This window comes from Heterodontus francisci, unplaced genomic scaffold, assembly GCF_036365525.1.
Source record: "Heterodontus francisci isolate sHetFra1 unplaced genomic scaffold, sHetFra1.hap1 HAP1_SCAFFOLD_157, whole genome shotgun sequence".
Lineage (NCBI taxonomy): Eukaryota > Metazoa > Chordata > Chondrichthyes > Heterodontiformes > Heterodontidae > Heterodontus > Heterodontus francisci.
Genome location: NW_027140118.1, coordinates 499,420 through 571,508, shown reverse-complemented (window position 1 = coordinate 571,508; position 72,089 = coordinate 499,420).

Genomic DNA, 72,089 nt, shown 5'->3' with positions numbered 1-72,089 from the left:
GACCACTTGTGTGCAGTCTATGAACATTACAACCTATGGTTCTCCGGCAATGATGCCAGAACCAATGGCCCTCTGGGTCTGGCTATGAGAGTCCGGCCTGAAGTGAACATCCTCACTGGCCATCCGGTGCGGCCATTGGTGACCTCCCTGATGCAGCGGTGCACTTCTAACTGCATGACCCAACAAGGTCTCTGGTGGTCCCCGAACAGGCTTCAGAGGGATCAGCCTCGGGACCGCTGTAATGATGAGAAACAAAGGCATGGGATGTCCACAGGAGCCCATGGGCTGCAGGCCATCCTTGAGCAGGGCACAGAGACATGCCACCACCCTCTCTATAGGCACAATCTCCTCTGACACTGGTGATCTGACATCTGTTGGTATATCATGTGGGGCCTGGTAGATGTACCGCAAACGTAATGGCCAGGTCCCCTTGGTGGCTTCTGATCACGACCAGGGGCCTCTACACGGATCGCAACTGCCTGTTGGTATTGCCTCTAGCATATACGGATCCTCATGTGCAGTGGATCACACAATGGCGGACGAGCCAAATCTGTTGCCATGTGATAAATAAGGTTGCACCCTTCATATATTCGAAGGCTGCTAATAGGGCAAGGATTGGCGTTGATAGGCACATCAGCTGCTTTCCTGGATCAACTATGTGGGGTGCCATGGCATTTCCCAACTTCGCCGACACTTGGAGTGGCACAGCATGACAACATCAAGATCCGACCAGCTGAATCGAATGCCAACAGCATCCACATAACCTTAATTCTCCTGCCCTTTCTGGCACCCTCCACTCAAACAGGGTGCAGTGTGTGCCATTGGCCCCTCACAAACACAGAGAGCACACTGTTAACGGAGGGCTGGCACATGATAATTCGCTTCATGTGAGCACAGCTTTCCCTCCAGTAATCCCAGGCCGCATCCCATTCAGAATGCAAAGGAAGATCCCTGTGCATCGTCCTATTCTCCTCCCTTTCAGAATGCAGAGTTAGACCCCTGCATAGAACATAGAAACATTGAATATAGGAGAGGAGTAGGCCATTCGGCCGTTCGAGCATGCTTCACCATTCATTATGATCATGGCTGATCATACAATTCAGTAACCAGTTCCTGCTTTCACCCCACATAATGGTCAACCAACCCAGTTTACAGATCGCCAGTCTGAGCTGGGACAGTGTGAATATGGGTCAACCAGCCCCAGGACACTGATAACCATGCTGAGCTGGTACAATGTAAATGTAGGTCAACCAGCCCAAGATAGTGATCACTATGCTGAACTGTCAATGTGTGAATATGGGTCAACCAGCCCAAGATACTGATCACCATGCCAATCTGGTACAGTGTGAAAATGGGTCAACCAGGCCAGGATACTGTTCACCATGCCAAGCTGTTACAGTGTGAATATGGGTCAACAATCCCAGGATATTAGAACATTACAGCGCAGTACAGGCCCTTCAGCCCTCGATGTTGCGCCGACCTGTGAAACCATCTGACCTACACTATTCCATTTTCATCCATATGTCTATCCAATGACCACTTAAATGCCCTTAAAGTTGGCGAGTCTACTACTGTTGCAGGCAGGGCGTTCCACGCCCCTACTACTCTCTGTGTAAAGAAACTACCTCTGAAATCTGTCCGATATCTATCACCCCTCAACTTAAAGCTATGTCCCCTCGTGTTTGCCATCACCATCCGAGGAAAAAGGCTCTCACTATCCACCCTGTCCAGCCCTCTGATTATCTTATATGTCTCTGATAAGTCACCTCTTCTCCTCCTTCTCTCTAACGAAAACAACCCCAAGTCCCTCAGCCTTTCCTCGTAAGACCTTCCCTCCATAACAGGCAACATCCTAGTAAAACTCCTCTGCACCTTTTCCAAAGCTTCCACATCCTTCCTATAATGCGGTGACCAGAACTGCACGCAATACTCCAGGTGCGGCCGCACCAGAGTTCTGTACAGCGACAGCATGACCTCGTGGCTCCTAAACTCGATCCCCCTACTAATAAAAGCGAACACACCATATGCCTTCTTAACAGCTCTATTAACCTGGGTGGCAACTTTCAGGGATTTATGTACATGGACACCAAGATCTCTCTGCTCATCTACACTACCAAGAATCTTCCCATTAGCCCAGTATTCTGCAATCCTGTTACTCCTTCCGAAGTGAATCACCTCACACTTTTCCGCATTAAACTCCATTTGCCATCTCTCAGCCCAGCTCTGCAGCCTATCTATGTCCCTCTGTAACCTACAACATGCTTCGGCACTATCCACAACTCCACCGACCTTCGTGTCATCCGCAAATTTATTAACCCGCCCTTCTACACCCTCAACCAGGTCATTTATAAAAATGTAAAACAGCAGTGGCCCCAAAACAGATCCTTGCGGTACACCACTAGCAACTGTACTCCAGGATGAACATTTACCATCAACCACCACCCTCTGTCTTCTTTCAGCTAGCCAATTTCTGATCCAAAGCACTAATTCACCTTCAATCCCAGACTTCTGTATTTTCTGCAATAGCCTACCGTGGGGAACTTTATCAAACGCCTTACTGAAATCCATATAGACCACATCCACGGCTTTACCCTCAAACACCTGTTTGGTCACCTTGTCAAAAAACTCAATAAGGTTTGTGAGGCACGACCTACCCTTCACAAAACCGTGCTGACTATCTCTAATGAACTTATTCTTTTCAAGATGATTATAAATCCTATCTCTTATAACCTTTTCCAACATTTTACCCACAACCGAAGTAAGGCTCACAGGTCTATAATTACCAGACCTGTCTCTACTCCCCTTCTTGAACAAGGGGACAACATTTGCCATCCTCCAGTCTTCCGGCACTATTCCTGTCGACAATGACGACATAAAGATCAAGGACAAAGGCTCTGCCATCTCCTCCCTGGCTTCCCAGAGAATCCTAGGATAAATCCTATCTGGCCCAGGGGACTTATCTGTTTTCACACTTTCCAAAATTGCTAACACCTCCTCCTTCTGAACCTCAATCCCATCTAGCCTAGTCGTCTGAATCTCAGTATTCTCCTCGACAACATTTTATTTCTACACTGTAAATACTGACGAAAAATATTCATTTAACACTTCCCCTATCTCCTCCGATTCCACACACAACTTTCCACTACTATCCTTGATTGGCCCTAACCTATCTCTAGTCATTATTTTATTCCTGATATACCTATAGAAAGCCTTAGTGTTTTCTTTGATCCTATCCGCCAATGACTTCTCGTGTCCTCTCCTTGCTCTTCTTATCTCTCCCTTTAGATCCTTCCTGGCTAGCTTGTAACTCTCAAGCGCCCAAACTGAGCCTTCACGTCTCATCCCAACATAAGCCTTCTTCTTCCTCTTGACAAGCTCTTCAACTTCTTTAGTAAACCACGGCACCCTCGCTCGACAACTTCCACCCTGCCTGACAGGTACATACTTATCAAGGACACGCAGTAGCTGCTCCTTGAATAAGCTCCACATTTCGATTGTGCCCATCCACTGCAGTTTCCTTCCCCATCCTACGCATCCTAAATCTTGCCTAATCGCATCATAATTTCCTTTCCCCCAGCTATAATTCTTGCCCTGCTGTATATGCCTGTCCCTGCCCATCGCTAAGGTAAACCTAACCGAATTGTGATCACCATCACCAAAGTGCTCACCAACTTCTAAATCTAACACCTGGCCGGGTTCATTACCCAGTACCAAATCCAATGTGGCATCGCCCCTGGTTGGCCTGTCTACATACTGTGTCAGAAAACCCTCCTGCACTCACTGGACAAAAACAGACCCATCTAAAGTACTCGAACTGTCGTATTTCCAGTCAATATTTGGTACACCATGCCAATTTGGTACAGTTTGAGTATGGGTCAACCAGCCCAGGATACTGATCACCATGCCAAGCTGGTACAATGTGAATATGGGTCAACCATCCCAGGATATTGATCAGCATGCCAAGCTGGTTCAGTGTGAATGTGGGTCAACCAACCCAGGATTCTGATCACCATGCCAAGCCGGAACAATGTGAATATGGTCAACCAGCCCAGGATACTGATCACCATGCAGGTCTGGTACAGTGTGCATATGGGTCAACCAGCCCAGGATACTGATCACCATGCCAAGCTGGTACAATGTGAATATGGGTCAACCATCCCAGGATACTGAGCACCATGCCAAGCTGGTAGTATGAATATGGATCAACCAACCCAGGATTCTGATCACCATGCCAAGCTGGTACAATGTTAATATGGGTCAACCAGCCCAGGATACTGATCACCATGCCCAAGCTGTTACAGTGTGAATATTGCTCAACCAGCCTAGGATACTGATCATCATGCCGAGCTGGTGCAGTGTGAATATGGGTCAACCAGTATAGGATATTGATCACCATGCTGAGCTGGTACAGTGTGAATATGGGTCAACCAGTTTGTTTATTTCTGTTTTTAATAAAGTTATTTTAAATATATATGTGTGTGTATAAAGGGGGCCTGAAGAATAAAGGCCCCCTCGACATAAAATATATAAAAGGGGCCTGGGGTATGAAGGCCACCTTGGAAAATAAACGGGGGTTAGATACAGAGTAAAGCTCCTAAAAAAAAAAAACGGGTGTTAGATACAGAGTAAAGCTCCCTCGACACTGTCCCCCATCAGACACTCCCAGGACGGGCACAGCACGGGGGTTAGATCCAGAGTAAAGCTCCCTCTACACTGTCCCCATCAAACACTCCCCAGGACAGGTACAGCACGGGGGTTAGATACAGAGTAAAGCTCCCTCTTAAAAAAAATAAAAAATATGGGTCAACCAGCCCAGGATACTGATCACCATGCCAAGCTGGGACAGTGCGAATATTTGTCAACCAGCCCAGGATACTGATCACTATGCCGAGCTGTTACAGTGTGACTATGGCTCAACCAGCCCAGGGTACTGATCACCATGCCGAGCTGTTACAGTGTGACTATGGCTCAACCAGCCCAGGGTACTGATCACCATGCCGAGCTGGTGCAGAGTGAATATTTGTCAACCAGCCCAGGATACTGATCACCATGCCGAGCTGGTACAGTGTGAATATGGGTCAACCAGCCCAGGATACTGATCACCATGCCGAGGCGGTACACTGTGAATATGGGTCAACCAGCCCAGGATACTGATCACCATGCCGTGCTGGCACAGTGAGAAGATTTGTCAACCAGCGCAGGATACTGATCAACATGCCGAGCTAGTACAGTGTGAATATGGGTCAACCGGCCTCGGATACTGATCACCATGCCAAGCTGGTACAGTGTGAATACGGGTCAACCAGCCCAGGATTCTGATCACTATGCCGAACTGTTACAGTGTGAATATGGCTCAACCAGCTCAGGGTACTGATCACCATGCCGAGCTGGTGCAGAGTGAATATTTGTCAACCAGCCCAGGATACTGATCACCATGCCGAGCTGGTACAGTGTGAATATGGGTCAACCAGCCCAGGATACTGATCACCATGTCAAGATGGTACAGTGTGAATATGGGTCAACCAACCCAGGATTCTGATCACCATGCCAAGCTGGTACAATGTGAATATGGGTCAACCAGCCCAGGATACTGATCACCATGCCGAGCTGTTACAGTGTGAATATGGCTCAACCAGCCTAGGATACTGATCACCATGCCGAGCTGGTACAGTGTGAATATGGGTCAACCAGTATAGGATACTGATCACCATGCTAAGCTGGTACAGTGTGAATATAGGTCAACCAGCCCAGGATGCTGATCACCATGCCAAGCTGGTACAGTGTGAATATTTGTCAGCCATCCCAGGATACTGATCACCATGCCGTGCTGGTACAGTGTGAATATGGCTCAACCAGCCCAGGATACTGATCACCATGCCAAGCTGGTACAGTGTGAATATGGGTCAACCAGCCCATGATTCTGATCACCAGGCCAAGCTGGTACAGTGTGAATATTTGTCAACCATCCCAGGATACTGATCACCATGCCGTGCTGGTACAGTGTGAAGATTTGTCAACCAGCCCAGGATACTGATCACCATGCCGAGCTAGTACAGTCAGAATATGGGTCAACCAGCCCAGGATAATGATCACCATGCCAAGCTGGTACAGTGTGAATATGGGTCAACCAGCCCAGGATTCTGACCACCATGTCAAGCTGGTACAATGTTAATGTTGTTAACCTGCCCAGAATACTGATCACCATGCCAAGCTGGAACAAATTGAATATGGTCAACCAGCCCAGGGTACTGATCACCATGTCAAGATGTAAGAGTGTGAATATGGGTCAACCAGCCCAGGATACTGATCACTATGCCGAGCTGGTACAGTGTGAATATGGTTCAACCAGCCCAGGATACCGATCACCATGCCGATCTGGTACAGTGTGAATATGGCTCAACCAGCCTAGGATACTGATCACCATGCCAAGCTGGTACAGTGTGAATATGGCTCAACCAGCCTAGGATACCGATCACCATGCCGATCTGGTACAGTGTGAATATGGCTCAACCAGCCCAGGATACTGATCACCATGCTGAGCTGATACAGTGTGAATATGGCTCAACCAGCTCAGGGTACTGATCACCATGCCGAGCTGGTGCAGAGTGAATATTTGTCAACCAGCCCAGGATACTGATCACCATGCCGAGCTGGTACAGTGTGAATATGGGTCAACCAGCCCAGGATACTGATCACCATGTCAAGATGGTACAGTGTGAATATGGGTCAACCAACCCAGGATTCTGATCACCATGCCAAGCTGGTACAATGTGAATATGGGTCAACCAGCCCAGGATACCGATCACCATGCCGAGCTGTTACAGTGTGAATATGGCTCAACCAGCCTAGGATACTGATCACCATGCCGAGCTGGTACAGTGTGAATATGGGTCAACCAGTATAGGATACTGATCACCATGCTAAGCTGGTACAGTGTGAATATAGGTCAACCAGCCCAGGATGTTGATCACCATGCCAAGCTGGTACAGTGTGAATATTTGTCAGCCATCCCAGGATACTGATCACCATGCCGTGCTGGTACAGTGTGAATATGGCTCAACCAGCCCAGGATACTGATCACCATGCCAAGCTGGTACAGTGTGAATATGGGTCAACCAGCCCATGATTCTGATCACCAGGCCAAGCTGGTACAGTGTGAATATTTGTCAACCATCCCAGGATACTGATCACCATGCCGTGCTGGTACAGTGTGAAGATTTGTCAACCAGCCCAGGATACCGATCACCATGCCGAGCTAGTACAGTCAGAATATGGGTCAACCAGCCCAGGATAATGATCACCATGCCAAGCTGGTACAGTGTGAATATGGGTCAACCAGCCCAGGATTCTGACCACCATGTCAAGCTGGTACAATGTTAATGTTGTTAACCTGCCCAGAATACTGATCACCATGCCAAGCTGGAACAAATTGAATATGGTCAACCAGCCCAGGGTACTGATCACCATGTCAAGATGTAAGAGTGTGAATATGGGTCAACCAGCCCAGGATACTGATCACTATGCCGAGCTGGTACAGTGTGAATATGGTTCAACCAGCCCAGGATACCGATCACCATGCCGATCTGGTACAGTGTGAATATGGCTCAACCAGCCTAGGATACTGATCACCATGCCAAGCTGGTACAGTGTGAATATGGCTCAACCAGCCTAGGATACCGATCACCATGCCGATCTGGTACAGTGTGAATATGGCTCAACCAGCCCAGGATACTGATCACCATGCTGAGCTGATACAGTGTGAATATGGCTCAACCAGCTCAGGGTACTGATCACCATGCCGAGCTGGTGCAGAGTGAATATTTGTCAACCAGCCCAGGATACTGATCACCATGCCGAGCTGGTACAGTGTGAATATGGGTCAACCAGCCCAGGATACTGATCACCATGTCAAGATGGTACAGTGTGAATATGGGTCAACCAACCCAGGATTCTGATCACCATGCCAAGCTGGTACAATGTGAATATGGGTCAACCAGCCCAGGATACTGATCACCATGCCGAGCTGTTACAGTGTGAATATGGCTCAACCAGCCTAGGATACTGATCACCATGCCGAGCTGGTACAGTGTGAATATGGGTCAACCAGTATAGGATACTGATCACCATGCTAAGCTGGTACAGTGTGAATATAGGTCAACCAGCCCAGGGTGCTGATCACTCATGCCAAGCTGGTACAGTGTGAATATTTGTCAGCCATCCCAGGATACTGATCACCATGCCGTGCTGGTACAGTGTGAATATGGCTCAACCAGCCCAGGATACTGATCACCATGCCAAGCTGGTACAGTGTGAATATGGGTCAACCAGCCCATGATTCTGATCACCAGGCCAAGCTGGTACAGTGTGAATATTTGTCAACCATCCCAGGATACTGATCACCATGCCGTGCTGGTACAGTGTGAAGATTTGTCAACCAGCCCAGGATACTGATCACCATGCCGAGCTAGTACAGTCAGAATATGGGTCAACCAGCCCAGGATAATGATCACCATGCCAAGCTGGTACAGTGTGAATATGGGTCAACCAGCCCAGGATTCTGACCACCATGTCAAGCTGGTACAATGTTAATGTTGTTAACCTGCCCAGAATACTGATCACCATGCCAAGCTGGAACAAATTGAATATGGTCAACCAGCCCAGGGTACTGATCACCATGTCAAGATGTAAGAGTGTGAATATGGGTCACCCAACCCAGGATTCTGATCACCATGCCGAGCTGTTACAGTGTGAATATGGGTCAACCAGCCTAGGATACTGATCACCATGCCAAGCTGGAAGAGTGTGAATATGGGTCAACCAGCCCAGGATACTGATCACTATGCCGAGCTGGTACAGTGTGAATATGGTTCAACCAGCCCAGGATACCGATCACCATGCCGATCTGGTACAGTGTGAATATGGTTCAACCAGCCTAGGATACTGATCACCATGCCAAGCTGGTACAGTGTGAATATGGCTCAACCAGCCTAGGATACCGATCACCATGCCGATCTGGTACAGTGTGAATATGGCTCAACCAGCCCAGGATACTGATCACCATGCTGAGCTGATACAGTGTGAAGATTTGTCAACCAGCCCAGGATACTGATCACCATGCCGTGCTGGTACAGTGTGAAGATTTGTCAAGCAGCCCAGGATACTGATCACCATGCCGAGCTGGTACAGTGTGAATATGGGTCAACCAGCCCAGGATACTGATCACCATGCCAAGCTGGTACAGTGTGAATATTTGTTAACCATCCCAGGATACTGATCACCATGCCGAGCTGGCACAGTGCGAATATGGGTCAACCAGCCCAGGATTATGATCACCATGTCAAGCTATTACAATGTTAATAGGGGTCAACCAGCCCAGGATACTGATCACCATGCCGAGCTGGTACAGTGTTAATTCTGTTAACCTGCCCAGAATAATGATCACAATGCCAAGCTGGAACAACTTGAATATGGTCAACGAGCCCAGGATACTGATCACCATGCCGGTCTGGTACTGTGTGAATATGGGTCAACCAGCCCAGCATACTGATCACCATGCCAAGCTGGGACAATGTGAATATGGGTAAACCATCCCAGCATATTGATCACCATGCCAAGCTGGTACAGTGTGAATATAGCTCAACCAACCTAGGATTCCGATCCCCATGCCGAGCTGTTAGAGTGTGAATATGGCTCAACCAGCCCAGGATACTGATCACCATGCCGAGCTGGTACAGTGTGAATATGGCTCAACCAGCCCAGGAGACTGATCACCATGCCGAGCTGGTGCAGTGTGAATATTTGTCAACCAGCCCAGGATACTGATCACCATGCCGTGCTGGTACAGTGGGAAGATTTGTCAACCAGCGCAGGATACTAATCACCATGCCGAGCTGGTACAGTGTGAATATGGCTCAACCAGCCCAGGATACTGATCACCATGCCAAGCTGGTACAGTGTGAAGATTTGTCAACCAGCCCAGGATACTGATCACCATGCCAAGCTGGTACAGTGTGAATATTTGTCAACCATCCCAGGATACTGATCACCATGCCAAGCTGGTACAGTGTGAAGATTTGTCAACCAGCCCAGGATACTGATCACCATGCCGAGCTGGTCCAGTGTTAATTTTTGTCAACCTGCCCATAATACTGATCACCATGCCGAGCTGGAACAATGTGAATATGGACAACCAGCCCAGGATACTGATCACCATGCCGGGCTGGTACAGTGTAAATATGGGTCAACCAGCCCAGGATACTGATCACCATGCCAAGCTGGTACAATGTGAATATGGGTCAACCATCCCAGGATATTGATCACCATGCCAAGCTGGTCGTGTGAATATTGCTCAAACAACCCAGGATTCTGATCACCATGCCAAGCTGGTACAATGTTAATATGGGTCAACCATCCCAGGATACTGATCACCATGCCGAGCTGGTACAGTGTGAATATGGGTCAACCAGTATAGGATACTGATCACCATGCCAAGCTGCTACAATGTGAATATGGGTCAACCATCCCAGGATATTGATCACCATGCCAAGCTGGTCGTGTGAATATTGCTCAACCAACCCAGGATTCTGATCACCATGCCAAGCTGGTACAATGTTAATAAGGGTCAACCAGCCCAGGATACTGATCACCATGCCAAGCTGGAACAATGTGAATATGTGTCGACCAGCCCAGGATACTGATCACCATGCCGAGCTGGTACAGTGTGAATATTTGTCAACCATCCCAGGATACTGATCACCATGCCGTGCTGGTACAGTGTGAAGATTTGTCAACCAGTCCAGGATACTGATCACCATGCCGAGCTGGTACAGTGTGAATATGGGTCAACCAGCCCAGGATTCTGATCACAATGCCGAGCTGGTACAGTGTTAATATTTGTTAACCTGCCCAGAATACTGATCACCATGCCGAGCTGTTGCAGTGTGAATATGGCTCAACAAGCCTAGGATATTGATCACCATGCCAAGCTGGTACAATGTTAATATGGGTCAACCAGACCAGGATACTGATCACCATGCCGAGCTGTTACAGTGTGAATATGGCTCAACAAGCCTAGGATACCGATCACCTTGCCGAGCTGGTACAGTGTGAATATAGGTCAACCAGCATAGGATACTGATCACCATGCATAGCTGGTACAGTGTGAATATTTGTCAACCAGCCCAGGATACTGATCACCATGCAGAACTGGTACAATGTTAATATGGGTCAACCAGCCCCAGATACTGATCACTATGCCGAGCTTCTACAGTGTGTATATGGGTCAACCAGTCCAGGATACTGATCGCCATGCTGAGCTGGTACAGTGTGAATATTTGTCAACCAACCCAGGATGCTGATCACCTTATCGGGCTGGTACAGTGTGAGTATGTGTCAACCAGCCCCAGATACTGATCGCCATGCCGTGCTGGTCCAATCTGAATGTGGTTCAATCAGCCCAGGATGCTGATCACCATGCCGCGCTTGTTCTGTGTGAATAAGCGTCAACAAGCCGAACATATCGCACTGGTACCTTTCATTATTTACAAAGTTACCTCAACTCCTTTCCTGCTTTGCCTTTTTGATCCAGAATGTCAGAAATCCTTGAATTTTGAGTTTCCAGTCTTTGTCATTCTGCAAACTTGTCTTGTAGTTGCTATAAAATTATATTCATTTATTTCTATTTGTGCCATCAAACCATCTATCTTGTTATAAATGTGTGTCCATTCAGATAAAGAGCCTTAAGCTGAGACTTTTACCATTATTACTCATTTTGGTTCTAATTTCTGCTGCAATCTTCTTCTTATATTTTCTGCCCCTTCCTGTCACACTTTGATTACTCTTCGCCTCTTCACTACCCTGCACCTCTGATCTCTCGTTTCCTTTTGATTTTTTTCACTTCCCTTCAATTAGTTTGAAGTCTATCTGCAACCCTAGTTATACGATTCAGCAGGACACTGGTGCCAGCTTGGTTCAAATGAAGCCCGTTACAAAGGAACAGCTCTCTCCTTTACCAGTACTGGTGCCAGTGCCCCACGAATCAGAACCCATTTCTCTCACACCAATATTTGAGCCACGCATTTACCTCTCTAATCTTATTTACCCGACGCCAATTTGCACGTGGCTCAGGTTGTAATGCGGAGATTATTACCTTTGAGGTTCTGCTTTTTAATTTAGCCCCGAGCTGCTCATGATCCCTCAGCAGAACCTCTTTCCGGGTCCTACCTATGTCATTGGTACCTGCGTGGACGAAAACAATTGGATCATTCCACTCCCGCTTCATGTTTCTCTCTAGCCCAGAAGAGATCTCCTTAACTTGGCATCAGGTAGGCAACACAGCCTTCTGGAACCCCTGTCTTTGCTGCAGAGAACAGTATCTATTCCCCTAACTATGCTATCCTCTTTTACGACTACATTTCTCCCCGCACTTGAATGACACACTCAACCACGGTGCAGTGGTCAGTTCGCTCATCCTCCAAGCAGTCTGTGCCCTCGTCCACACTGGGAGCAAGAACCTCGTACCTATTAGACAAGGGGATTGGCTGAGCCTCCTCCAAAACAAAATTCCAGATCCCCATACCTGCTTCACTCGCATTCACACCTGCTTTCCCTAACCATGTTCAAACTTTGATATAAGGGGTGCGACCATCTCTTGAAATACAGTGTCCAGATAACTCTCCCCACTCCCTGATCTGTTGCACCGTCCGCAACTCGGACTGCAGCCCATCAACACTGAGCCGAAGGTCCTCGAGCAGCCAACAATTGCTGCAGATGTGGTCACTTTGGGTCACACCGGCGTCCCCCAGCTCCCACATACTACAGCTGCAACACATCGCCTGCCCAGCCATCTTTATTCTACTTAATTAATTGATTTGGATGGTAAATACCTTACAAGTGAATTTCTTAACTGCACTCATGATCTGTAATAACGTCTCAAGATTTAAACCACCTGGCTAATCAAAAAACACACGGATGAGATACCCACCAATCACCTACCTGTTTTCCTGAGCTGTCATACCTCGGCTCTGACAGGTAGGGAGAGGTAGAAGGGGCTCTCTGCTACCGATTTTTATCTCATGCCGCCGCTGCCCTTCTCACGCAGGTCTACTCTTCATGTGCAGTGATAGTATGGGAAAGGATGACTTGATGTAAGCTGGTGAGGTCATAGTCCAGGGGAAAGTGGGAAGGTATGTCAGAGAGTTAGAGCTTCGGCTCCCAAGGTTCTCTTCAGAAAACAATTGTCAGCAAGTTTAATGATAATTTCAGGGTTGAGAGAATGAAGTGTTGCAGAGCAAAGGGACATAGATCAGAGAGCGTAAAGGGGGCGAGATTCATTTAATCACACCTGTTTCCATCTCAACACAAACCTTAATTATTTAATTCTCTCCATGCCCCCTTTTTCCCTGGTTCTGTATTTGCTATATGTAGTTCGTCTCTAATATTATATATTTCTGAAGAAATCGTATTAACGTGCAAAGTTAGTTCTGTGTCTGTGTGTCTCTCCTGACCTGTTTTTCCAGTAGTGTTTCCAGCAGAATCTGTTTTCAAATCTAGTAACGGTCGTCCTCTGCCGGTGGATGCGAGTGGTTCAGTAAGCCAACCAATCACAAAAAACCACAATCTGCTGGAGAGTAATTCACGGTGTCGTCGTTCTCCCGACTGAGTAACAATTGCACTCCGCTGATGACTAACTGAGATATTTAGAAAAGAAGTGCAAAAACACATTAATTTCTGATCAGATTCTCCTGCTCTCCCGCCATACTCCGGGACAGAGCAGCACAGTAAAACAACGTTGGATTGTATCTAGGAATCGGTGTTTATTTAGTAATTGAACCATAATATTGGAAGTAATATTGACAAAGGCGCCCATTGAATACATGTTTTATTATTTTTGCATTGTTTTCATTGTACGTCAACACTTACTTAATAAACAGGAGTAATTTGTCCACATCGAGTACACAGCGGTGGAGGAAGCAGTAACAATAAATGCAGGTAAAAGAAACAGACCATTTATTTGCCGCCTGACGTATTTTAAACCTTCTTTAATAGGATATGAAAACGTGAAGCGGTTACAGAACGAACTTCGTACAAACTCAATATTAATAAGCAATGGTTTTAATCTCTGTGACAGTGTCGGTAATTACATGCGGAGTAATATATCTCAGTATTTGTATAGACAGAGAAATGATCCGAAATCAATTCTGTTTGGTATTTTAATTAAACAGAATACACACACTTTCAGACAAAACGTGGAGAAAAGCCAAATCTAGTTATTTCAACACCAAGTAATCTGGTGATTGATTAACATAAAGTGGTGCTAATATCGTGAAGTAAAGCACAGTCAGCATGTTTACACTGTTGTAACATTTCATGCCATTCTCTCAGCTTTAACACAGAATATTTTCCACCAGTCTGTGATCCACCAACAGACATCATTTGCAGTATTTGAGGCTGACTGTTAGCTGAAAGGACAACAAAAACGACTTGAGAGGGTTAGAGCAATACAAAACATCAAACACCTCAAATACAGTATATGTTCCCCACTCAGAATATTCCTGTTTCAATAAGCCTCCTATTTCAATAGTAAGTACACAGAATGTTCTCTCTGATACTTTAGAATCACAGACTGCTGAAAACACCACTCATTATCATATTAATGTCAGGGCGGCACAGTGGCGCAGTGGTTAGCACCGCAGCCTCACAGGTCCAGCGACCCGGGTTCAATTCTGGGTACTGCTTGTGTGGAGTTTGCAATTTCTACCTGTGTCTGCGTGGGTTTCATCCGGGAGCTCCGGTTTCATCTCACATGCCAAAGCTGATAGTTAAATTGGCCATTATTAATTGCCCCTGGTATAGGTAGGTGGCAGGGAAATAAAAGAACAGGTGGGGATGCGGTAGGAATATGGAATTAGTGTAGGATTAGTATAGATGTGTGGTTCATGGTCGGCACAGACTCGGTGGGCCGAAGGGCCTGTAACTCTAAAAAAAATAAATTAAAAAACCATCCGGGACTGCACACTGTCAGCACAAATAAATGGAACAAATAATACAGCATTAGTCTTACCGGGTTTATGTAGATGTAAGATGTTGAATCACACAGTCACTGCCCATCGTTGGTGGAATGTCTGCTGTTGTGAACGTGTCACAGTGAACATCCTCATTGTCTTCAGGTAACCCGGGATCAGTGCGGGTCTGAGAGCTGTATACTGTGGAGAGTAAGATTATGGATTAATGATTGGACTGAAAGCTGGTTCACTGCGGGTCATCTATATAAGTGTCAATCAGGTGATGGGGACTGGAATTTGAATGTTTTCCAGCTCCATTCACTGTGTTGTTATATTCCCGCTGGGTGATAACAGATGAAGTGGATCTGCTGAGCCTGAATCAGGGTGCTCAGATTGAGCACCTGAAGGATTTCTCGTGGGAGTGTTAATAAGAGAGATATCACACACGGAATAACATCAGGATGTCTTTGCTAAAATACGCCAAGCATTGATTAGACTAATTACCTTTAATCACAGCATGAATTTGAATCAACCAGGGTCTGTGACATCGCCGATTGGAATGAAATTCAAAGTAGTGACAGAGAGCTGGTGATTGTGGGAGTTTAACTCACCGAGAGTGGAGAGATCACCGCCGGCACTTGTCAGTGTGAAGAGATCATCAGGAACACTGTCCAGCAACAAGTGACCATCTTGTGTTTCAATGGTTCCAGTCTCAACATCGTCATAATCACCCAGAACCAGACCTGCGAGGAAATAATGATTTTCACATAAATGAAATTAAATTGTATCACTGAATACTTCGAATGATATCGTTAGACGTCAATCTACCTGGGCCGGCCACGGTAGACTGATCTTCAGCTGTAGTGCGATTAGACGCTGGTAAATGTTAGGACCATATCGTGTCGCAGTAGCTGAGTCTTCTTAGGCCCCTGCTATATTTTTAAGCACCCAGCAATCGATTGAAAGACAGGAGCACTGTAGGAGATTGGGTGGGTGAACTGACAACTGGTGTGTTTGGCAGATGGCAGCAGCCAGAGCAAGGGTGGCGTCCAGGTTTTCTCATGCCTCCCTTGAAGTGCTCCTCCAGGTAGCAAGGTCAAATAGGGAAGTGCTTTCCCCATCGGGATGGGAGAAGGAGGCCGGCTCGGCAGGCAGCGAGGGCATGGCAGGAGACTGAGGAGCATGTGTGCAGCCGTGAGGTGGTCCAGGTAAGAAGCTTCGGTGCAGGAAGATGATCTAGTCTGTAGTATGGCAAGGTGAGTGCAGAGCCTAACATTAAGCTCACGACCTGAAATGTCACAAAATATGAAAATGAAATTGGAGAAGGGGTACCCCCACTCATTGGTTCAGATCCTCCCCCATCATAGTGCACAGCTCAGTGACTGCCTCCCTGGAGAGGCACAGTCTTCAGTGACACTGCTGCTCTGACATTTGCAGGAAGAAGAGCCTCTGATGGTAAACCCTCTCTGGTGGGTAGCATCTCCTGCACTCAAGATGCTTTTTGCGTGCTACTGTGTGCCCTGTTGATCCACACTGTCTTCCAGCCTCATGATTCTTGTCACTATCTGGGTGATGCAGCCCAACTCCCGGGGACTGTAGCTCTCTCCATCTCTGATGCTCCTCCGCAATGTGAGCCCTCGAAGCTGGAGTGGCTGAGACCTATTGTAAATTGCTGCACTTATTTCTCAATGTTTCCAATCTTTCTACTTTGTATACATATGTTACACGTCGGTGAAGATGCTCACCCTGAATACCTCTCTTGTGATCGGCAAGATAGGTCAGCCTCCAGATTGCCAATGCCGTAATTCTCACCCTCCCTCCAGTGACGTAATGCTTTTCACAGCCACAACTGACCTTCCACTGACCTTCCCCCTCTTTACAGGTGGCGAGTCTCTGAAAACTGTTGTTCTCGCCCGCCTTTCACTAAATTGTGAATGGTTTAGAAAATTGCCATGCATTTCCTGTTTTATAGGCTCAGTTACCTGACCAGCGCCTTAAAGTGGAGCCTCCACCCGCCAGCTCGTCCGATTCCGGGAATATCACCTAATAGTGTAATGACGTCGAGCTTCCTTTGCACCGCCATCCACGGCATTTTCCCTCCCCGACTGTCGTCACTGTGTGACAAACTTCTGCCCTCCGAGTTCAAGTCACATGTATCCCATTGAATCAACCATCCAACATGTACACAAAGTTCACATTTCACCGCCCAGACAACAGTGTCAGAAAACATCATGAACTGAAAGTTTATTTCCATTATACTACATGGTGCAATCGGGAATATTTTGTAGAAATCCAAATTATTTCTCCATTTTTTGAAGCTAAAATCACTCAGAAAATCTCTATGTCTTCAGCAGCATCATCTTCGGGTGAGGAAGTTCAGAAATATTTAGTTGCAGATTTTAGATAGCAGACAGCGTGATGGATTTAAAAACCTGATGGTAACAAGTAAAAATGTACTCACCCTGAATACTGGAGGAGTTCCCTTCAGGATTTTCCGATCCAGGATCCGTGTCACTCAAACTGTGACTGGTGTAATATTCAATCTGATTGAGGGACTCAATGGAATCAGTAACTGTTAAACACAAACATGGATGGTTATTGGAGAGATTGATTGGGACGTTCGAGTAAATAACATAATACCATCATCAACCGTTGACAATGTCCTGGGACTTTGTATCTGACACGATTGTGGAACATTCATCACAGGGATTGCAGTGGTTCAAGAGCAACTAGGGATGGACCATAAATGCCGGCTCATCCAGTGAGCAGTTAAAACAATACACAGTACAGCTGGTGGGTCAGATTTCAAACATCAGAGCCGAGACAATAGTGTAAAACATAGTCAATTCGCACAGTTTCTTAATGCAGAATTCGTCCACCCTGTCCCCGTCTCTTTCCTCTCCAGAGTCTCAAACGGCCGGTGCTGTCTCCAAAACCGAATCCCACCCCGGATAATGGGGCAGAAAAGAGTGCAAGAAGGCTTTGTTCTTCGATTTATACAGTCGTACAGCATAGAAACAGGCCCTTCGGCCCACCGCGTCCATGCTGACCATAATGCCTATCTATACTAATCCCACCTATCTGCATTAATTGCATATCCCTCTATGCCCTGCTCATTCAAGTACCTGTCCAGATGCCTCTTAAATTTTGCTTCTGTTCCTGTGTCCACCACCTCCTTTGGCAGCTCATTCCAGATAAACACTATTCTTTGTGTGAAAAATCTACCCCTTTGATCCACTTTAAACCTCCTCCCTCTCACCTTAAATCTATACCCTCTAGTTTTAGTCACCCTTATCATGGGAAACAAACACTGGCTAACTCCCCTATCTATGCCTCTCACAATTTTATATAACTCTATCATGTTCCCTCTGAGCATCATTCGCCCTAGGGAAAACAGATCCAGCCTATCCAATCTCCCTTTATAACTCAAGCTCTCCAAACCAGGCAACATCTTTGTGAATCTTTTCTGCACCCTCTTTAGCTTAATCACATATTTCCTGTCGTGCAGCGACCAGAACTGCACACCGTACTCCTAGTGCGGCCGAAACAATGATGCGTGCAACTGTTACATGACGTCCCAACTCTTGTACTCAATGCCTCGGCCAATGAAGGCAAGCATGCCATACGCCTTCTTCACCACCGTGTCTACCAGTGTTGCCACTTTCAGGGAACTATGTACTTGCATTCCAAGGTCAGCAGACTCCCCAGGGCCCTGCCATTCATTGTGTATGCCCTGTCCTGGTTTAACTTCCCAAAATGCACTACTTAGCACTTGTCTGCGTTAAATTCCATTTTCCAATCCATTGCCCACTTTTCCAATTGATCTATATCCTGTTGTAACCTTAGACAACCTCCTTCACTGTCCACTATACCACCAATTTTGGCGTCATCTGCAAACTTACTAATCATGTCCCCTACATTCTCATCCAAGTCATTAATATATATGACAAACAACAGAGGGCCCAGCACCGATCCCTGTGGCACACCACTGATCACCGGCCCCCAATCTGAAAAACAACCGTCCTCCACTACCCTTTGCCTCCTATCACCAAGCCAATTTTGAATCCAATTGGCTACCTCTCCATCGATCCCATGTGTTTGAACCTTCTGGACCAACCTACCATGCGGAACCTGGTTGAAGGCCTTGTTAAAGTCCATGTACACAACGTCCACCGCCCTACCCTTGTTAATCCTCTAGGTCACCTCCTCAAAAAACTCAATCAACTTCGTGAGACATGATTTCCCACGCACAAAGCCATGATGACTATCCCTAATTGGATCTTGCCTTTCCAGATGCATGCAAATCATGTCTGTCAGAATCCCTTGCAACAACTTTTCCACACTGATGTAAGGCTCACCCTGCTTCCCTTCTTAAATGGAGGCACAACATTAGCTGTCTTCCAGTCTTCCGATACATCCCCTGTGACTAACGATGATACAAAAGTCTCTGCCAGGGCCACAGCAATCTCCTCAATTGCTTCCCATAGCATCCTCGGATACACCTGGTCAGGCCCTGGAGATGTATCCACCTTCATGCGCTTCAAAACCTCCAACATCTCCTCCCTTGTAATGTTGATATGCTCCAAGATATCGCTGTTCCCTCCCTTGAACTCACTAGCTTCCATGACCTTCTGCACGGTAAATACAGACGAAAAGTATTCATTTAAGCCATCGCCCATTTCCCGTGGGTCCATACACAGATTACCACACTAATCCTTAAGGGGACCTACTCTCTCCCTAGTCAACCATTTACCCTTACTATACTTATAAAATATTTTAGGATACTCTTTTATCTTATCTGCGAGGGAAATTGTTTTTGTGTGTTTTGTTGTAACCTTAGTAATTGATCTCAATGGTTAAATCGCAGGCCAGAACTTATATAGGTTTGGCAGTGTTGCTGCCCCAGTATCATGAAGCAGAATTTGTAGATTTCATGTTAAACGTCAGAATACAAAGTGTTAGAATATGTTTTTTGTAGAAACCACGGATTTGAGGTTAGGAGTTCCTGATGGAAACGTGTTTCTGATCCAGAAATCCAGTCACCGAGAGAAATAAATTCTGAGTCAATGTGACTATCGCCTCCTGAGAGCAGTGATTATTTATGGTCTTGTTTAAATGGAATAAAATGACATGATAGTTATAAACAAACAGAAATCACGTTCTTTAAGCATTTGCGATTGGTGGGAATCTTACTAGAGACACAGATTTTTATTTTATTTTTATTAAGAGATACAGCACTGAAACAGGCCTTTCGGCCCACCGAGTCTTTGCCGATCATCTATCACACATTTATACTCATCCTACATTAATCCCATATTCCTACCACATCCCCACACTAGGGGCAATTTATAATGGCCAACTTACCTATCAACCTGCAAGTCTTTGGCTGTGGGAGGAAACCGGAGCACCCGGCGAAAACCTACACGGTCACAGGGAGAACTTGCAAACACCGCACAGGCAGTACCCAGAATTGAACCCGGGTCGCTGCAGTTGTGACGCTGCGGTGCTTACCACTGCGCCACTGTGCCGCCCCTAGATATAGATACACTCGCACTGTGATCGGACTCCTTCACCTGGGGATAGTGAGCGGATTTCTGACAGTGTTCAGTCAGTAAGCTGACAATTAAAATGGGGTATTTAAGTGGAAGTGACATTTGTCTTGTGAAAATTCGGCATGAAATATAAAACACAGACCTGAACGCCGGATCTGATAGGAATCCTTGCCAGGTGGAACATTCCCAATCTCTTCATAAATTGCTTGGTCCAAACCAGCCAGTGAACCCTTGACGCTAGTGACAGAACCTGTCAGATGGATGGTGGGGCGATTAAAATTAAGTTGCAACCCACGAGCGTTTAACAGTAAATTATCTGCGAACACTTCCAAATCGCAGAGATTGTGATTGTGAAGTGACAAAGCCAAGTATTATGAATGCAGAGTAGTTTTGTTGTGCGTATTTGTGTATATGTCTTTGTGTCTATTTTTCGGCATACTCATATGTTCACCTGCAGCAGACTTGGGACAAATGAGTTCACTGAGGAAAAGTTCAATCAAGTTTGTTGGAAATGATCTCCCCCTGACAAAGCCATGCTGACTATCTCGATTAATGCCTGCCTCTCCAAGTGGAGATTAATCCTGTTCCTCTGAATTTTCGCAATAGTTTCCCGACCACTGATGTTAGATTCACCTGCCTGTAATTACCTGGTTTACCCCTGCTACCCATCTTGCATCATGGTACCACATTCATGTCATTTGGGCGGCATAATGGCGCAGTGGCTAGCACCGCAGCCTCGCAGCTCCAGGGACCTGGGTTCAATTCTGGGTACTGCCTGTGCGGAGTTTGCAAGTTTTCCCCGTTACTGCGTGGGTTTTCGGCGAGTGCTCCAGTTTCCGCCCACCGCCAAAGACTTGCAGGTAATAAGTACATTGGCCATTGTAAATTGCCCCTAGTGTAGGTATGGACGTACTGTAGGGTTAGCATAAATGGGTGGTTGCTGGTTGGCACAGATTCGGTGGGCCGAAGGGCCTGTTTCAGTGCTGTATCTCAAAATAAGTAAATAAATTCGCTGTCCTTCAGTCCTCTGATGCATCTCCTGTGCCAGAGAGGATTTGAAAATGTGTGCTAAAGCCCCTGCTATCTCCTCCCTTCCCTCACATAGAAGCCTGGGTCACATATCATCTGCATCTGGGGATTTATCCATTTTAAGCCCGCGAATACTTCCTACCTTTCAATGCTAATTTGTTCAAGTACATCACAATCTCCCTTCCTGATCTCGACACCTATATTGTCTGTCTCCACGGTGAACACAGATGAAAAGTAATCATTTAAAACCTAAACTCCGTCCTCTGGCTCCGCAGACAGATGGCCACTTTGGTCCTTAATCAGCCCTACTCTTATCCTCTTGCCCTTAATATACTTTAAAAAAAAACGCCTTGGGATTGTCCTTTATCTTGCTGCCCAGTGTTTCTGTATGTCCCCTCTTCGCTCTCCTCATTACGTTTTGAAGTACCCCTACACTTTCCATACTCCTCAAGGGCCTCCAAAGTGTGCAGCGCTCTGAATCTGCCATAAGCTTCCTTTGTACTCCTTTTCCAATCCTCTCTCCCTTGACATCCAGGTTTCCCTGGATTTGTTGGATCTGCCCTTCAACATTAGGGAAACATGTTGGCCCTGAGCTCTCACTATTTCCTTTTTGAAGGTAAGAGACCATGGGATCCAGGGCACTTTGGCAAAGTGGATCCAAAATTGGCTTAGTGGCAGGAGGCAGAGTGTGATGGTCGAAGGTTGTTTTTGAGAGTGGATGGTAAGATGGGTGAATATTAGCAAATGGAATGTAATCCTGAGAAGTGTGAGGTGATGCATTTTGGGAGGACGTACAAGGCAAGGGAATATACAATGGATCGTAGGACCCAAGGAAGTTCAAAGGGTCAGAGGGACCTTGGTGGACCTTTCCATCGATCACTGAAAGCAGAAGCACAGGGCGATACGATGGTTAGGAAGGACATATGGGATACTTGTATGTATTAGCTGAGGCATAGCATATACGAGCAGGGAGGTTATGAAGGAGCTGTATAAAACACTAGTTAGGCCACAGCTGGAGTACCGTGTACAGTTATGGTCACCACACTATAGGAAGGATGTGATTGCACGGGAGAGGGTGCAGAGGAGATTCACCAGGATGTTGCCTCGGTGGAGCATTTCAGCTATGTAGAGAGACTGGATAGGCTAGGGTTGTTTTCTTTAGAGCAAAACAGCTGAGGGGGGACCTGATTGAGGTATACAATATTACAAAGGGCATTGATAGGATAGATCGGAAGAAAGTTTTTTTCCCTTAGCAGAGGGGTCAGTTACCGGGGTGCGTGGATGTAACATAAGGGGCAGGAAGTTTAGAGAGGATTTGAGGAAAGAATATTCACCCAGAGGATATCTGGAGTCTGGAACAGATTGCCTGAAGAGGTGGTGGAGTCAGGAACCCTCACAACATTTAAGGTATTTAGATCAGCACGCACAACATGCAAGGCTAAGGGCCGAATGCTGGAAAATGGGATTAGAATAGATATATGTTTGATGGCCAGCACAGATACGATGGGCTGAAAGGCCTGTTTCTGTGCTGTATAACTCTATTACTCTATGACTCTTTGACCTGATCGCGTGCTTGTGATCGTTTGTAAATGACTGCCAGTCTGGTGAGGTTACAAAGCTTGATCTTATCCGCTTTAGGACTGTCTTGTTTCAGAGCCTGTAATGGTCTGGTCCTTGGCTGAGATATCAGGCCGATGCTGTCCGAGCTATAGAATATTTGTTAATAAGAGAGAGCGAGCTATTTCTATAAGAACTCTATGTTATTATGAGGCATCTTACCAAATACATGAATAGGATGGGAATAGAGGGGTACGGTCCTCGGAAGTGCAGAAGGTTTTAATCGAGACAGTTATCAAGATCTGCGTCGTCTTGGAGGCCGATTGGCCTGTTCCTGTGCTGTACTATTCTTTGTTGTTCTAAAAGTGTATTTCATTAAGAGGCCCATTTCTTATAATAAATCAGGAGTGAATTGGATGGGTGAAATATGAGTGGAAGCGTTGTTTTCGAATGTAGAATCACCGCTGGTGAATGGAGAAGGTTCTGTACAAATATCACTTGTCAAAATAACGGACAGATCCGGGGAGACAGCTCGAGATTGCATGCCAAGAGCCAGAATATGAAGGGCAGGAATTGATACCCAATAGATGAAGGAAGATTATCAGTCAAATAAATAGCTGAGTGCACAGCCCAAAAATGCCAATTAAACTTCCCGATCTATTGTTACAATTCTTCCAGACTTCCATGTATTATGTGGTGAAATCTCACAGTGAATGTGGACACTTCAAATCACTCTATATTTTAAATGTCACATTTTACTAATTCCAGAGCAGACTGAATGTAGAAAATCAGCAATATATATATATATATATTTCTAACAAGGCCACTTGACAGTCCATAGAAAGCTGCAATGAACGAGAGTTTTGCATGCATATGACACAATATCTGGGAAGTTTGTGTTGGATCCACGGGAAGATATGAGCCTCACCTCTTCTGATTGACTTTTTCTGTATAACCACAATCAGTGAGATCAAAACACAGAATAGCAGGACTCCGAAGCAGACCGCAACTCGGATGGAAGTAGTTTTATATCCCTGTGCTCAATGAGAACAATACAGGAAGGTTTAACACAGAGACAGTCCGTCTTGCATGATAAAATATTTTCACGAAGTATTTAATAATTATAACCACTGCTTCCGAGCAATGAGTCGGGCTGAACATTCCCCAGTATGTGTGGTGCACATTGCACCAGAATAAGGTGTGAGCCAGTCGAAATTACAGAGACAGTGCCACCATGTTGCTGATGAGTACAGGACAGTTCAGGTACAGTCAGAAACTGGAATGAGCAGAATTTCAACCGGACCATTTGAAATATACAGTGAGAAAAAAATGTTCCAGTCAGTGAGAACGTGCTCATAGTATCTTCAGAAAATGACAACGATACCAATTCTACTAATACAAACCCTAATGCTAGCTGGAATACTAATAATGGTAAGTACCTGCAGATATGGACGGGAAAGCAGTTGGAAGCACATCGAGTCCTGTGGAATATACAAAATGTTCAGGAGGATAAAATTTCAGCACTTTCCATTTAAACGAGAAATACTGTTCGTAATTTCCCGAAGTAATGAGTCAATTTAAATTACAAGGAACCCTAAACCCAATCTTCAAATCCTGCCACCTTTACCGGAACAAATCACACTGGCATTTTCCTTGTGATCACAGTCAGTTTGAGCCCGCGATGAGGAAGGACAGTCGGCCAGAGAAGATTCGCTTCCAGTGCACTTCACCTCATCCAGCCAGATAACACCGTCACCCTGGTAAAACGTAGCCCCTCCTGGGGCCAATAGAGCGTGGCCACAACCCAGCTGTCTGCAGACAACATTGGCATCGGCCATTTCCCAGGAATCATCACACACCGTGCACCAGCTGCTATTGCACAATTTCTCCACTCTCCTGGAACAGTTGGTTTTACCTCGAAACAGGTGCAACCATTGTCCCGAATTTGTCAAAGAAAATCAATTATTATTACTGATGTAGTATAAGATTCCCTTAGCCTTGGTCTCTCCCGAGACGCCCACAAGGCAGTGGGGTTGTTGGTGCCACTACACAGGGATTGGTGGATGCTGGTGGGAGGAGGTGGGGGAAGTGGGTGCGGTGGGGAGGGGGTGCGAGGAGGAGGAGTGCGGTGGGGAGTGGTGGAGGGAAGGGGGAGCGAGGGGAGCTGGGAGGGGGCTGCAGGGACTATGGCACAAGGGGACAGGGGATGGGGGTGCGAGGGAAGGATGGTGCAAGGGGGGAGCTGGGAAGGGGTGCGAGGGGGGTGGTGTAAAGGGGATGCGAGGGGGTGAGCTGGGAGAGGGCGGGAGGGGGTGCAGGTAATAAAACATTGCATCAGCTCCCAACACTGTCCCTTTTACAATAGTGTACCACGACTGGGAACGGGATCGGGATCGGAATCCGGGAGCCGAGCCGGAGTTGAGGGGAAAGTTTGTGTGGAAACAGCGCTGAGTTGCCGAGTGAGCGGGAGCCGCTGACAGGACCATGTGGCCGCTCTTCCTCCTGATCGCCGCCGTAGACGGGCTCCCCAAACATGGCCAAGTGATCTTCCTGTCCATTTGGCCAAGCTTGGCCTCCACTGGCAGCGTCCTCATCAGAATTCCTTTCCTTTCCCGGATTGCCAGCCGTTCACCCTGTCTCTGCGGGAGTAAACTCTAACAGAAAATCCGGAGCGGAACCCCAAAGGCGGTCATGTGTCACCTTTGGCATGTTTCCGGCAGTTCCTGCAGCCATACTGGTGCCAAACGTCGGGCTCTGCACTCCTTTGGACCCCACCAGGCAGGCCGAGAGGGGGGTTTTGACGCTTGGGCAACTCACAACTTCTAAACATACGCCCAGGCATGCGACACGGAGAGGTCGCTCCCGAGTCGCCTCACGGTGACCAAATCAACACGGAAGGCAGCGGTTATAGGTGATAAGTACAGCTCAATTGGCGCAGAAATTGGGCGCCACAGGTTGCCTTTGTCGGTGGGAGAGGTCATCGCATCTCACTGGACAGCTACCGCCCGCCTCAAAACGGGCAGCCCCCGCTCACTAAATTTCTGTCCCACCACAGTCCACCTGCTTCAATGGGTGCTTGGAGTTCAGGGTCATTGCCGGACAAGTGGATTGTAACACTGCACCAAACAGCACGACCACAAAAGGAAAGAAGGTACCAACCCTTCATTTTGCAAGCTGGAACGTCGGAATTATGTGTCCTGGCCTGTCGGAAGAGCTTACACAAATGAGCGATTCTCGGAAGACCGCCATCATTAACAACGAGCTCAGTAGACTCAATGTAGACATTGCAGCACTTCAGGAGATATGCCTCCCTGCGAGCAGATCTCTACGAGAGCACAACTACACTTTCTTCTGGCAGGGTAGGGATCCTGAAGAACCAAGACAGCATGGAGTGGGCTTCGCCAACAGAAACCCTTTGCTCAGCATGATAGAGCCACCCTCAAATGGCTCGGAATGCATACGGTCCAACCGACTGTTCACCTATTCAGCACAAATGCTCCAACACTCTGCTCCCCACTTGAAGCTAACGACCAGTTCTCCGAGGAACTCCATAATATCATCAGCAGCATCCCCAACACCGAACACCTGTTCCTGCTGGGGAACTTTAATGCCAGGGTTGGGGTCGACCATGACTCATGGCCCTCCTGCCTTGGGCGATTTGGCATTGGTAGGATGAATGAGAATGGACAGAGACTACTTGAGTTGTGTACCTATCATAACCTCTGCATCACCAACTCGTTCTTTCACACTAAACCCTGTCAACAGATTTCTCGGAGACACCCAAGATCACGTCATTGGCACCAGTTCGACCTCATCGTCACAAGGCGAGTCTCTTTAAACAGCGTTCAAATCACACACAGCTTTAACAGTGCGGACGGCGAACCCGACCACTCCCTGGTATGCAGCAAGGTTAGCCTCAAACCAAAGAAGCTGCACCACTCCAAGCAGAAGGGCCACCCAGGCATCAACACGACCAGCATTTCTCATCCACAGCTGTTATGTAAGTTTCTAAATTCACTTGAAAAAGCCCTCCAAAACATCCCACAGGGAATGCAGGGACCAAGTGTGCCCACATCAGAGACGCCATCTGTGACTCAGCAATGACCACCTATGACAATCGTGTGAAGCGGAATGCAGACTGGCTTCAATCTCACTTTGAAGTGCTGAAACCTGTCATAGCCGCTAAGTGCATCGCACTGCTGAACTACAAGAAAGCCCCCAGCGAGTTAACATCCGTAGCACTTAAAGCCAGGCGCTGTGCAAATGACTACTGGCAACACCTATGCTGTCGTATTCAGCTGGCCTCTGACACAGGAAATATCAGAGGAATGTATGATGGCATTAAGAGAGCTTTTGGGCCAACCGTCAAGAAGATCGCCCCCCTCAAATCTAAATCAGGGGACACAATCACTGACCAACGCAAGCAAATGGACCGCTGGGTGCAGCACTACCTAGAACTGTACTCCAGGGAGAATGTTGTCAATGAGACCGCCTTCAATGCAACCCTGTCTCTGCCAGTCATGGATGAACTGGACGTACAGCCAACAAAATAGGAACTCAGTGACGTCATTGATTCTCTAGCCAGCAGAAAAGCCCCTCGGAAGGACGGCATTACTCATGAAATCATCAAGAGTGCCAAGCCTGCTATACTCTCAGCACTGCAAGAACAGCTTTGCCTGTGCTGGGAAGAGGCTGCAGTACCACAGGACATGCGCGATGCCAATATCATCACCCTGTATAAGAACACGGGTGACCGCGGTGGCTGCAACAACTACCGTGGAATCTCCCTGCTCAGCATAGTGGGGAAAGTCTTCACTCGTGTCGCCTTAAACAGGCTCCAGAAGCTGGCTGAGCCCATCTATCCTGAGGCACAGTGTGGCTTTCGAGCAAAGAGATCCACCATTGACATGCTGCTCTCCCTTCGCCAGCAGCAGGAGAAATGCCATGAACAACAGATGACCCTCGACGTTGCTTTCATTGATCTCACCAAAGCCTTTGACCTCGTCAGCAGACGTGGTTTCTTCAGATTACTAGTAAATATTGGATGTCCACCAAAGCTACTAAGTATCATCACATCATTCCATGACAATATGAAAGGCACAATTCAGCATAGCGGTGCCTCATCACACCCCTTTCCAATCTTGAGTGGCGTGAAACAGGGATGTGTTCTCGCACACACACTGTTTGGAAATTCTTCTCCCTGCTGCTCTCATATGCGTTCCAGTCATCAGAAGAAGGAATTTTCCTCCACACATGATCAGGTGGCAGGCGATTCTACCTTGCCCGTCTAAAAGCGAAGACCAAAGTACGAAAAGTCCTCATCAGGGAACTCCTCTTTGCTGACGATGCTGCATTAACATCTCACACTGAAGAGTGTCTGCAGAGACTCGTCGACAGGTTTCCGGCTACCTGCATGAATTTGGCCTAACCATTAGCCTCAAGAAAACGAACATCATGGGACAGGACGTCAGAAATGCTCCATCCATCAATATCGGCGACCACGCTCTGGAAGTGGCTCAAGAATTCACCTACCTAGGCTCAACTATCACCAGTAACCTGTCTCCCGATGCATAATTAAACAAACGCATGGGAAAGGCTTCCTCTGCAATGTCCAGACTGGCCAAGAGAGTGTGTGAAAATGGCGCACTGACACAGAACACAAAGGTCCAAGTGTATGAAGCCTGTGTCCTCAGTACCTTGCTCTATGGCAGCGAGGCCTGGACAACGTACGTCAGCCAAGATCGACGTCTCAATTCATTCCATCTTCGCAGCCTCCGGAGAATCCTTGGCATTAGGTGGCAGGACCGTATCTCCAACAGAGAAGTCCTCGAGGTGGCCAACATCCGCAGCATATACACCCTACTAAGCCAGCGGCGCCTGAGATGGCTTGGCCATGTGAGTCGCATGGAAGATGGCAAGGTCCCCAAGGACACATTGTGCAGCGAGTTGGTCACTGGTACCAGACCCACCGGCCGTCCATGTCTCCGCTTTAAAGACGTCGGCAAACGCGACATGAAGTCCTTTGAGATTGATCACAAGTCGTGGGAGTCAGTTGCCAGCGATCGCCAGAGCTGGCGGGCAACCATAAAGGCGGGGCTATAGCATGGCGAGTCGAAGAGACTTAGCAGTTGGCAGGAAAAAAGACAGAAGTGCAAGGAGAGAGCCAACTGTGTAACAGGCCCGACAACCAATTTTATCTGTAGCACCTGTGGAAGAGTCTGTCACTCTAGAATTGGCCTTTATAGCCACTCCAGGCGCTGCTTCACAAACCACTGATCACCTCCAGGCGCTTACCCATTGTCTCTCGAGACAAGGAGGCCAAAGAGAGAAAGAGAGAGTTATTTGATTGACAGAGTCTGGGATATGTTAGTACAACATCAGCCACCATTCTTTAATTCCATGTGGCTGGAGGTGAGTTTCTGTGTCTCATCCTCTGTATTTCTGTCCCCAGGTGAATGGTAGCTGATTACAGTGTGTGTGTGTGTGTGTGTGTGTGTGTGTGTGTGTGTGTGTGTGTGTGTGTGTGTGTGTGTGTGTGTGTGTGTGTGTGTGTGTGTGTGTGTGTGTGTGTGTGTGTGTGTGTGTGTGTGTGAGAGAGAGAGAGAGAGTGAGCGCGAGAGAGAGGGAATACAGCTGGAATCCCTCTCTCTTTGTCCCAGTCCTGATTTTTTTCTACAATTCCACCCCACTGCCCCTGTACTGGATCATTTCCCCATGGGCGAGCTGATGGAGGGAAGGTGTTAGAGTCCAATAATGTAGAGCAGACAGTGTGAGATGCTGAGTATCACATCTTTTCTGTCTCTCTCCGCCATTCTGCCTCATTCCGACTCAATCTCTCTCTCAATGGGCTGAATTTTACCAGCCCCTCATTACTGTTGCTTGTGGCGGGGAAACCTGTAAAATGCTGCTGGGAGCTGTCCGCCGTGACCCACGACAACGGGAATGACACACTGGATATTAGTGGCGATGGCGAGGCCTCGGTGCGCCCATACCCACGCGGCGAAGTGATGAGGCCTTCATTAAAATATTGAAATTAGAAGCACTGACGTGCAAATGAACTTACCTGCTGCTGCCAGCTGTCGCACGCCAATTTTAGGGCCAACTGGCTCAACTTGCATGCCTTCGGAATTCCGTTGTAGTTCCAAAGCAGGACACTGGAGGGGTGGGTGGAAGAAAAAAATGATCCGGGCGGGGGGGGGGGGGGGTGGGGTGGGGTGTGGGGGGTGGGGTGGTGGCAGCGAGGTAAGCTATATCTATTGGTTGTGGGGAAAGTCGTGAAGGGCTTCAGGATCAATGATACTGAAGGTCGGAGGGACAAGTTCAGAATTTCAATAAGTGTTTTTATTCAGAGTAGGTCAATTTATGTATTGAATTCTCAGTTGGGGGCGGGGGCAGGGGATAGGGGATTCAATGCTATTACTTTTTAATTGCAGTGACACCTTCAATAATTAAATATATATTCGTTTGGTAGCACAGAAATTGAGAATTACTGACAATAGAAAGGTTGTCTAAACTTTTTGTCTTGCATTCATCAGGGCAATATGCAAGAATAACCAATGGAGGGGAATACAACAACTTACACTGCATGAGAAGGGAATGCTGACTGGTTGGCAAGTGAACTAACTCTGATTGGTGGAGCAGTTGCCATGGAGAATGCATCAGTTAACTGAAATGCATTGTTTGAAATTTAAACAAGGCAGATAGACACTGATTGGTCAAGGCATTGCCCTAAGGAATGAACTAGTGAATGGCTGTCACTTACTTTGTTCAGCTAAACAGGTGCAATGTACGGACATGTTCTTTCTGTCGGCAAAAACAGGGCCCTGCGTATTAATATATGGCGCTTCTAGTATGCACAAATGTGCCACGCTGTGAGTCCTACTGACAATCTTAAATTTGTTGTCAGCGTAACTCTTAGCACATTGCGGCTTTTGTAGCAAATGTTGTCCAATCGTGGAATCACATCTAATGTTGGACAGTGTGTTCTGCGTTTTGCAAGCACAGGCTGGTGTATAATACCTGCACTTTGCCCACTGCGAGCAGTGGAAGGAACATGTTGTTTGCAATGGTACGCCAGTTTCTGGGACGTACTTACTATGTACCTAGCATCACGCTGGCATTGAAAAGTGTATATCACATTACTCATTTGTGTGATAGGTAGGACGTCTTTTTGGCTTGAGGGCAGCATCCTGTTAGTAGTGAAGCCGACACGTGTTGCTACTGCATAGTAGCAGGGTGAAACAGCTAGCTTGTTATTCAAATTCTTGGGATACATTCCCTTTCCAAGGTGATTTGAGATAGACAGGGCACTTTTCAGAGCCAAAAAATGACAGCCTTAGGCCCGTTCATCGGTTTAAAGTACATAAAGCAAGAAATGATCGGATTTGTGTGTATTGGAAGCTGCATATATTAATGCACAGGGTCCTGTTCTTTGCAGGTGGGAAAAGAATATGCACGCATTGCGCCTGTTTCAAATGAACAAAGTAAGTGACAGCCATTCGCTAGTTCATTCCTCAGGGCAATGCCATGACCAATCAGAGTCAAGCTTTAAATTTCAAACAAAGCTTGGCAGTTAACTGCCAGTCACCGTAAGCTGGTGCATTCACCATGGCTAAAGCTCGACGAATTAGAGTCCACTTGCCAGCCAATCAGCACTCTCTTCTCATGCAATAAAAGTTATTGTTTTCACCTATATTGGTTATTCTTGCATATTGTTCTGATGAGTTCAAGACAGAAAGCTTCGGCAACATGTCTCTATTTTCAACAATGTAAATACATCCTGAAGGGCTTGAAAACCTTTAAAAATGGTGCTGGTGCTGGCACGGTGGCGCCTGGATGTCATTGCCAGTGACACGGCGGCCGCCCCCTCTATGTCATGAATATTTGTTGCTCAGCTCCCTCCATTTAAGAAAGCCCTAACGCGGAATATCACGAGGGCTGTGTGGTGGCACTTCCGCAGAGCGCGTTGCACTAAAAAAATTAGGCATAGTTTACACTCCAGCTGCACCTGATATAAAAGTACGGACATATTCTGCCCACCAATTTTATTCACTAAAACATGGACATTCAGTGCACTCTCTGGTGGAAATGTTATGCCTGTTCTGAGTAAATAATGTTGTGTCGCTCCTTTAAGTTATTCATAGGTTTACCTGCCCCATTTGAGGAATAAGAAATACTGAGAACTCTCAGGTACCCTGTTCCTGACTCCGCATTCACAGCAGTTTGAGTACTTAGACTGCAGTCAGAGATACAGACTGTTCTGTCATACTCTCAGTCAGGGATGCTTGTTCAACATTGGCTTTGTGTACTCTCGTAAATCCCGTGGCTTTGCCCTACAATATTAAGCATTCTGCACAACGGCGTCTCACCTTGTGATGATGAGAATACTTGGCTTTTGGACCTCACTTCCACCCTCAGCACCTTCCTTCCTGTCCTGAGGAGGAGATCCAGAGGCCTGCCACACTCTTCCTTCTTGTCCGCAGTTACTTGCTTTCCTTTCACTTTCCCTATTTATATCCTTCTTGCATTTGTGGGGATGATGGGCAAAGGGTGTGGGCTTGTCAACAAGCCTCTGTTCGTCAGCAATTTCCACTGCCTGTCGGGCTGTTGGTACCTTCTGGTTGTCTACATGGATTCTTTCCAATGGACGGAATTTTAAAAAAATGTTTCCAGGAGAATTACTTCCCTAAGAACCTCATCCGTGGTTTCTACCTTTAATGCCTGCATCCAACGATCACAATTAATTTGATTAACCCGCTGAAATTCTACATAAATCTGCCCAGGCTGTCTCCAGAGGTTGCAAAATTTTTTGTCAGTAATCTTAAGGGCCAGCTCACACACAGCTGGAGTAGACTTTTTGCCACCTCATAATCTGTGGAAGTCTCCTCAGTAAGCAGGGTATAAACTTCATGAGCTCTGCTCATCAACCTGCTTTGCATAAGCAGTGTACAGCTAATACTTGCTAACTTTAAAAGAAAAAAAAGAAGACATGGAAAGATGTCGCTTGCCCCTTTATGTCTGGCGTCCCAATTACACATTGACAACTTTCACTGGGATCTTGCTGGAGCAGGTCTTTGGAGGTGACGTTGAGATCAGATTGGCAGGCCTCTCAGAAGGAATGTGGCAAAAATTTCAGTCAGTTTCCTGCAGTTGTTTCTCATGGCTCCTTAAAGAGTTTGAAAAGCTGGAAGCCATTTTTCTCAGAGGTGGAAGTAGCTGAGTTGGGGTTTGTCCGTGGAAGGTTGTTCTTTAAATTCCTTTTAGAACATTCTCCACAACCCCAAATCTCTGTCCAAAGCAAAACCAAAAATAATCTCTCCAAAAACCAAACTTCAAAGAGCAGGTCAAAATCCTCCTGATCCTCATTGCTCTTGCCTTGTCACTTCTCTGTTAATACTTTCCAGTAAATGTTGTTTATTTATCTTAGCAGGTGATCTCCAGTAAGGGCTGTTTACAAACCAAGTCCAAAAAAACTTCTGATGACATCTTCCTTGAAAAAAAAACAAACAAAAAAACATAAAGTCCTGCATCTGTGAAATCCTTTACAGTTTTAAAAAGACAAGTCCACAAAATGAAACTACAAGTGGAAGTACTTTCGTAACAATAGACATGTTTTGGTATTTCACTGTGTGGTCAACACTGTGAGGTCTCTCCTGGTAAATAATCTTTCTATGTTTATCAATATTTCAGCAGAATATTTATACACACTGAGCTCTAAGATCACGAAGTGAAGAGCACACCAGAGGAATAATGCTGACCAGGGTTTACTTTCTCCAAAAAGAATGAGGTAACGATTTATTTGATGTGAGGTAGAACTAGTTCAGCTGGGAGAGTGCTACACTAAGTGTCCCTGGCTTCAGTCGGGTTTCTGGCAGTTTTTAGTTTTGTTGCATCTCTTCCACTGGTCGAATTATAAAAGTGTGATTTACACTGAAGTTATTTCTCCGCTACTAAAGGTTGAGTTGAAATAAGAATGTTCAAGGATGGGGACTATTAATATCGACTGAAGTGAAATTTTATTTATCTACCTGCTTTTGTTTATTTGGGGTGTACATTTGATCGGAACCTTTTTGCCCTAAGCTGACGTATTCCTTACATCATGGGATATTCAGACACAATCTGTCTGTTTGTTACTGGTTGCGACCATTAAGAAGAACAGGCTGTGAGTTAAACATTTATCAACAAGCCTAAGAAAAGCTAATTTAAAGAAAAAAGGTTTTACTCCACCCCAGTAGCAAAGGTGGAATGGATATTATTCAAAATAATCCCCCGCGCCCGTTCCCACCAATCAACGTTTTGTCTGAATTTATTTGCAATGTCCCGGCATGAAATGTTAGGAAAATACCCGTGCCTTTGATATTATTAGCATAACGTTCGAACCAGTTGATCTAACCGACAAAAAATATCGCTCTGGATTAGGTTTCAGCCATACGCTGGGCGGGTTCTGAATGTTACTGCTCAAACTGGGTGACAGAATTAATTTGGAAAAAAAAGAACACACACAACCCTTGAACGATGCTCAATATAAAATTGTGTTAAATGAAAATGGAGGGCTCAAATCGACAGTAAATGAAAAATAAAACGGATATGACCATAGGTTTTTGAACATATTCATTGCAGCGACACTGGAAAAAGAACATCCTCAATTCATTACCCTGATGTAAAGCCAGGATGCTGAAACTGTGGAAACTCTATCATCCAGATGTGATTCAAAGACGCAGCTTCCTGTTCTGGACATAGATGCGCCACACTTATAGCACTCGGTCCACACCGAGCATTTACATCTGGACCAACAGGAGGGAGACGAGCACAAAACAACGCCCGGGATTTCCTCAGTAACAATTTCCAATTGTTACCGGCCGGTAATCTGAATAATAGCACAAGATCTTCACTTTCTAATCCAACTGCTCTCGAGGAGGGAGATTGGTACAGACCACCTCTCAGATTGTGAGAGGTACAAGCAGCAGCAGCCAGGCTGCCACAAAAAACATCTCAGGATCCCACTCTGTAATCGAACCCCTGATGGGGTTCTACTTTTGCTGAGATTGACTGATCGAGGTGCAGCTTAAACCCACTCACAGGTCATGGAAAGCAGCTTTTACGACTGAGTGGAAGGGCCTCCCGTGATGAGCTCATCTCATTGGCATTGGATCCGCTTGCAGGTGAATGTGGCGAAGCAGAAACAAACAGATCGCAGTCTTCTTTATTCTGTGGATCACTTTGCAGGTTCGTGTTCATATTAGTTGCGATAGATCAAAGGTACTGTTGGTATTTGGGAACATCAAGTAAGGTAAAGCATGAAAAACGTTACTAAAATATCTGTGTGAATGAAAGGTCAAAATGGCGGCAAAGGTAGCATCAGATTTTACATTCACTGATGACACTCAGCTCTACATCACCACCACTTATCTGGACTCCAATTTTGCTAAATTATAGAACTGTCCATCTGACATCCAGTGTTAGTAATGTCTTCCAATTAAATATTTGGAATCCAACCCTCCTGAGGTAGGGTCATTAAATATTTTAAAGGCTGATTTACATACACACTTCATTAACAAAGGAGTTAAACGTTAAAGCAGGTGATCAAGTAAGTCGAGTTCAGGTGGCGATCAGGTCAGCAATGATCTTATCAAATACAGAGCAGGCTCGAAGAGCCAAATGACCTGCTCCTCCTTCGAATTCATATGTTTGTATGTTCCTTTTGATCCGCACTCCAAAGTCCAATACCTAACAACCAATACCATCCCTCTCCCTGGTAACAGTCTGATATTAAGCTGGTATCTTCGAAACCTCAGTTTAACATTTGACCCCGAGATGATCTTATGATCTTATATTTGTACCTTCACTAAGATTACATATTTCTACATCCACAAAGTCGTCCGATCTCTCCCATATCTCGGCTCATCTGCAGCTGAAACCTTCGTTTTTGCGTTCGTTACCTCTAGACTTGACTATTCCAACAGACTCCTGGCGGCTCCACCACTTACCACTCTCGGTAAACTTGAGGCCATCCAAACCTCGACTGCCTGTGTTGTAACTCACACTAACTCCTGTTCAACTATCAGTCACCGACCTGCTACATTGAAGCAACATCTGATTTTAAAATTCTTATCCTTGTTTTCAAATCTCTCCATGGTCTCATCCTTCCCGAACTCTGTAATCTCCTGCAACTCTGCAACCCTCTAATTCTGCACTCCTCCAATTCTGGGGACTTGTGCATCCCTGATTTTCATCGCTCCACCGCAGGTGACCGCACTTACAATTGCCTGGGACCAAGCTCTGGAACATCCTCCCTGCACCTCTCCGCCTCTCCACCTCTCCACATCGCTTTCCTCCTTTGGAACACTCGTTAATACCTACCTCTTCGACCAGGTTTTTGGTCATCTGACTCAATCTGTCCTTTTGTGGAGCAGTGTAATAATTGATTATTGATGCGCCTGTGAAGTGCCTTGGCATATTTTATTATGTTAAAGGTGTTATGTAAACATAATTTATTGTTGTTGCTGAAGATTAACAAACACGATTTGCCAATATCATATCCGTGCTGCTTGTCATTTATTAACCCATGTCTTTCCAAACAACACATACCTTTCTCCTAGGTTATGACCTCTAGAAATTTCTCAGGCAGTGTCGTTGGACTGACTGGCCTTTCGTTACATGATTTGTCTCACCTGTTGAATATCGTTATATTTTAGGGAAAGTTCTAACAGCTAATTAGTTGAGAACTTATTGTTATAGGCAAGTGTGCTCCAGGCAGCCACATTCACTGCTACACTGGAGTCATGTGATATGTAACACTACACCGGCCGCATGGCAGTTTCTCCAGGATGAATAGAAGCAAATGAAATATACAGAGTGTTCAGAAGTTCTGAAGTATGATTATTTGACATTTTTGGGAACCAGAAGACATAAAAGGGTGGCAACAAATATTTAAATCAATTTAGTGCTGCATTAAATACAAAACAAAAATGCCCCACATTGGTGCCAGAGAAACATTTAAGATACGGTGAATTGCGCAAAAGCAAAAATGACCACAGGCACAGCTCTGAATGCTCAGCCGTAGCTCATATTGAAATGGATGTCTGGCGGGGTCATAGAGGCATTTAGGAAGTTTAAACAAAAGTACATATTGAGATTTAGCAGTTTTCTAAAAGGCAGCAATGAAGAGCAGTGGTTCAGCGATATCCTTCTGTGGGCAGAAGATAAAGGATTACATTTGTTTATTAGCTAGGAGCTGAGTAAAGAGGACACCAGAAACCCAGACAAAATAGTTGGAAGATTCAGCACCCATCTCCAGCCAAAATCAAATCAATATATCTGCAGATATGAATTTCAAGGCCTCATACAGGAGCTAGGTGAGCCTATTGAGAACGTAGTAACTTAGTTTAGTGATACAATACTGAAACAGGCCCTTCGGCCCACCGAGTCTGTGCTGACCATCAACCACCCATTTATACTAATCCTACACTAATTCCATATTCCTACCACAACCTCACCTGTCCCTATATTTCCCTACCACCTACCTATACTAGGGGCAATTGCTAATGGCCAATTTACCTATCAACCTGCAAGTCTTTGGCATGTTGGAGGAAACCGGAGGAAACCCACGCAGAAACAGGGAGAACTTGCAAGCTCCACACAGGCAGCACCCAGAATTGAACCGGGGCCGCTGGAGCTGTGAGGCTGCGGTGCTCACCACTGCTCCACTGTGCCGCCCTTCTTATGAACTTATAAACTAGGAGCAAGAGTAGGCCAATCAGCCCTTCAAGCCTGCTCTGCCATTCAATAATTTCATGGCTGAACAGATTAATCCACATTTCTTTCTACTCCCAAACACATTTCACCCCCTTGCTTATCAAGAACGCATCTACGTCTGCCTTAAAATTATTCAAAGACTCTGCTTCCACTATCTTTTGAGGAAGCGAATTCTAAGGACTCACGACCCTCTGAGAGAAAAAAATAAACTCCTCGTCTCTGACTTAAATGGGCGACACCTTATTTGTAAACAGTGACGCCTAGTCCTCGATTCTTCCACAAGGGAAACATCCATTCCACATCTACACTCCCTGTCAAGAACCCTCAGGACCTTATCTGTTTCAATCAAGTCGCCTCTTACTCTTCTAAATTCGAGCAGATACGAGCCTAGCCTGTCCAATCCTTCCCCGTGAAACAGCCTACCCATTCCAAGTATGAGTCTCGTAAACCGTCTCTATACTGCCTTCAACGGATGTACATTCTTCCTTAAATAAGGAGACCAGTACTGTACACAGTACTCCAGATGTGGTCGCACTAATGCCTTATATAGCTGAAGCATAACCTCTCAACTTTTGCATTCAATTACCTTGGCAGTAAGCGTTAAACAAGATTGTAAAATGCATCCAGAAAATGTAAGTTTAAGGACACTGATGAAAGACTGACAGATCAGCTAATTTGGGGTCTCCCAGTAAGTACAAAATGTTCGAATTGGAATGGACAAGCTCAAAATGTAGCAGGCTGTAGGCTCTGCTAGAGCACATTACTCCACGAGCAGACAGAAGAAGACATTGACTTCCGAAAAGACCTGCCTTCAGTTAATTCAAGAGAAAGGCAGCAGGATTGATGCAGTGAAACAGCAACCAAAATGCACATTGGACAGGCAGAAATGTGTGTAGGCGTTATGGATGGCCATATGATTACGCAGACAGAAGAAAATGTCCCTCATATTTATCAATCTGCAAAACATGCAGAAAGACCAATCACTAAGTAAAGATGTGCAGAAAAAAAGAAAGAACGTGGTGTCGGAGTCACAAGGGACAGAGCAACAGGGCGCATGAACAGGAAAATAAATAAAAATGTCCATACCGTGGAAAATGACGATGAGTTTGAGCACACGGTATATTTAGGAATCATCCAACTGCATGAAATGTCTGGATGCGACCGTTTCCAGAGAAACAAAATTCACACAACCATGCAGATCAGGAAGAGGGTGAGAAATAAGGGCACAACGATAAATCTGAAGGTGAAGATTAATACTGGAGCACACAGTAACTTTATCCTGCTCAGACTGTAGCAGAATATACTTCGAGAAAATTTGGATGACAATGGCTATCCAAGAAAAGATGCTCTGATAGCAAACAACGTCGTGCTAACAACATACAGGGGAATTGAGATTCGACTACGAGGAACAACGCAAATCAGAGGGACACACAAATGAAACGTTGTTAAGTGCATGTTCTACGTCCTTGAAACTGATGGTCCTGCTATGTCGGGTTGAGCAGTTGCAGCGAGCTGCAGATGATCTCAATAAAGCATGAGGAAGGAGGCGACACTGATGGTTGAAGACCGTACATCCATTGAAAGGCGCCCTCCAATCGAAAGCAAACAGGATCGGGGACAAATGTCCCCAAAGTGTTCTGATAAGACAGTTAGATGCTTTGAAGATGTTGACTATCACAACAATATCGACCCAACCAAAACGCCAGTCACAGGATACGGGGTACAGTCTCAGGATATGGGATATTCCATTTAGAACCGAGATGAGGAGACATTTCTTCACTCAGAGCGTGGTGAACCTGTGGCCTTATCTACTGCAGAAGGGAGAGGTGGCCAAGCCATTCAATATGGAGATAGATACAGTTCTAACTGCCAAAGGGATCAAGGGATATTGGGAGAAAGTGGGAACAAGGTAATGAATTAGATGATCTGCCATGTTCCTTTTTGAATGGCAGAGCAGGCCTAAAGGGCCAAATGGCCTACTCCAGCTTCTATTTTCGATGTTTCTATGTTTCTATGTAAGCGAGTGATTCAGCCCCCACATAGAGTACCAATAGAGCTAAAAGATAAACTTGCAAGGGAGTTCAGGAGATGGAAGGAAAAAAGGTGATCACCAGAGTCAGAGAGCCTGCAGACTGGGTAAATTCCAGCATGGTGAGAAAGAAGCCAAATGGATAGCCAGAATTGGCATGGATCCCAAAGATCATAATCAAGCAATAAAGAGTATTCGCGACCATATTCCAGCACAGGAAGAGATTCTACCTTCACTGGCAGGGAAACAATCTTTCAGAACGATTGATGCCAGAAATGCCTTCAGGAACGTGAAGCTTTATGAGGAATCTTCGCTGTTGATAATACTAAAAACTCCTGTTAGTTCCAGAGATTGATGTGTTTAAAAGTCGTGATATGTTCTTTTAAAGAAGATTATGATTACGTCAGCGAAGGAATGATTTGTACGAATGAATTGTAATGGATTATAATCAATTGATTGTCTTTATTTTACCCGCAATATCATGTGCTCTAAGAAAGGCTATGTATGCTAATTTGAATGCAAGATGGGATATTAAGCCACGCCTGATAGTGTTAAAGTACTAGCCCGACATTTGGGCAGGCGTCGGGGAGCGAGATGATAATGCTGAAATCAGAAAGTTTGCAGAACTTGGCTGATTGAAACCACAAGTATTAAATCATGATGCTGACGGCACAGGGCACGACATTTGGGAGGCTGTGCTAAGATTTATCTGGAACAGATAGGTTCCACAAGAGGATAAATGTCTAGTACGTGATAATGTAGGCGCAACGTGATCGAATCAAAGGAAACAACTGTACGGTGTGTATATGTCAATTAAGACGGCCCAGGAAAGGACAATGGGACAACAGTGACGTCAGAATTCGGCAATCATACGAGAATGGCAAAATGCAGACGAATATGGTTAAAGAAGTACAAGCAATAACGCATAAAAAAGGGCTGAAAATAAGGAACGATGCGCAGTTATCAAGAGAGAATAAAGAACAAACATGTTGAAGACGACATCAGTTGTGCTCAGCAGCTTCGGGAAGCAAGAACTGAATGATCGCTGAATGTCTACTGCCTGCTGATAAGCGTACTTTTACTTATTTAATAAACTCCGATTTGATTTGCCAGTACACGGCTCATCCAACTGTCCTATTGGACAGAGTCTGGTCCCAAAACCCAAAATAAACTTATACACCCTTTGGATTGCACAAATTCCTTCGTCTACGTTTTGGAATTGACGTGAGCCAGGATGTGTTCCAGCAGCAAGTTGATAAGGAATACTGAGTATGTAAAGGAACAGCTGGCCTGGCTGATGATATACAGATATATGGTGTAGATGATAAGATCATTACAGCCATCTACATGAAGCCATGGAGACAACCAGGTAAGCTGGGATCAAGCGAATCGCAGGCAGATGCATTGTGAAGGTGCGCAGATTCCAATTCTTCTGAATGGTGTACACATCTGATGGAGTTAAGACAAGTACTTAAAGAATCTTTACTAACTCCGGAATGGAAGCCCCAAGACACAACGGAGAATTGTGAAGTTTCCTTCGCTTGATCCAATGCATTAACTCCTAAATGTCACACATGTCAGAAGGCACCGCAAGCCAGCAGGATCTGATGAAAGAAGATGGAGAGGACCCGTGGTCAGAGTCACACGCCAGGAGTGTTAACAAAATCAAAAAAGGTAGTATGTTAGGAGACAGGTCTCCTATACTACGACAGAAAGAAACCTGCCAATCTGCAAGTAGTTGCTTCAATGAAAGGACTGGGAGTGGCCCTGGTACAAGAAGAAAATCCGATAGCATTTGCATCGAAAGCTCTGGCATCAGCTGAAGCAAGATATGCCAACACAGAAAAAGAGATTTTGGCAGTTGTGTATGGGTGTGAGAAGTTCCACACATATCTCTATGGAAGACACTTCATAGTGGAGAGTGATCATCGTCCAACGGAGCAGATCAACAATATCAATCCAGGTAAATCACCAGCAAAGATGCAGCGGTTAGGCTTGTGGCTTTGCAGTTAGGATTTCACTCTGGAATTAAAGCCAGGAAGACAAATGGTACAGTCAGGCACGGTATCTCGGTTGTTGCCACAGGAGAAACACAATATAAACGATTTGGATATAAAGGTTCATCACCTAGCGAACGTAATACCAGCAGCAAAAACGCAGTTACAGTTGCCCTCTCAGCAAGTGATCCAGGGAAGGCCTCATAAGATACATCAACCAGAGCCAACAAAACGGCAGTACTGGTCTATCAGAGATGACATCTCACTAGAAGACGGTATTCTGCTGGCCGGATCCGGAATGATCAAACCCAAAACAATGCAGGAAGAACTTCTTCAGAAGATACATGAAGGCCAAGTGGGAATGGGAAGTGTCAGCTGAGAGCCATATCTGGATAGGCACATACAAAGGTATGGAAAAAAATTGTCTACCTGCAATGTATGCCAGAATTACAGACACACACTAGAGAAAGAGGAGATGACAGCTTCACAAGTACCACGCAGGACATGGTATACTGTGGAAGCCAAATTATTCAGAAAAAATCAACAATGATACGTCATAGTCGCAGACTACAATACAATGTTCCCTTTTTGTCCAGAAGGTAAAAGAGTTGAGAGCTACGCCAAGCATTCCAGCAGTAGGAGGTTAGTTTCTTCAGCAAGGTATTCCTGAAAATTAATATGATGATGGCACCCAACCCACCTCCAGAGAATTCAATGACTTTGCTTAACAGCTTCACCTCACTTGCCACAGGGACACGGGTATCAATAAAGAGATGACCACGCGGTGAAAAGAGACCTTATAAAAAATCGGAGAGATGAAGGAAGACCCAAACTTTGACTTATTGTGACTTCGATCCACACCTCTCAAGGCTGACATGAAACTGCCTGCAGAGCTGTTGCATAGAAGAATGTATAAGAGAACTCTGACATGAAAGATACATCCTTCAAGTACCCAGGGGGAAGTGAAACAACAACTCACTGAAACACAGGCAGAAGATGTCAACGATATATCATGCATGCTAAATCCCTACCTGAGCTGTTGCAAGGATAAACTGTATACGTACAGTATCCAATCATAAAATCTTGGAAGATAGAGAAAGCTGTTATTGGAGCTCATAATCCAAGGTCCTGCACCAGTGAGGCAGAAATGAGAAGAAACAGAGTCCATATTCGACCTAGAACTAAGCTGGAAAAAACAGAAAAATGTTATCAGCAACACCGGAAACATCACGAACCAATGGGAACACACAACCAACGTCACCAGAAAGTGGCACAACATTAGCAACAGCAAGTACGGCTACTACAAAATCAGGACCATCTCACACAACATCACCTGCACAGCGTGTGAATTCACCACGGAAAGTGCCAAATACCAAATCTACAAGATGGACGTTCAAAATATTTCCAGCTAGGTGCTACCGTGAATAAAATGTTTAGCAAAGGAAAGAAGCCTTAAATAAGTTTCCAAAAGTGGTTTGGGTTATTTCTGATAGTCTACTGTTAATTTTTTTTAGTTCCGATAAAAAAGTTAGTGAGTGCAACAGGAATACTCATTTGGAGGTGTCATTATTTTGAAGAAAGACTGATGTTTTATGCTGTTTGTAAAGAGTTAAAAACCAACGAGATAGGAACTTATTTTTATGTGTTAGGGTGCTCCAGGCAGCCACATTCACTGCTACACTGGAGTATGTGACATGTAACACTACATCACCCTAAAGGCAGTTTTCCCAAGCAGCATGGAAGCTGAGTGATACAAACAAAGAGCTCCAGCAGTTCTAAAGACTAATGCCTGATGATTTCTAACTTATGAAACCCGAGGACATTGCACTACCTCTCCTTTTGTTAAACAGAGTGTAACATTTGTAAATCTCCAGTCCTCTGTCGCCAGTCCTATACACAGGGAGGATTGGAAGATTCTGGCCCGTTCCTCTGCTTTTTCCCACAATTCCTTCCATAGTCAGCCCTCATATATCCCTTTTGGGCCTGCTAAATGTTATACTTAATTGTGGCGCGAAACGTATTGGATTGAGAGGAGTTAACTGAACCTGTTTGTTCAGTGACCGTACTTAATGTCAGTCTATATGGACTCTAATTGTATCACTGGAGGGTTTCTCTCTTCTATTAATAAGGGACTCGTTTCAATGTGTGATCCCACACTTTCACCTCCAGTACTAAAAGCGATCAGCGGCTCCAGAGAGAGTGAGAGGATAGATCGGAATCTGAGAGCAATAGTTTGCAATGATACAACAATTTACAATTTACAAAAATAAATTGGACAATTACAACAATGGGCCAGAATATGAGAACAGTAGATGGGAATGTTACAACAATGGACCGGAGTTTATCCTGGGATTTTGATCATCTTTCTGCGAATTATGATGGGCTACCATTAAAATGGCGGATCTATTTTGCACTTCTGATTATTCAATACATTTACTACCCATGCTCGCTCTGTTGGTGTACCTGGTAAGATGCTATATCCAGCTATTAATTCCATAGTCATGTTTAACTGCACTACTGTTCTTTTCATTTACCCCTCGCTCCTTGCTGATGTTGCTGCCCCTAGTACGTCTCTCTTTCTAGCTATCAGATATGCAAACTATTTTTCATTGAAATACAGTTGTTGTAATTTACTTTCTCATCTTTGCTGCTGTTGCTGCCCCTGGTAAGTCTTTATTTCCAGACGTTAGATGTGCAAATGCTGTTTCACTGAAATAGTGCACTTGAAATTTTAGATTTCACCGATCTTTTTCACAAACTCTGTTCCCTATCCATGAACTGCATCTCCCTCCCTAGCCAATGACTGAACATGCAACAGACTGTCAACAACCCCTGTGTTCTATTCAACCCGGAGCTGAGTTCCGACCCCTTATGCTCTCCATCACCAACGCTGCCAACTACCAACATCTCGAATATTGCCCAGCTCCACCTCTGTCTCAGCCCATCTGCTACATTAACCCCTCATCTGTGCCTTTGCTAACTCCGCACTTGACTATCCCATTGCTATCCTGGCCATCATCCAAGTTACATAGCTTTCCAAACGTCAACTCATCCAAACTGCTTCTGCCTGTATCCTAAGGTTCACCAAGTCCCGATCACACATCATCCCTGTGCTCTCTGACCTACATTGGCTCCGGTCTGGCAGACCTTAATTTTAATATTATATTTCTTGTGTTTAAATCCCTCCATGGCCTCATCGCAACAATTAGTCCCTTTCCCTTGTTTATTTTTTCATATTCCTGCAAATCCTTTGCCTTCAAGACTTTTCTAATTCGCCTTTCAGAATGAATTTATTTTCTTCTGTATCCTTCCCTGGCACCGATGCTACGGAAACCTGGATCCATAAAATATCTCTTTTGTACTGTTGTACACGTCCAGCGTGTCCTGCACAGTTCCCCATGTTTTTCAGGACTCTAGTTCATGTCCACTGTACTCCCGTGTTAGTCACCCACAGTTGAACATGCGTTCAGTAGCACGAGAAACCCCCTCCAGTGTTATTTAAAAGTACCAGGTATCCAACATGCAGGCTTTTGACTTATGCCTGCTATTGCACAGTTAGTGGAGGTGCTGTGGATGGTTTTCTTGAGTTTGTTTTGTGAGCTGTTGCAGACATTCAGGGAGGCCAAAGGATTTAGTGACCCTACTTCAGTCAAAGATTGAGGACTGTAATTGCAGTACCTCTGGGTCTGCTACATTACCAATCAATTCATTAGAGGCTGCAGAGAAATTTAAGAGTTGCAAAAGGAGATGTTTTCCAGAGTTTCCAGGGCCGCTTTTTATACCTACACCGAACCAAGGAGCATTATGCGTGGTGCCTCCGATTCAACAAGAAACTGGTCATTCAGATTTATGCAACACAAAAGTAGGATATTCTGCCTGTTGTGGCCATTCTGGCTCTTTGAAAAACATTATCTAATTATTCACCTCACCTCCACTTTCCCCAGACTATGGCATTGATATGTTTTCTCTTTTCATTTTGATGTATTTGCTAAATTTCCTTTGGAAATATATATTTTTGGATCTACTAGCAGCATGTTTGCAGGCAGGAAATTCCAGATGCCAACAGCTCATTATGTAAGAGAATTTTCCTCATTTCCGCACTGGTTCTTTGGTAATTACCTGAAATCTATTGTTTCTTAATACTGAACTTTCTGACACGAGAAAACGTTTTGCCTTAATTACCCGATCAAAATCTTCTTGAACTTCTATATTAAATCTCCCCTTACCCTTCACTGCTCGAGAAACAACAATCCCAGCTTTTTCAATCTGTCCATGCAACTGTAGGTTCTGATCTCTGGTACTACCTCCACTTCTCCACTAAGTCCTTGAAATCCTTGCCAAAGTGTAATGCTCAGAAGTGGACCCAATGCTCGAGCTGGGAACTAACAAATGATGGATAAAAGAAATATTATGATTTTTGTTACTCTGTGCCTCTATTTGTAAAGCCGAGGAGGCTATGTTTTTGAAAGACTTCTCAACTTGTCCTGCAACTTTCAAAGTTCTGGGTACGGATAACTCAGGTCCCTTTAATCCTGCATCCGCATGAAAATTGAACTGTTCAGTTTAAATGCCGTTTCCTCACATGTCTTAAGAGCAGGTATCTCATCACATTTCAGTGTTAAATTGCATTTGCCAGGTGGCTGCGCATCTCACCAGTCAGTCTCTGTCTTGCTGAAATAGGTTACTGTCCTTCACACTGTTGATTAACATTTACCAGTTTCGTGCCATCTGAAAACTTCGATATTATTCACCTGTGTACAAATGCCCATGACATTAACATACATCAAAACAGCAGCGGTCCCAACCCCACTGTGTACTTCACTCCAGTCTGAAAAACAAGCTTTCTCCACTACTCTCTGCTATCTGTTGTTCAGCCAAAATCCGAGCCATGAAGCCATTGATCCTATAATCCCATGATTTCCAATTTTGGTAGCAAGAATTTTATGTGTTGCTTCATCAAACACTTTGAATAAGATCGCACAGTTCCAACTCCTTAACAGTACTTGAAATTCACTCTGCCACATTCGATCTGATGAAACCCTCCAGACTGGACTATTACAATGCACTCCTGGCTGCTCTCCCACATTCTACCCTCCATAAACATGAAATAATTCAAAGCGCTGCTGGTCATGTTTTAAGTTGCACCATGACCCTTTCACTTGGCACCTCTGTGCTCGCTGACCAACGCTGGCTCCCAGTTAACAAAAGTCTAGATTTTAAAATTATTTTCCTTGTTTTCAAACCCCATCATGGTCTCGCCTCTCGAGATATCTGTAATATCCTCCAGCTCCACAACCATCCTCGATATCTGTGCTCATGCAGAACTGGCTCCTCATGCATCGCTAATTGTAATCGATTCACCATTGTCGGACTTGCCATCAGTTGTCTCAGCCCTGAGCTCTGGAATTCCCTTTCCAAATCTCACCTCCCCTCTCCGGCGCTTTTCTCGTTTCCCACACCCATTAAAGTGTACCGTTTTGTCCATGATTTTGGCCAAATAGCTTAATATAGCAGAATGTACATCATAACAGCTCAGTGTCTTACTTGGTATTCTTATGCTTCTGCCACACACCTTGGCAAGTTTACTTACAATAATGGCGTGTTACCAATGCATATTGGTGTCCTTGTGCCGCCCACACAACTGCTCTGCTATTCCCTTTCGAATTCAATTAGACTTAGAATTAGAATTAGAACATTACAGCGCAGTACAGGCCCTTCGGTCCTCGATGTTGCGCCGACCTGTGAAACCATCTGACCTACACTATTCCATTTTCATCCATATGTCTATCCAATGACCACTTAAATGCCCTTAAAGTTGGCAAGTCTACGACTGCTGCAGCCAGGGCGTTCCACGCCCCTACTACTCTCTGAGTAAATAAACTACCTCTGACATCTGCCCGATATCTATCACCCCTCAACTTAAAGCTATGTCCCCTCGTGTTTGCCATCACCATCCGAGGAAAAAGACTCTCACTATCCACCCTATCTAACCCTCTGATTATCTTATATGTCTCCATTAAGTCACATCTCCTCCTCCTTCTCTCCAACGAAAACAACTTCAAGTCCCTCAGCCTTTCCTCGTAAGACCTTCCCTCCATACCAGGCAACATGTTGGTAAATCTCCTCTGCACCCTTTCCAAAGCTTCCACATCCTTCCTATAATGTGGTGACCAGAACTGCATGCAATACTCCAGGTGCGGTCTCACCAGAGTTTAGTACAGCTGCAGCATGACCTCGTGGCTCCGAAACTCGATCCCCCTACTAATAAAAGCAAACACACCATGTGCCTTCTTAACAGCCCAATTAACCTGGGTAGCAACTTTCAGGGATTTATGTACCTGGACACCAAGATCTCTCTGTTCATCTACACTACCAAGAATCTTCCCATTCGCCCAGTACTCGGCATTCCTGTTACTCCTTCCAAAGTGAATCACCTCACACTTTTCCGCATTAAACTCCATTTGCCATCTCTCAGCCCATCTCTGTAGCCTATCTATGTCCCTCTGTACCCTCCAACATCCTTCGGCACTATCCACAACTCCACCGACCTTAGTGTCATCGGCAAACTTACTAACCCACCCTTCTACACCCTCTTCCAGGTCATTTATAAAAATGACAAACAGCAGTGGCCCCAAAACAGTTCCTTGCGGTACACCACTAGTAACTAAACTCCAGGATGAACATTTGCCATCAACCACCACCCTCTGTCTTCTTTCAGCTCGCCAATTTCTGATCCAAAGCTCTAAATCACCTTCAACCCCATACTTCCTTATTTTCTGCAATAGCCCACCGTGGGGAACCTTATCAAACGCCTTACTGAAATCCATATACACCACATCCACTGCTTTACCCTCATCCACCTGTTTGGTCACCTTCTCGAAAAACTCAATAAGGTTTGTGAGGCACGACCTACTCTTCACAAAACTGTGCTGACTATCGCTAATGAACTTATTCTTTTCAAGATGATTATAAATCCACTCTCTTGTAATCTTTTCCAACATTTTACCCACAACCGAAGTAAGGCTCACAGGTCTATATTTACCAGGGCTGTCTCTACTCCCCTTCTTGAACAAGGGGACAACATTTGCTATCCTCCAGTCTTCCGGCACTATTCCTGTCGACAATGACGACATAAAGATCAAGGACAAAGGCTCTGCAATCTACTCCCTAGCTTCCCAGAGAATCCTAGGATAAATCCCATCTGGCCCAGGGGACTTATCTGATTTCACACTTTCCAAAATTGCTAACACCTCCTCCTTGTGAACCTCAATCCCATCTAGCCTAGTAGCCTGAATCTCAGTATTCTCCTCGACAACATTTTCTTTCTCTACTGTAAATACTGACGAAAAATATGCATTTAACGCTTCCCCTATCTCCTCTGATTCCACACACAACTTCCCACTACTATCCTTGATTGGCCCTAATCTAACTCTGTTCATTCTTTTATTCCTGATATACCTCTAGAAAGCCTTAGGGTTTTCCATGATCCTATCCGCCAATGACTTCTCGTGTCCTCTCCTTGCTCTTCTTAGCTCTCCCTTTAGATCCTTCCTGGCTAGCTTGTAACTCTCAAGCGCCCTAACAGAGCCTTCACGTCTCATCCTAACATAAGCCTTCTTCTTCCTCTTGACAAGCGCTTCAACTTCTTTAGTAAACCACGGCTCCCTCGCTCGACAAGTTCCTCCCTGCCTGACAGGTACATACTTATCAAGGACACGCAGTCGCTGCTCCTTGAATAAGCTCCACATTTCGATTGTTCCCATCCCCTGCACTTTCCTTCCCCATCCTACGCATCCTAAATCTTGCCTAATTGCATCATAATTTCCTTTCCCCCAGCTATAAATCTTGCCCTGCAGTATATACCTGTCCCTGCCCATCGCTAAGGTAAACCTAACCGAATTGTGATCACTATCACCAAAGTGCTCACCTACATCTAAATCTCACACCTGGCCGGGTTCATTACCCAGTACCAAATCCAATGTGGCATCGCCCCTGGTTGGCCTGTCTACATACTGTGTCAGAAAACCCTCCTGCACACACTGGACAAAAACTGACCCATCTAAAGTACTCGAACTATAGTATTTCCAGTCAATATTTGGAAAGTCAAAGTCCCCCATAACAACTACCCTGTTACTCTCGCCCCCGTCGAGAATCATCTTCGCTATCCTTTCCTCCACATCTCTGGAAATATTCGGAGGACTATTAAAGACTCCCAACAGGGTGACCTCAACTCTCCTGTTTCTAACCTCGGCCCATACTACCTCAGTAGACGAGTCCTCAAACGTCCTTTCTGTCGCTGTAATACTCTCCTTGATTAACAATGGCACCCCCCCCCCCCCCCCTATCTTTTACCATCTTCTCTATTCTTACTGAAACATCTAAATCCCGGAACCTGCAACATCCATTCCTGCCCCTGATCTACCCATGTCTCCGAAATGGCCACTACATCGAGATCCCAGGTACCAACCCATGCTGCAAGCTCACCCACCTTCTTCCGGATGCTCCTGGCGTTGAAGTGGACACACTTTAAACCAGGTTCTTGCTTGCTAGTGCCCTATTACGTCCTTGTAACCTTTTCCCTGACCTCACTACTCTCAACATCCTGTACACTGGCACTGCAATTTAGGTTCCCATTCCCCTGCTGAATTAGTTTAAACCCCCCCCCACCCCCCGAAGAGCACTAGCAAATCTTCCCCCCCCCTCCCCAGGATATCGGAATCCCTCTGGTTCAAGTGAAGACCATCCTGTTTGTAGAGGTCCCACCTACCCCAGAAAGAGCCCCAATTATCCTGGAAACCAAAACCCTCCCTCCTGCACCATCCCTGCAGCCACGTGTTCAACTCCTCTCTCTCCCTCTTCCTCGCTTCGTTATCACGTTGCACGGGCAACAACCCAGAGATAACAACTCTTCCTCATTTTTCTCTCGACCTCCACACTTCACATCTTCTACAAATTTCGATATTGTGCTTTGTACCCCGAAGTCATTCATGTATATCATGAACAGCAGTGGTCATCGTACTGAACCCTGAGGAATGCCACTGTTTAGCTCTCTCTGGTCCCAAAAACAGCTATTCACTAAAATGTGGGCAAAAGATCTCCTGAATTCTGTTATCAATATTGAGTGTAGTGCTGATTTATTAGCAACCAGTTACTAACTTGAATCACAATATTCTATCTTCAAGTCCCAATCTCGGGTTTGAGCACAAAATGACAGTGTAATACTGAGGGAGAGCTGCACTGTTGGACGTGCCAGCTTTCAGAAGAGACACTACCCAAGGCTTGTTTAGGTGGTTACAAACGAATCCGTGGCACTATTTCAAATATGAGCTTGGAGGCCATTCCTGGTCTCCTGTTCAATATGTGTCCCTCAGTGAACATCAGAAAAACAGGTATTTAGGCAGTTTCTGGCAGATTGCTGTCTGCATCCTGGGCGCTGCGTTTCCTGGATGAGAACAGTGATTGAACTTCAAAAATGCTGCATTGTCAGTATAACGCTTTGAGATGTCCGGTGGTCGTCAAAGGCGCTATTTCAATGCAAAGCCTCCCTTTCTTACTCATGTTTAATGCAATCCATGTTTTATCAAGTTCTGGATCAATTGCTGATTCCAGCTGAAATCGATGCTTCCTTTTAGTCTATTTGCCAGTCCAATCAGAATGATTTAATGTAAACGGAAGCTCGAGGGACAGCACCTCATCTTCCTTTTAGGCATTCTACAGTCCTCACGACTCAATATTAAGTTCAACAACTATGTTTTTATTCTATCATGTGCTGTTGGCGTCGTTGGCCAGGCCAGCATGTATTGCCCATCACTAATGGCCCTTGAGAAGATGGTGGTGAGCGGCCTTCTTGAACCACTGCAGTCCGCATCAGGTAGGTACATCCACATTGCTGTTAGAAAGGGACTTCCAGGATTATAACAAAGCGACAATGAAGGAACGTTGATATAGTTACAATGCACGCTGGTGTGTGGCCTGGAGAGGAAGCTGCAGGTGGTGGCATTCCCATGGTCACGGGTATGGAAGGTGCTGCCGAAGGCGCCTCTTTTATTTGGTACACTCTGCTGCCACGGTGCCTTGGTGGTGGAGGAAGTGAGTGTTGAAAGTGGTGGATTGGGTGCCACTCTGGATGATATCGAGCCTCCTGAGTGTTGTTGGAGATGCACCCTTCCAGGCAAAAGGAGAGTATTCCATCACACATCCGACTTGAGCCTTCTAGATGGTGTACAGGCATTGAGAAGACAGTTGGTGAGGTGCTCACCACAGAATTACCAGCCTGGGTGAGGTCCTCGAGGACTGGAGAATAGCCAATGTTGTTCCTTTATTTACGAAGGGTAGCAAGGATAATCCAGGTAATTATAGGCCGGTGAGCCTTACGTCAGTGGTCGGGAAATTATTAGAGAGTTTCTTCGGGACAGGATTTGCTCCCATTTGGAAACAAACAAACGTATTCGCTAGAGACAGCATGATTTTGTGAAGGGGAGGTCATGTCTCACTAATTTGATTGAGTTTTTTGAGGAAATGACAAAGATGATTGATGAAGGAAGGGCAGTGGATGTTATCTATATGGACTTCAGTAAAGCCTTTGATAAGGTCCCTCATGGCAGACTGGTACAAAAGGTGAATTCACTCAGGGTCAGACGGGAGCTGGCAAGATGGATGCAGAACTGGCTCAGTCATGGAAGACAGAGTGCAGAAGTGTAATGGTGCTTTTTTGAATGGAGGGATGTGACTAGTGGTGTTCCAAAGGGATCAGTGCTGGGACCTTTGCTGTTTGCAGTATATATAAATGATTTGTAGGAAAATGTAGCTTGTCTGATTAGTAAGGTTGCGGACGACAGAAAGGTTAGTGGAGTTACGGATCGTGTTGAGAATTGTCAGAAGATACAGCAAAATATAGATCGGTTGGAGACTTGGGCGGGGAAATGACAGATGGAGTTTAATCCGGAAAAATGTGAGGTAATGCATTTTGGAAGGTCTAATGCAGGTGGGAAGTGTACAGTAAATGGCAGAACCCTCAGAAGTATTGAGAGGCGGTGAAATCTGGGCATACAGGTCTACAGGTCACTGAAAGTGGCAACGCAGGTGGACAAGGTAGTCAAGCAGGGATATGGCATGCTTGCCTTCATCAGTATAAGAATTGGCGATCATGCTGCAGCTGTACAGAACTTTAATTCGACCTCACTTAGAATATTGCGTGTATTTCTGGTCGCCACACTAACAGACGGACGTGGAGGCTTTGGAGAGGGTACAGAAGAGGTTTACCAGGAAGTTGCCTGATCTGGAGGGCATTAGCTATGAGGAGAGTTTGGATAAACTCGGATTGTTTTCACTGGAACGACGGAGGTGGAGGGGCGACATGATAGAGGTTGACAAAGTTATTAGTGGTATGGTCAATGGTAACCGCCATGCTTTTGAAAGTGGGGGCTTCAGCGATCGTTGACCAAAAACTGAACTGGAGTAGCCATATAAGTACCGTGGCTACAATAGCAAGTCAGAGGCCAGGAATCCCGTCGTGAGTAATTCACGTCCTGACTCCGCAAATCCTGTCAACCATCCACAAGGCACAAATCAGGAGTGTGATGGAATACTCTTGACATGCTTGGATGGATGCAGTTCCAGCAACACTCCGGAAGCTCGACCTGGTATTTTACACTGATGTGCTGCGCTACCCCATCATTGAGGTTCGGGAAATTTATGAATCTACTTCCTCCAGTTATTTATTGAAATATCCACCACCATTCATGACTGCAGAGCTTCGATCTGAATCGTTGGTTGTGGGATCACTTAGCTCTGTCACGCCCATGCTGATTACGCTGCTTTGGCATGCAAGTAGTCCTGTGTTGTAGCTTCAGCAGGTTGGCACCTCATTTTGAGGTATGCTTCGTGCTGCACCTGGCATGTCCTGTTGCACTCTTCATTGAACCAGGGTTGATACCCTGGCTTGATGGTAACAGTAGAGTGGGGAATATACCGGGACATGAGGTTAGAGAGTGTGTTTGAGTACAATTTTGATGCTGATAACGATCCACAGTGCCTTATGGATGCCAGTTTTGCATTGCTAAATTTGTTCGAAAGACATCCCACTTCACACGGTGATAATGCCACACAACACGATGGACGGTATTTTCAATGTGAAGGTGGGACTCCGTTTCCACAAGGGCTCTGCGGTGGTCACTCCTACCAATGGACAGATGCATCTGCGGCAAGCAGATTGGTGAGGATGATGTCAAGTATATTTCCCCCTCGTGTTGGTTCCTTCTCCGCTTGCCGCAGAACCAGTCCAGCAGCTATGACCTGTAGGACTCGACCAGGCGTGGTGCTACCGAGCTACCGGGCATTGAAGTCCTCCACCTAGAGTGTGTTCTTCACCCTTGCCACCCTCAGTGCTACCTCATCGTGGTGTTCAACATGGAGGATTACTGATTCATAAGTTGAGAACGAGGGTGGGGAGCGGGTGCAGTAGGTGGAAATCAGCAGGAGGTTCCTTGACTATGTCATGAGACTTCATGGACTCAGGCGTCGATGTGGAGGACTCCCAGTGCAACTCCCTCCCACAGGCCCACCACCTCTTTTGGGTCTGCCCTGCCATGAATGGCGATAATCGTGTCTGGGACAAGGTCCGTTAGGAATTATGCAGAAAGTATGAGTTTGTCAGGCTGTTGTTTGACCAGTCAGTGGCACAGCTCCCCCACTGTGACAGAATCACAGATTCTGTGACAGAATCTCCCAGACGTTAGTAAGGATCAACAAGGCTGGATTTGCTGTAGTCATTTCCAGTGCCTAGGTCGATGCCAGCAGGTCCGTCCTTTTAGTGTTTTTATTGCTTTCATGGGATATAGACATCGCTGCCCAGGCCAGCATTTATTGCCTCTCCCTAATTGCCCAGGTGGTGAGCTGCCTTCTTGAAACGCTGCAGTCCATGTGGTGTAGGTAGACCCGCAGTGCTATCAAGAATGGCGTTCTGGGATTTTGCCGCAGTGACAGCGAAGGAAAGGTCATATAGTTGAAGTAAGAATAGTGTGTGGTTTAGAGGGGAAATTGCAGCTAGGGCTATTGGTGTGCATCTGCTGCCCTTGTACTTTCAAGTGGAAGAGGTCACATGTTTGGAAAGTATGGGCTTATTAGCCTTGGTGCATTGCATCTTGTCGATGGTACACACTGCTGCCACTGTACATCGCTGGTGGAGGGAGTGAATGTTCGTGGAAGAGGTGTAACTGAGTGGTTTGCTAGACAATTTTCAGAGTCAACCACATTGATGTGGGTCTGTAGTCAAATGTAGGCCAGATCAGGTAAGAACTGTGGATTTCCTTCACGCAAAGGCAATTGTGAACCAGACTGCTTTTTTGTGACCTTTAACAATGGTTTCATGACCATCATTAAATTAGCTTTTTAGTCCCATATTTTTTTATTCATGGATGTAAAATTTCATCTTCTGCCATGGTGGTATTCGAACCCAACTCCACAGGAGAATACTCGGGGCCTCTGGGTTATTAATCAAACGACAATACCACTACAGCAACACCTCCTCTCAACTTGGGCAGTTTTCTACATTGCTGGGTTGCAGCTGTACTGGAACAGCTTGGCTCAGGGCACAGCTTATTTTGGTCCACAAACAGGGTTGGTCGGGTGAGGCAGTGATTTACTTGTATTCTTTTTAATTTACTATACTGCATTCGCTGCTCATAGTTGGGTCTCCTATACATTGGGAGACAAACACAGATTGGGTAACCACTTTACAGAATACCTCCGCTCGGTCCACAAGCATGATCCTGAGCTTCCGGAACTTCCCGTTTTAATGCTCCATCTTGTTCCCATAGCCACATGTATGCCCTTGGCCTGATGCAGTGTTCCAATGAACATTCGCTCAAGCTCGAGGAACAATGCCTTATTGTTTCATTAGGCAATCCACAGTCTACTGAACTCAATATTGAGTTCAATAATTTCAGACCATGAGCCCAATTATTTTTGATTATTTATTACTTTTATTTAATTTATCTATATAAATATATATGCTTCTTTCACGTTATTAATTTCTTAAGCGTGTGCCAGTCTCTAAATTACTTTTCATGTTTTTGCCTTCGTGCACAGCTATTAAATATTCTGCCTTTGCAATCTCTCTGGACTCATGCTTTCTCTTTTACTGCAACTATTTAGCACTCAATTTGCATTCTGTTGCATGGCATCTGCCATTTTATCTCTCCTCACTTTGTCCCATCACAGTCCTTCCTTCTTGCTCTACTTCCCCCGTTCCCCATCTCACTTGTTCATTTTGCCAGTTCTGATGAAGGATCGCAGACCTGAAGCTTTAAATCTGTTTCTCCCTCCACAGATTCTGCCAGACCTGCTAAATATTCCTGGTACTTCCTGTTCTCATTTTAATGTTCCAGCTTCTGAAGTACTTTGCTCTTATCCCATAACCTTTGCAGTACCCAGTGCCTTCAGCCGTTTCTTTAAACCACGTGGAGAAAATCGGATTTCGACCTTGACTGCCATTTTGTTTTGCATTCTGCTGGGCTTTAACTTGTTTTTCATGTTTTTCCTTCCAGACAGAGCTGTTCATTATTCTGCCATTAACACTCATGTTGGACTCATGCCTTGATCTTTTACTATTACCAATCCCTTTGCCTGCTGTTGCAGGATATTTCTTTCATTTCATCTTTCCTTCCCTATACTCTGTCAAAGACGTCCCTTTTGCTCTTCTTTCCCCCTTCCCCCACCACCAATTACTCAAAGTTGATAACATTTATAACCGTTTCCAGTTCTGATGACGTCGCAGAACTGAAACGTTAACTCAATTCCTTTCTCCACAGATGTTGCCAGACCCACTATGTAGCTCCAGCACTATAAAAAAGTATTTAATTCAAACCCTTTTTTCATCGGGAAATTCGTGCCACAAATTATATGCAGCACTGAATCTGGTAACCAATGTACAAATGTCACCCCAACTTCTTCAAACGCATCTTTTTACTCATTACCTGGTGTACAATTTCTCTGACAATATCTGTTTGCAGTTAACTTAGCAATTACAGAGATTACTTGCTTCAGTGATTTTCAAGTGGACTCATTTCCAATCATTGTTCTGAAATAACTGAATTCCGTGCTGCCTGTCACAGGTGAAGGAATCTCTCAGTCTTTCCAATAACTAACTTTCTATACAAAGCAAAGTGCTTCAGAACCTGGAAATCTGTTATAAAATCATAACATTCTGGAAATTTTCAGCAGGTCTGGAAGTAGCTGTGGAAAGAGAAAACATAACTAATATTTCTGGTCCGTGACCCCACCCCCCGTCAGAACTGGGAGTGCCTAGAGAGGGAACAGATTGTAAACCAGGCAGGGAAAGGAAAGAGAGAAGGAAAGTATAAGCGGAAAATTCTGTAATAGGGTGGAAAACAGGAGAGATTAAATGACAAAACGGATGATGCTATAATGTAAATTGGCAATGGGACAAGTAAAGAAACAAAGAATGGCTGTAGAGGATGTGTACATGGGAAAATGCCGATTCACCAGCAACAGCCGCCGTCCAATAATGAGATCAGATTTTATGATCTGAATTGTTTTTAACTTAATGTTGATGATTTTATCTTTCCCATTCCCTGCCTGGAGGAAAAACTATTACATCTCAAAGCACTGCCAGTTCTGGCGATGTATCACTGACCTAAAACATTAACTGTTTCGCTCTCCACAGACGCTGCCGGACCGACTGAGTATTTCCAGCATTTTCTGTTTCTACTTAACTTTCTATCATATCCTTCCCTCCGTTACTGTAACTGGTTGTATTGGTATATAACTGAGGTATAGTGAATGGCGATGGCTTTGGATATTTTACTGTCTAGGCCCCTTTGAAAATTAATCCAATCATCACTGAATGAGGACAAGTATGTTAGTCCAATTTATGTCTATTAGATAGTTTCTGAGATGTCAGCTAATATATCCTAGCAGAAGTATTGATGAAAAACATAAAACCTGTAAAAATAAAACACATTACTATCTGTCTGCACTTTTCTGATTGGATAGTGGCTTGATTTGCTATGAAGTGTCTGCTACACAAGCCTCGATTACATGGCTCCGGACTTCAGCTCTCACAACTGCCTTGCCTCGATTACCTGGCTCTGACTCTCACTGATCCCTCATCTCAGTTACCTGGCTCTAGCTTTCACTGCTGCCTTGCCTCAGGTACCTGGTTCTAGCTCTGACTGTTCTTTGCCTCGGTTACTGGGCTCCGGATACCAGCGATCACTGCTCACGCCCGTGAGTTCTGGGCTCTGGCTGGTTCCTGGTCCCTGTTACTGCGATTCAGATCTTTCTTGGCTCGGACCTTGGTACTACGCTCCAGCTCTCACAGCTCCCCGGCCTCAATTACTGGGCTCTGGCTCTCACATTCCCCCACACCCACCCCAACCACCCCGGCCTCGGTTACTGGGCTCCAGCTCTCACTGTTGTGCAGCCTCGGTTACTGGTCGCCAGCTCTCACCGCTCCCTTACCTCGAAAGCTGGGCTCCGGCTCTCAAGGCTCCCCAGCCTCGGTTACTGGGCTGCACCTTCAATGCTGTCATGCCTCGGTTACAGGACTCCGGCTCTCGTTGCTCCCTGGCCTTGGTTAATGGGCTTGGGCTCTCACTGCTCCTTTGCTTTGGTTACCAGCCTCCAGCTTTATCTGCTACACAACCTCGTTTACTCAGCTTCCACTCTCACTGCTTCCCGGACTCAGATAGCGTGCTCCATCTCTCATTGCTCCCCAGTTTCACTTACTGGTCTTCGCCTTTTCCTGCTGATCGGCCTCAGTTACTCGATCCCAACTCTTGTGGCTCCCCAGCCTCTGTTACTGTATTCTGGCCTCCCACCAGCGGTCCTGATGATGATGGGAGAAAGAGGTGCGACGCCATTGTGGGGGAGGAGTGGAGACGGCATGGTAGGATGGAGACAGGATGGCATGGGTGAGTTGAGGATAGTAGTTTGGAGTGGGGCGGTAAGGGGTGGGAATGGCATGGGTAGTATATGACGGTGGTTGGGGACGGCATGGGAACAAGGTGTATGATGGGGAATGGCATGTAATGATATGAGAATGTTGAAATGTTTGGGATGATATGGCATGTGACGGATTGCATGGCAATAATGGCCAATTTACCTATCAACCTGCAAGTCTTTGGCATGCGGGACGAAACCGGAGCACCCGGAGGAAACCCACGCAGACACAGGGAGAACTTGCAAACTCCACACAGGTAGTAGCCAGAATTGAACCCGCGTCGCTGGAGCTGTGAGGCTGTAGTGCTAACCACTGCGCCACTGTGCCACAGTTACAATATCGATATTAATTTCAGCACGAACATTTCTGAATCTCTGCTCGCGGATAAGAAACAGCAGTGATACTCGGTCTGAACCCGGGGACCATGACTACAAATCTTGCTCCAGTCTGAAAAGCAACTGCCATTCACCATAATGTTGATACGAAAAACGTACTGAAGTTGTAACTGTACTCATTAATATTTACCAGTCGTCATATTTATTATAAATCTGTTATTGCTCATGTTAACTTTAATAGTTTTTTTTATTTACTTGTCAATCCATTCACTGATTCCAGCTGTTTTTTTATTGTATTTCCTAATACAGTCGTGATGATTTACTTTAAATCCTGTGTCCAGCAGAAATAACTGTCAAAGGTACAGTAATTAGATCCATCATTGGCTATGTTAATAAATGTATAAATGTCTCTCTCAACTTCTTTAAACTGATGTTTTTGCTCCCAACCTAATGTCTGATCCCCTATAATTTCCCGTGTTTACAGTTATCATAGTGACGATTGAGATTATTTGTTTCATTAATTTTTCAGTGGGCTCATTTCCAATGACTGCTTTAAAATAATTGAATTCCGCGCTGCCTGTCACAGGTGAGGGTATCTCTCAGTCAGTCCAACATTTAACTTTCTATGCAAGGGAAAAGTGCTGCAGATCCTGCAAATCTGAAATAAAAACAGAAAAGGCTGGAAATATTCAGCAAGTATGACAGCATCGGTGGACAGAGAAAAACAAATAATGTTTCAGGTCAGTGAATTAATGTTTCCTTCGTCAGAACTGGGAGAGGTGAGAGGTGGGACGGTTTTTAATCCAGGTAGGTAAAGAAGGGAGTTGAGGAAAGTACCAATGACAAGGTATATAATACAATGGAAAACAGGAGAGATTATATCACAAAATGACGATCGTGGAACGTAAAATGGGATGGCAATGGGATAAGCAAAGAAACAAATGATGGGTGTAGAGAAGGTGTATGTGGGAACATGCAAAATCACGACAAACAGCTGCCATACAATAACATGATTAGATGTTATGATCTGAAATTGATAAACACAATTCTGATGATGGCACCTGCCTCTTTGCTGGCTCTCGGTTCTCACTGCTCCCCAGCCTCAGTCGCCTCTGGCTGTCGATTCTACCTCGCCTCGGTTACTGGACTCTGGCTGTCGTTGTTCACCAGCCATGGTTACTGGGCTCCGGCTCTTGCTGCACCCCGACCTCAGTTACTTGACTCCAGGCGCTGCTACTACCAGCCTCAGTAACTGGGCTACTGGCTCTCACTATAATTTCCATCCTTGGTTAATGGACTCCAAACCCTGATGTTACCGGCCTCGGTTACTAGACTCTGACTCTCACTGCTTACAGCCTTAGATTCTGGGCTCTGGCTGGCTCTTGGCCTCGGTCAATGTTATTTGTTTCCTGCTGCACTCCAGACTCAGTGCCTCGGCTTCTGGGCTCTGGCTGGTTTCTGGCCTCGGTTACTGGGCTTCAGCTTTTGATACTCTTTGGCCTTTATTACTGCACTGGCTTTCGCTGCAGCTGGCCTCAGCTACCGGACACCGGCCCTTGCTGTTCCCTTTCTTCGGTTACTGCCCTCCTGTTCTCACTGCACACCAGTCTTGGCTACTGGATACTGATTCCAACTGCTGTCCGGCTTTCGTGACTGGGCTCCAGATCCCTTTTGCTTCCTGGATTCCATTACTTGGTTTTGGCACTTGCTGCTTCCCGGGCTGGAGAACTGCGTTCCAGCACTTAGTGCCCCTGGCATCGATTACTGGGTTCCAGCTCTCGCTGCACCCCACGCTCTGTTGTTGTGCTCCAGACTCCGCCTCTTGTTGTAGCCCAGCTTCTGTTACCAGACTCCAGCTTTTGCTGCTCTTGGCCTCTCATACTGGGCTCAGGCTTTTGATGTTCCCTTGCCTTGGTTACTGGCCACTACCTCCCGCTCTCCTCGCCTCAGTTAATGGCGTCCAGATCGCGCTGCTTCCTGAAATTGATTTGTGGACATTTCTTTTCTGTTTCCTGGCCTCGAAAACTGGGATCAGGCTCCATTATTGGCCTCTAGGCTCCGCCTTTCACTGCACCCCGGACGTGGTTCCTCGGCTCCAGCTCTCATTGCTTCCACCTTTATTTACCGGGCTCCAGCTCTCGCTGCTCCCTGGCATTGGTTACTGGGCTCTGGCTCTCACTACAACCAGCCTCAGCAACTGTTCTCTTGCTCTCAATGACCTCCAGTCTCGGCGAATGGGCCTCTGGCTCTCGCTGTTCACTGGCCTCATTTATTGGGCTCCAGCTTTCACTATGCCCCAGTCCGCTCATGGGCATCAGGGCTTGTTAATCCCCAGCCTTGCTTACTGTGCAGTGACCCCTAGACCACACTGTTCCCTGGCCTCAGCTATTGGGTTCTGGCTCTCACCACTCCCCAGGCTCAGTTACTACGGACCTGCCCTCAGCTCTCGCTTCTCGCTCTCCTCGGTTACTCTTCTCTGTCTCCTGGCTCTCGCTCTTCCCTAGCCTCGGCAATTGGGCTCCTGTTCTCGCTGATTCCCGGCCTTGGTAACGAGGCTCCAACCCTCTCTGCTCCCTGACGTTGGCTACTGGGCTCCAGTTTTCACTGCTCACCGGCCTTGTTTACTAGGCTCCCGCCCTGTATGCTCCCTGGCCTCAGTTACTGGGCTGCAGGTGCCACAGCTTCCCAACCCCAGTTGTTGGGCTCTGGCTCTCACTTCTCCACAATCTCAGTTACTTGTGTCTTACTTTCACTGCTCCCCGCCCTTGTTACTAGATGCTGGCTCCTGCTGTTGCTGCACTGCCTCAGATAGTGGCCTCAATACCTAAGTTTCTGCAAGGAAAATGGGGGAGGGATCGATATGATCAACAGTGAGTTGAACTATTTCAATATTGCTGAAAATAGAGACCAGTTGTTGAAGCTGTTCGTCGTGCACTCATCAGGACATTCCCAAGCATACCAATGTAATGGAAAACTGGTGCATTGTATCAAACATGTCCCTTCCACTGGTCACAACAGGCAATGCACAGGCTGAATCCAACAAGCCAGTGCTTGCAAAACTTAAAACACAGTGTCCAACATTAGATGTGATTCCGTAATTGGGCAGCATTTGCGAAATAATCCTCAGTGTGCCAAGAAGTGTACATTTGCAATTCCATGAAGCTGCATGTATTAGTAAACAGAGCCCTGTTCTTTGCAGAAAGAAAGCACATGTACAGACATTGCTCCTGATTCAGGTAAACAAAATAAGTGGCTCTGTCTCTTGGCTCTCACTCTTCCCCAGCCACAGATCCTGGACTCTGATTTGCGCTGCTTCCAGGCCTTCGTAAATATGTTCCAGCCATCCCTGTTCCTGACCTTTGTTCCTGAGCGCCGGTTATCGCTGCTTCCCTACCTTGGTAATGAGACCCCTCTCTTCTCTCTCCTCCTAGACCTTGGTCCAGCCATCTCTGGTAGCTGGTCTCGATTACTGGGCTCCGGCTCTCTGTGCTGTGGTCTTGTTCACTGGGCTCCAGCTGGCATTGCTCGCTGGCCTCAGTTGCTGGGCTCTGGTTCACACTGATCTCTCGTATTGGTTACCAGGCTCTGATTCTCACTGCTCCCTCACTTTGGTTACCTTGTTCTGGCTTTCAGTGCTCCCTAGCTTCGGTTACTATGCTCAGTATCCCAGCGCACGCTGTGCGCACCCTTTGGTTCTGCGTTCTGGCAGGTTCCTGGCCCCTGTTACTGAGCGATGGCTCTTGCTACTCTTTGGCCTTTGTACTGGACTCCGGCTGTCAATGCTCCCTGTCCTCGGTTACTCACCCAACGCTCGCACTGGTCCTTGGCTTTGGTTACTTGCCTCTGGTTCTCACTGCTCCCCAGCCTCAATTACTGGGTTCTGGCTCTCACATTGGTACCCACCCTCCTGCACCCCCTTCACAACCCCCGTCCCCGCCCGCGCCGCCGGCCTCAATAACTGGGTTTAGGCTCTCATATTTCCACCTCCCCACCATCTGGCCTCGGTTTCTGACCACTGGCTCTCACCGCTCCCCGGCCTCGGTTACTAGGCTCCAGCTGTCAGTGCTCCCCGGCCTCAGATAGTGTGCTCCATCTCTCATTGCTCCACAATTTCACTTACTGGTCACCGCCTTTTACCACCCATTGACCTCAGTTACTGGCCTTCAGCGCACTCTGCTCGATGGCCTCAGTTAATCGGGTTCTACTCTAATGGCTCCCCAGCATCTGTTAATGAGTTATGGCTTCCACTGCTGGCTACTGATGATGAAGATAGAGCGGTGTCCCACCATTATGGGGAGGAGTGGAGACAGCATGGTAGGATGGAGAGGGGACAGCATGGGTGGGTTGAGGGTGGATGTCACAGTAGTTCAGAATGCAGTGGTTAGCACCGCAGCCTCACTGCTCCAGCGACCCGGGTTCAATTCTGGGTACTGAATGTGTGGAGTTTGCAGGTTCTCCCTGTGTCTGCGTGGGTTTCCTCCGGGTGCTCCGGTTTCCTCCCACATGCCAAAGACTTGCAGGTTGACAGGTAAATTTGCCATTATAAATTGCCACTAGTACAGGTAGGTGGTAGGGCAATATAGGGACAGGTGGGGATATGGTAGGAATATGGAATTCGTGTAGGATTAGTATAAATGGGTGGTTGATGGTCGGCACAGACTCGGTGGGCCGAAGGGCCTTTTTCAGTGCTGTATCTCTAAATTAAACTAAACTAAACTCAGTTAAACTAAATGGGGCGGCATGGGCTGGGAATGGCATGGGTGATCTACGAAGGTGGTTGTGTATGGCACGGGAGCAAGGTGTATTATGAGGAATGGAAGGTGATTATATGGGAGGCCTGAAATGTTTAGGATGTTATGGCATGAGTTTGATTGCATGGGAATGTTGGATTGGAATCGGACGGGGAGTTAAAGGGAGTGCAATATAGATAGTCATTTCAGCACGAGCATTTCCGGATCTCTGCTGGTGTATAAGAAACCACCGTGATCCGAGTACTGAACCCTGGGAAACATCACTCAAAAACCCTTTCCTGACCGAACAACAGCCATTCACCACAATGTTGAGAAACAAGTTGTGACTGTCCTCATCTGTAATTACAAGATGTCAGATTTATTGTAAATCTGGTATTACGCATTTTAGTTCAATAATCTTATTTTGTTTATTTTTCAATCCTTTCAATCCAGTTGCAATTCCTGTTCTGTTAAAAATCTATTTCCTAATACTGTCATGATGTTTTAATTTAAATCCTGTCTCCAGCAGAAATACCCCGAACTTCTTTAAACTGGTGTTTTTACTCCCAACCTGATACTTTATTTTTCTGGGAATTTCCCTTTGTTACACTTAACTTAGTAATGATTGAGATTATTTGTTTCATTGATTTTTCAGTGGACACATTTCCAATTATTGCATTGAAGTAATTGAATTCCGTGTTGCCTGTCACAGGTGAGGGAATCTCTCAGTCAGTCCAATATCTAACTTTCTATACAAGAGCAAAATGCTGCAGATGCTGCATCTGAAATAAAAACAGAAAATGCTGGAAATATTCATAGGTCCGACAGCATCTGTGGAGAGAGAAGTATAGTTATTGTTTCAGGTCAGTGACCCTTCGTCAGAACTGGGAGAGGTGACAGATGGTACAGATTTTAGGCCAGGCAAGGAAAGGAGGGAGTGGAGGAAAGTACAAATGGCATGGTCTGTAATAGAGTGAAAAACAGGAGAGATTATATCACCAATTGATGATAGAGAAATGAAAAATGGAATGGTAATGGGAGAAGTAAATAAACAAATGATGCGTGCAGATGAGGTGTAAATGGGAACATGTGAAATCACCACACACAGCTGCCACTGACACCACTAACAGCTTAGATGTCATAGAGTCATAGAGTTATATAGCACAGAACCAGGTCCTTAATCCCATCGTGTCTGTGCCGGCCATCAAATACTTATCTATTCGAATCCCATTTTACACCACTTGGCCCCGAGTCTGGCGTTCAAAGTGCTCCTCTATATACTTCTTAAATGCTGCGCGTGTTCCTGCCTGTACTACACCTTCAGGCAGTGTCTTACAAATTCGAATGACCCTCTGGCGGAAGAAAATCCTAAAATCCCATCTAAACCTCCAGCCCCTCATCTTACATCTATGCACCCTGGTCATTGACGCTCCGCTAATAGAAAAAAACTTTTCTTCCTATCTATCCTATCAATGCCCCTCATAATTTTCTATACCTCAGTCATATCCCCCTCAGCCTTCTCTGCTGTAAGGAAAATAACCGCGCCTTTTCAGTCTCTCTTCATTGCTGAAATGCTCCGGCCCAGGCAACATTCTGGTGGATGTCCTCTGCAACCTCTTCAGTGCAATCACAGCCTTCCTACAGTGTGGTTCCCAGAACTGTACACAGTACTCCAGCTGTGGCCGAACTAGCATTTTCTGCAGTTCCATCATAACCTCCCTGCCCTCATATGTTTTGCTTAAGAAGGCAAGTATTCCATATGCCTTCCTAGCAAACTTATCTACCTGTGCTGCTGCCTTCAGTGATCTATCGACAAGCACACCAAGGTCCATCTGACCCTCTGTACTTCTAAGTGTCCTACCATCCATTGTATATTCCCTTACATTGTAACCCCTCCCAAAATGTATCATCTCATACTCATCAGGGTTAAATTCCATTTGCTACAGCTCCGCCCATCTTACCAGCCCATCTATACTGTCCTGTAATCTAAGGCTTTCCTCCTCACTATTTATGACACCACCAATTTTCGTGTCATCTACGAACTTACTGATCATACCATCTATATTCTCGTTTAATTCATTAATGCACAGGAGAAACAGCAAGGGTGCCCGCACGGATCCCTGCGGTGCACCACTAGTCACATGTTTCCACTCGCATAAACAACTCTCGATCATTACCCTATGCCTCCTGCCACTTTGCTAATTTTGGATCCAATTTGCCAAATTGCCCTGGATCCCATGGACTCTTACCTTCTTGACCAATCTCCCATGTGGGATCTTATCAAAAGCCATACTGAAGTCCATGTAGACTACATCACTTATTTTACCCTCATCTGCACATCTAGTTACCTCCTCGTAAAATTCAATCAAGTTAATTAGACACGATCTCCCTGACAAAACCATGCTGACTATCCCTGATTAATTCCTGTCTCTCCAAGTGGAGAGCAATCCTGTCCCTCAGAATTTCTTCAAATAGATTCCCAACCACAGATGTCAGACACACCTGCCTGTAATTACCTGGTTTATCCCTGCTACCCTTCTTGAATAATGGCACCACATTCGCTGCCCTCCATTCCTCTGGTATTTCTCCAGTGACCAGAGAGAATTAGTAAATTTGTGTCAGAGCCCCTGCTATCTCCTCCCTTGCCTTACATAACAGCCTGGGATATATCTCACCTGGGCCAGCGGATTTGTTCACTTTTAAGCCCCCTAAAACAGCTAATATTTCCTCCCTCTCAATGCTAATATGCTCCAGTATATCACAATCCCGCTCCGTAATCTCGACACCTACATCGTCCTTCTCCTTAGTGAACACTGATGAAAAATAATCATTGCAAACCTCAGCAGATCCGAACACAGATTGTCACTTTGATCCCTAATTGGCTCTCCACTTTCTCTGGTAATTCTCTTGCCCTTAACATAATTATGAAACGACTGAGGATTTTCCTTTATCTTGCCCACCAGTGTTTTTTCATGTCCCCTCTTAGCTCTCGTAATTACTCTTTTAAGAACCCCAACACTTTCTATACTCCTTCAGTGCCTCCGCTGTTTGCAGTGCTCTGAATCTGCCATAAGCCTCCTTTTTCCCTTATCCAATCTTTTATATCCGTTGACATCCAGGGTTCCCTGGACCTGTTGGTCCTACCCTTCACCTTAGCAGATACATGTCTGAACACTCGCTATTTTCTCTTTGAATGACTCGCATTAGTTTTATGTAGAGTTTCTACAAGTAGCTCTCCCATTCCACTTTGGCCAGATCCTGTTTGATCATATTAAAATCGGCCTTCCCCCAATTCAGTTACTTTATTTCCTGCGCATCTTTCCCCTTCTCCATAAGTACCTTAAATTTTACAGAGCTATCCACGAAATGCTTGATCACTGACACGTCATTACCTGTGATGTGACCACCTCACTAACCGTACTATCCACGACGGCCTCCGCATCGCGTATGCTCCACAGTGAGTCCATCCGCAGATCCAGGTGCGCATTGCAGTCAACCAGTAGCTGCAGCTAGACACATTTCCTGCACACATCGTTGCCAGGGACATGGCAAGTTTCTCAGATTTCCCTCCTTCACAGGAGGAGCATATCACAGGGCTGAGCTCTATTGCCCTGACTTACCCTTAGAATAAGCTCCTTAGTTACACCCTTTAATACAGAGTAATAATTAGGGTAGGAACCTTATTCCACTCCATACACTACCACTCAGAATCTAAAATCCCTACCTTCACATTTAATTCAGCGATTGAAAGTAGTAAAAATAGGCTAGAAACACCCACCTGTTCCTACTTACCAATCAGCTGCCTCAACTTATCTTGCCCACCAGTGCTTTTTCATGAACCCACCCCTCTATACTTTCTATACACCTCTAGGGTCACCGTTGTGTTCAGCGCTCTGAATCTGAAATCCTGATACAATCGTCTATATCCCGTTACATCCAGTGTTCCCTGAACTTATTGGTCCTACCCTTCATCTTTACTGGAGCATGCTGGCACTGAACTCTTCCTATTTCCTTTTTGAATGACTCCCACTGGTCTGATGTAGACTTTCCTACTAGTACTTGCTCCCAATCCACACTGACCAGATCCTGTTTTATCATATTGAAAGCAACCTTCCTCCAATTCAGTACTTTAATTTCCAGTCCCTCTTTGTCCTTTTCCATAACTACATTAAATCTTACAGAGTTATCGTCAAAATCCCCGAAATGCTCCCCCACTGACACTGCCACCACTTTTCCGGCTTTATTCCCTAAGATTAGGTCCAGCACTGCCCCTTCTCTTGTAGGACTTTCTACGTGCTGGTTCAAAAAGCCCTCCTGGGTACACTTAACGAATTGTGCCCCTTTAAGCATTATGCACGGCGTTCTTCCCTCTTCTGGTATGAAACTCTTGAAGTCAACTTTGATGATTACACCTGCCTCTTAACTGGCCCACGGCTTTCACTGCTCCCCAACCTCCGTTAGTGGCCTCTAGCTGTCAATTCTAACCAGCCTTTGTTGCTGGTCTGTGGCTGCCGTTGTTCGCCAGCCTTGGTTACAGGGCTCTGGCACTTGCTGCTCCCTGGCCTCGGTTACTGGGCTCTAGGCCCTGCTGTACCGACCTCAGTTACTGGGCTACTAGCTCTCACCAAATTCCTAGCCTCGGTTACTGGGCTATGGCTTCCACTCCTACCCGGACTGCCTCTCACTGCTCACACCCTCAGGCTCTGGTCCCTGGCTGGTGCCTAAATAATCTTCAGTGTACTAAGTGTGCGCTGACAACCAGTTCATGATTGCCATTAGGGCTCGCAGTGTGGCGAATTTACACTTACTGGAAGCTACATATATTAATACACAGAGCCCTGTTCTTTGAAGGCAGAAAGAACACGTAAAGTAAATGCTCCTGTTTCAGCTAAACAAAATAAGTGACATCCATTCGTTGGCTCATTCCTCCGGGCAATGCCTTAACTGATCAGAGTCAAGCTCCCTGGTTTAAATTGCAAACAAAGCTTAGCAGTTAACGGTCAGTCATCGGAAACTGATGCATTCTCCATGGCAGAGCCTCTACCAATCAGATTTCACTTGCCAACTGAGCAGCACCTTCTTCTCATATAGCATAAAGTTACTGTTTTTTCCTCACATTCATATACTTTTGGATTGTCCTTATGAGTGTGTTTAAGCCGAAAAGCTGCGAGAATATGTCTCTATTTTCAGAAATACTCAAGTTTTGTAATATTAAACGACTATTTCAGTGTTTTCCTTTTATCATTTAATCTATCCTGCCTTCCTCCGTTTCACAGACCATCCCGTTTGTTAGTTTAGCTACAATCACTTCAATGCATCACTGGACACAGGAACACATATCGAAATCTCAATGAGTCCTCAATCAAACTGGCAACTTTGCACACAGCCTGATGTATAATTTCCCTGTTTATTTCCCTTCCTCACAGTTAACTTGCTGACGATTGGGATCATGTCTCGGCGAAAGTGCGGTATCTCCAATTGTGTCACTCGCTACCTGGTGGCCATGGCAGCGGCGGATCTACTGGTCATTATCTTCGACCTGATATTGAGGCACATTCCCATTGTTTATCTGGAACAACTTAATTCCTTGCGGTCCATCCCCGTGTGTAATATCCACGCAGTCCTGCTGTTTGCAGCCACAGACTGTTCTGTCTGGTTCACCATCACTTTCACCTTTGATCGATTTGTGGCCATTTGTTGCCAGAAGCTGAAAAGTAAATATTGCACCGAGAAAAGGGCAGCTGTGGTTCTGGGAACAGTGACTGTGCTGAGCAGTTTAAAGAACATCACCTGGTATTTTATTTTTACAGGTCGGTATTCGAAGGTGAACATGCCTTGGTTTTGTTCTGTTACAGATGGTATTCGGTTCTCTCGGGTCTGGATAACAATCGAGCTCTTCCGTCACATTCTAACCCCATTTGCCCCATTTGTGGTGATTCTTTTTCTCAATGCTTTCACTGTCAGACACATTTTAGTAAGTAGCAGAGCACGCAGCAGACTCCGGGCTCACAGCATTGGGGAGATTCGCAGAGACCCAGAGATGCAGAGCCGAAGGAAATCGATCATTTTATTGTTAGTTATCTCGGCAAATTTCATATTGTTATGGGCAGTATTTATGGTGGTTTCGATCTGGAGCCAGTTGTATAATTTAGGATATCGGTCTGTAATTCCACCAATGTTTCTGCTGCAAGTGGGTTACATGCTGCAGCTCCTGAGTTGCTGCACAAACACTGCGATTTATGCAGTGACCCAGGCTCAGTTCAGAGAGCAGCTGAAGAATGTGTTGAAATATCCCTTTACTCAAATTGGTAAATTCATTCAATAATGAGAGGAAGCGAATCACTGACTATTTCCAACAGCATCTAATTTCATTGCACTTTTGAGCAGCTGACGTATTGCATCTGTCACTATGATGACAGCGGGGTGGGACCTAAAACTGGCCCTATGGTGACAGAGCAGTGGGGCGCGCGGGTCTGGGTGGGAGGTGTTGGTGGGGTGATGGGGCGGGCAGCTTATCGTTATGGAGACAGGGTGCAGCCTGTTCCCATGCTGATGGCAAAATGAACAGTGAGCAGGGTCTGATGACTGCCGACCACGCCCATCGCGCTGACACAGCTCACTACGCTGAGAGCAGAGTATGCTGGGGGAATGCGGCAACAGCAGCCCCGTCCACCGCGCTGACCCCGCCAACGCGCTGAGGGCAGAGTCTGTTGCTGAAAAGCGTCACCAGCGGCCCGGCCAACCGGCAGTCTCAACAGCAACCAGGCAACAACCAAAACTGCAACAACAGGAAGAATAGAGCAAGTGGTGAGAAGATTCAGCCTTAAGTACTTCATACCCGTTTATAAATCTTTATGATAATTTCGAAACTTTATCATCGTTTACAATTCTTAGAATCATTACAAATGATCTTAAGAACTGCATAATACTTTATAGTCCTTTACTCTTCTTTATATTACTTTATAACCATTTTAACTATTTTATGACACGTTATAAACATTTATAATCCTTAATTATAGCCCTTTATAATGCTTTATAATACTATATAATCCGATATATAACTTGAGATACCTTTATAATACTTCACGTTCCTTCAGACAATTCAAAATTATTTACAACCTTTTATGGTCCTTTAGAACCCTTGATAATCCGTTATAATACTTTATAAACTTTTGTAATACTTTATAATCTTTATAATCCTTAAAAGCAATTTATAATGCTTAATAACTATTTTACTGATGCTAACTCTTTGTCCTCCTTTATAATCCGATAAACCAGCATAATCCTTTATAACCCTTTTTACCAGTTCATAATAATCTCTCATCTTTATAATATGAATAGTCCTTTGCAACCTTTTATAATCTTTCATAAGTCCTTAGAAGCCTTTGTAATTCTTTATTACCCTTTTTATTTTTATAATCGTTTGAATCGTTTATAACCCTTCAACATCTTTAAGAATGCTTTCTTTTTTTATAATCCTTTATAACCTTTTAACCCTTCAGAATCCACTGTAACATTTTATAATACTTTATAACATCTAATATCAATTTATATTTTGTAATCCATAATATGTTTTATATGTTATAACCCTTTACAAACCTTTATAATCCTTTATAACAGTTTATTATACATTGCAATTGTTTCTAGTCCTGTGCAATCATTTATAGCACTTTATAATCCCTCACAATCATTCACAATTCTTTACAGAAGTCTATAATGATTCATAAGTCTTTATTGCACTTTCTAACAGCTAATAATCCTTTAAACCCCGTGGTAATCCTGCATAACCCTTTTAATCCTTCCTAATCCTTTATAATTATTTATAACCCTTTATAAACATTTATAACACTTCACAATGCATTGCTATAATTTGGATTGCTTTATAATGATTTGTAGAACTTGATAACACTTTATAATAATCGTAATCGTTTATAACGCTTTGTGATTCATCATAGCCCTGTACACTCATTTATGGAGACTTTACCACTTCATAATGCTTTATGAACGTTATAACCAATTATAATCCCTTCTAATCCGTTATAACCCTTCATAATACCTAATAACCTGAATAATTCTTTGAAAATAATATATTCCGCTATAACCCTTTATCACCCTTCATAATCCTGAGTAATCCTTTATAA